This window comes from Protopterus annectens, chromosome 10.part0 (assembly GCF_019279795.1).
Source record: "Protopterus annectens isolate FY-2018-M chromosome 10.part0, PAN1.0, whole genome shotgun sequence".
In the NCBI taxonomy this organism is placed as follows: Eukaryota; Metazoa; Chordata; order Ceratodontiformes; family Protopteridae; genus Protopterus; species Protopterus annectens.
In genome coordinates, this window is record NC_056744.1 from 906,057,383 (window position 1) to 906,129,471 (window position 72,089).

A 72,089-nucleotide genomic window follows, 5' to 3' on the forward strand; every position below is an offset into this window, starting at 1 on the left:
ACTTCCAGTTCAGTTAATATTCCTGCAACACAGTTAAAATCAATTTAAATACTGTATTTTTGAAAAAAAAAGTGCAGATAAAGGTACTTAAATTCTCTTATATGTCCAGTTGAATACAGCAAGTTCTTAGCCAAAGCTGAGGTTTTTAAGCAGAAAATATTTCACACTGTACCACTTAAATAGGCAAGGACAGGAAATCAAAGAATGTGGCTACCCCCACACCTGTAATTACTAGCAAATAACAAAATTCAGCAAACACTGACTAACTTCCAGTTCAGTTAATATTCCTGCAACACAGTTAAAATCAATTTAAATACTGCATTTTTTTGAAATAAAAGTGCAGATAAAGGTACTTCAATTCTCTTATATGTCCAGTTGAATACAGCAAGTTCTTAGCCGTCCAAAGCTGAGATTTTTAAGCAGAAAATATTTCACACTGTACCACTTAAATAGGCAAGGACAGGAAATCAAAGAATGTGGCTACCCCCACACCTGTAATTACTAGCAAATAACAAAATTCAGCAAACACTGACTAACTTCCAGTTCAGTTAATATTCCTGCAACACAGTTAAAATAAATTTAAATACTGTATTTTTTGGGGGGGAAAAAGTGCAGATAAAGGTACTTAAAATCTTTTATACATCCAGTTGAATACAGCAAGTTCTTAGCCGGCCAAAGCTGAGGTTTTTAAGCAGAAAATATTTCACACTGTACCACTTAAATAGGCAAGGACAGGAAATCAAAGAATGTGGCTACCCCACACCTGTAATTACTAGCAAATAACAAAATTCAGCAAACACTGACTAACTTCCAGTTCAGTTAATATTCCTGCAACACAGTTAAAATCAATTTAAATACTGTATTTTTTGAAAAAAAAGTGCAGATAAAGGTACTTAAATTCTCTTATATGTCCAGTTGAATACAGCAAGTTCTTAGCCAGCCAAAGCTGAGGTTTTAAGCAGAAAATATTTCACACTGTACCACTTAAATAGGCAAGGACAGGAAATCAAAGAATGTGGCTACCCCACACCTGTAATTACTAGCAAATAACAAAATTCAGCAAACACTGACTAACTTCCAGTTCAGTTAATATTCCTGCAACACAGTTAAAATCAATTTAAATGCTGTATTTTTTGAAAAAAAGTGCAGATAAAGTACTTAAATTCTCTTATACGTCCAGTTGAATACAGCTAGTTCTTAGCAGGCCAAAGCTGAGGTTTTAAGCAGAAAATATTTCACACTGAACCACTTTAATAGGCAAGGACAGGAAATCAAAGAAGGTGGATACCCCCACACCTGTAATTACTAGCAAATAACAAAATTAAGCAAACACTGACTAACTTCCAGTTCAGTTAATATTCCTGCAACACAGTTAAAATCAATTTAAATACTGTATTTTTAGAAAAAAAGTGCAGATAAAGGTACTTAAATTCTCTTATACGTCCAGTTGAATACAGCTAGTTCTTAGCCGGCCAAAGCTAAGGTTTTTAAGCAGAAAATATTTCACACTGTACCACTTAAATAGGCAAGGACAGGAAATCAAAGAATGTGGCTACCCCCACACCTGTAATGCTAGCAAATAACAAAATTCAGCAAACACTGACTAACTTCCAGTTCAGTTAATATTCCTGCAACACAGTTAAAATCAATTTAAGTACTGTATTTTTTGAAAAAAAGTGCAGATAAAGGTACTTAAATTCTCTTATACGTCCAGTTGAATACAGCAAGTTCGTAGCCGGCCATATGCATGTGAGATACACATGTTTAAGCATAGCTAACCAGTGCACAAACATGAGCTGCAGTGCTAAAGTCTGACAGTATTGAGTCCATGAAACATACCTGCTGCTTGACAGACTCTTTGGCACCACTTGTTAATGCATTGATACATTCCTTTAGATGGTACTGGGTTCGAATCCAGGTGTATTTAATACTTTGAAATACTTTTAATTACAAACTGATATTGCAATTATATGAATTGTTTACAGTAAACATATTGCAGTGTGTTGGCATAGCACAGCAGTGCACGGCACGGGGATAACAGCAGCTTTTTGCGGCCATTCACAGTTGCTGCACATTGGCACGTGCTGTGCACCTCTACGCAAACATGGAGCCCAGAAAGTGAAGGGATCCATTGCTTTTACAGCAACTTATCTGTGTTGTGTGTGATTCTACTTATTGACCAGATTAAAATGGTGAACTGGAGAGCAAACAGGGGGAAGAACAAAGGGAAATTAAGACAGAAATGTGCAAGAGGGAGGTAGACAGGAACCATAGCTATCCATTTCTTTAACAGTGTAAACTGAACATACGTGCAAAATATTAACTGAATTTGGACTGTCACCTCCAGAGAGAATGGTGACAACAGCACAATTGTGTTGACTAGCCAAATGGACCGAATCAAGTGTATCAGGAAGACATGCGTGCAAAATGGAGAGCTATGTATGGGACAAGTTTTTTTTTTTTTTTTTTTTTTGTGGTACAGGTTCCCATTTATTTTTTATTTCAGAGAGAGAAAAAAGTTGTAGAAGGGACGTAGGTATGTCTGAGTCAGGTAAGTTGGGTAGGTGAGGATGCAATTGCAGACAGACAAGGTAAACTAGACAAGTGACAGGGACAGTGATGGACACAAAAGGTTGGGGGGGACACCATGCTTGGTGTGAGGGTGGGGACATCCAGAGCCCATGGTCATTAAACTGGGAGACAGTGAGAACTGATTCCTAACCCACTGGACTGTCATCACTGTCACTTCACTCCACTGGTGTCTGGAGTGCTTGATGTCTCCTGCTCCTCCTCCTCATAGTATTATGCAAAATGAGGGAGAGCAGCCTCTCCAGCTGGTGTAGGTGCTCACAAATGGTGCAGCCTACCACCCTATGCACCATCCCTGGCAACTTGGTGCAGGTAATGAGATCACTACCTTTGCCACTGCTCACACAGGGTACCACTAGACCAGCCTCCAGGGCAGAACTACCTGAGGGTGCAGGTAGAGCAGGAGCATCAGAAGCAGTGCTGCCCGGCTGGTTCCCAGATATGCTGGATATTAGTGCTGGAGCTGGTGGAGGTGGGGTAGGTGGATTCATTGGGACTGGCCTCCTTCACTGTGCTATGGAGCATTTAGTGATGTGGTACACATAGATGACATGAATACATTTTGATGACACATAGTAAAAATAAAACAAAAAATAAAAAATAAATAAAAATAAAGTAAAAATTATTTTTGCAATAACTTAAAATAAAAATTAAGTGAAAAAATTAAACAAAAACTATTTTAATAAACAATATAAAATAAAATAAAAATAAAATAAAATAGAGAGATCAGTGTTGGGGTGAGAGAAAAAAGAGATAAGATTAGTACCTTCATATGTGACATACAATGCATTAATACAATGATTTAACTCTTTCATCTTAAGTTTTACATTTAAGTGTACACCTCCTAACAGATGCACACTGTACTACAGTTTGCAGCAAGTAATCTTTCAAATGTGCATATATTGCAGATATACGTGTTCTAATTATACAGATTACAGTTTATATCAGGGCGTTTGTACTACTGGTATAGAGGTTTCAATTTAATGAAAATATTATCGAAGAAATAACAGCATGGTATAGTTGTGAAGTATGATATTTGAACTCAAAACCTCTGACTAAAGTCTAATATTAGACTCTTACAAATGGTTTGTGCTATAGACTAATGCATGCATACTTGTTTTTACAGTTGGGATATGCATGGTCAGTTTGCTATGACTGTATAAAATATCAAAAAAAGCTATCTTTAACTTTTAATGCTACAATAACAGTACTCTTCTGCTGCATACACACCACATGCTTCCCTCATTTATACCAGTCTAGCCCAGTGGGCTCTGATATTGCATTCCTGATCACTGACAGCTGTGGACAAAGCAGAACAGAAAAGAAGACCATTATGAATACCAGTCTTGCCTATATTCAGCTTTTTATGTCTTACAAATACTCTCTGTAGATGACACTTACACAGGTGTGGGATGTCCTCTGTCCTAAATCCCTCAATCCAGCGATCAAGTGTATCTCTCTTTCTCCTCTATAGGTCATTAAAATGATGCCTACATTGCTGTCCAGTGTGTGGGATGCCTGTGGCACTGGACACTTGATGCAGCCTGGGCTAAACTATCCCAGGCCTCAGACTTGTACTGGGAGCCTGAATAGTCCTCCTGCAGAAGCCTTTGGCCATGGTTCTTAACTAGGAGTCCAGTGAATATCCTGGACTCCTGGACACCCCACCTCTGTGCCCTAAACCTGGCACCTTCCCCACAAACAACTGCCATGCCTACCATCAGATCTAGTGTAATGGAATGGAGACTAATGCTTCCCACCAATTCTAGTTATCGCTTTTATTGGAGTGTGCACACTGTTTGGCACTGCTGCACTCTGCTTACCATCACGCAAATGCATTGCTTGGGAGTGCGCACCCATGAGCAATATGTTTGCGCGATAGTAAGTGGAGAGTAGCAATTCCAAGCAGTGAGGAATTCAATTCAATTATTGCAATTGCAAGGTTATTGGATGTACAGGCAGCTGTGTATTTGTCTTTGGCAGATGTGAAGGCCATACAGGTCCACACAGCAGCATTATACTTACAGGAATTGAGTACACATTATACGTACAGGCATGCATCTGATAATAAACATGATAATACATAGCTAGATAAATAAATAAACTTATACAATAATAATGTCTCATCCCTCATACATATAAGGAATATCAGGTCCACTATCTAAAGTGTTATAAGCATACGTCTCAACCTGGAAACATCAAAAATCTGGACCCGGCCCATGAAAAATAGATACAAATCTGTACGCTGATTAACATCGAATTTGCATACATAATTACATAACCCCACCCACTCCAATGGAATTGTGGGATACCAGCTTTCAAACTCAAACTGAAGACCAGGCAATGAAAATATGAATAAATAACTCCCAAACGCTAGAGGTGGTCTGTCACAAAACAGTCAATATTAGCAAAAAAAGACATAAAATCCACCCAGGGATGGCCAATCCTTGTGGATTTCGTTGATTGGCCATCCTTGGGTGGATTTTCTGTCTTTTTTTGCTAATATTGACAATGAAAATATGGCACCAGTGTTCCCCTGCAGCCATTCCAACATCCCATTGACTGTCTATTTCGCCCCATTTACCATAAACACTTAGGTGTGCATACTGCTTTACTTCTACAATGATTATTTGGATTTTTACATTTTATAGCACAATGCACAAACACTAAGACATCTGCTAAATAAAGCTGCTAAACAAAGCAATACTGTTTCACAATGGAAATAGACTTGGCATTAAAACTTCTCTGCCATTGAAACTCACATTCATTGAAGAAGCATTGAAACCCACACACCACATCCAAAGAAAATGCATCTAACCAGTGGTGGCTAAAGATTACTTTGGGCTGTTTTCAAATCATTGGCCCCTTGCACACAAAACAAGAAACATACATGCATTCTTTGATACACCTTCCTGACTTTATTAAATTATATTCCTTGTATAATACAGCACACTTGTTAAACAGAGCACATTTTAAAATTATTGTTTGAACATTTTTCCAGTAAGCAATGAACAAAATTCATGAATTGAACCAATAATGACAAAACTACCCAATTCAGAACGTCCATCATAAAAGTCTACTTCAACACCCACACAATATATATTATACATATATATATATATATATATATATATATATATATATATATATATATATACACACACACACACACACACACACACACACACACACACACACACACACACACACACACACACACATTATATGTAAATAGAATGACAGTAGTGTAAGCCATATGCATCTTGCACAGCTGCTCGCATTTATTTTCAATCTCATTTTTTTTGGGGGGGGCAATGGCTCATTGGCTAATGAGCATTCTACAAAAGGTATTAATTTGTCAGAATCTGTGGGATTACTTTGCACCATATATTTCATAATTTTACTAGGTAAAGCTCTTATAATATTTTTATTATACTGTTATTTGAAGGATCTAACAACAACCTTATAGTATGCTTACATTGACACCTAAGTTCTAATTAAATTGTCAGCAACAAAATGTCCAGTTGTGGAATTTTACAGTGAGCATTTTGGAAGTAACCACAGCCCTGGTTACTAATTCCTTCTTAAGTTTTTCATACTCTGTATAATCAGTCCACTGCACACCATACATATTTTAATGTTTCTCCTACCAGCTGAAAAGAAAGAATTCTGGTCCATTTTGATATTCACAGTTCTCGTATACTGACTACCTTTCAAAGGTTACTAAATATAACTTGTTGTCATCAGCTTTGCCTAATTTCTTTAAGGCAGGTATGGTTGTAGGATAACAATCACATTAATCTGTCCTACTAGTTGTAGCAGTTGCATAAGCTTTTGATCAGTCTTTACCTTAGTAGCTGTTAAGGCTTATAATAATTCCTCCATGGCTGTTATGGGTTGGAAAAACAAAACAGGAAACCATATTATTATCATATCAATGAAAACATACCAGGTAACAGCAGCAAGACATCTATGGCTTGCTCATGCCATAGAAAAATTCAGCTCAAACAGTCCATGCACTTGAGAATAGAGGAATAGCAAAGTTATTTTGATTAATCCTTGGCCAGACTGCCTGTATGCAGACTTTCATATAACTCAGTTAGCTTTTTACACTTAGTTCCAAAAATATTGACTCTATTTACAGCGGTAATGCCACATAATTTACTTCATAAAGACCCACATAGTCCTTCCAGCAAACAAACTGTAAAACAATGTTCATGGCTGTAGGCCTTGACTAAGTTTTAATCCAAACTTTAGAAAAAGGCTTTGTCTAATCTATTCCTTCAGGCTACATAAGTGAAAGACACTGAATGGACCATCCAGTTGCAAAAAACCACAAGTCTTTGAGCCTCTGCTCTACTCCATGAGCATTCTCCCAATTGAGGAATCAACGTCCCGATGTTCACCTTGCAATGTACCACTAATTACACACACACACACACACACACACACACACACACACACACACACACACACACACACACACACACACACACACTCAATAATATGTTTCCTACCAGAATGCTGCCAAGAAAAGAATCCATTTCAATGCTGCCTAATCCCTGCAAAAGCATTCGCAAGAGCCAAGAATCCATTTCAAATAAAGCACTTGCACTTGTGTGCATTGGAGCTCATTTCCGAAGTGAATAACTGCTCATTTATTTCCCTGCAGATTGTCCGAAGTGAATAACTTCTCATTTGAATAACCCACTCTTACACACCCTCACACACACACACACACACACACACACACACACACACACACACACACACACACACACACACACACACACACCTCTGCTTTGGTTAATCCAAACGTACTGACCGGCGGCTGTTCAATGATTCCCTGGCTGTTGCTCTCCATGACATGCATTTATAATCCAAAACAAGTGAGCCACATAGTGCTGCTGTTAATTCCCTGTAATGTAAAATGAGCGAGTCCACATCAATTCCCTATAATCCATGAATGGAGTGCTGCTGTTAATTCCCTGTAACTTCCAAATCAAACCGCAAATGATTTCCTGCTTGCATTTGCAGCCAGACCAGCTGGAAATGATGACGTGACCTCCTTGAGCTCAATTCCAACTGGCTGGTAGCCCTGACAGAGCTGATGTCATAGCGCATGTGATGATGTCAGGTCCAACAGTGCAGTATTTGAAAAAAGTTAAAAAAACAAATGAAAAAAATCGGAAATTAAGGGGTGCCACACGAGAATCGTGGCACCCCTTCATTTGGATGCCAAAACTCGGTAAAAACCAAGTAATTCGGTATGGTTGAGAGGTATGGTTAGAAATGAGAGTGACTCTAATGGGAAATGAGTGAACACAAACCAAGAAAAAACATCTCATTATTTAAGGGCATATGCCAGTGTTCCATTTATCTGAAGAAGTTGCAGTATTAACTGTGACGAAAAGCACTTAATTTGGAATAAACCTGTATCTTTTTTACGTTCTGCGATTGGTGTTCTCCTTCTTGCAGTCCAGCTTTGTGGATAATGGGAAATGGAACAACAGTAAAAGTCTATGAAATATCCTCTATTAGAACCCAGGACTATGTGTATGGCAGTCCTACACTTACACCACTTGCCACAAGAAGGTTGAAATAACACTTGTCAATGTTGCAGTTCATTGCTATAAACTGCAATGTCACAACAGTAAAAAGAAGGTTGCATACCCTGTACTAGAACCCAGGAACATCTGTACTTCAGCCCTACACTTACACATGCTTCCACAGGACTAATTACATTACATCACCTATTTTACTAATCATTCTTAAGGTCTCGCTGTTAACTGCTGGGCAACACCGCATAGCAGGTTTGTGTGATGCTCAATAGTATTGATTGAATGCATCTGGTTTCTATTTTTCACTGTCTGGGTCCTCTCTGCATCCTGGGTGGTCCAGTTGTCCAGTTTGTGTACTGACGTGCTTTGTGCAAATGAGATAAGCACAACCAAACCCACCATTCATTTCTTCCATTATTATGATTATACTACTTACCGCATTGAGCAAATACTGATCCTAAAAAGTTAGACAAAGACAGGAAAGGAGAAAAAGAAAAAAAAGGGACACATAGCTGAAATGGAGAAAATCAATGTATGACATACACACAAGAAAATGATGCCTTTCATGAGATATGTGTACATAGAGCTGGATTTGTGCTCTCACTCCAATGCACTTTCCGAAAACATGATGGATGCCTTATCCCTCTTTGTCACACAAGCAGCTTTGCAACAATGAGCTGAACTCAATTTGCACACAACCAACTGCAACAGCATCTACAGTGATATCAAACCATAAACTCTTATTTGTGCATTTATTATTTTTAGATGTAGTGCACCTAGTGATCACAGACCCTGCTATGATTATTGCTTGCAAATACACAGCTCTGTCTTACATTTCTGTGTTTGTTGGTTATTCTTCAGTTATCTGGCCAGTAATCTGATACATGCAGCGTGTCATCCATTCTATATCATTGACCTTAAAACGTGTGAGGATAGTAAGTGGAAATAATATCATATGCAGTTGCCAGTAAATGAAGGGCAGGTTGGATGATAAGGTATGTTAAGGTTATGGTGTAAGATCATGGATGCTGATACCTGTAACACCCCCAGCATGTCCCCTTTTAGTCTCTGAAAGGTATGTGTAGCTAAGATTCTAAGGGCTACACATACCTTTGTCTCCACTGGGATGGATTCCCCTCAGTTGGCTCTGGCTCTGAGTTGAGGATGGCAGAGGTCGCAGAGTTCCTGTAGTTTGTCCCTGTCCACCCTGTAGTGCTCTACAGTTTCACCATCATGTAGGTTGTGAAAAGTTAAACAAGGCCTGCAAACTCTTCTCCTTTTTGACCTAGGACTATTGGCAGCAGCAGCATTGGCTTCAGCCTGTAGCACATACAAATGAGTTAAAGCAGCAGCAGCCCCTAACATTCTGTCTGTGTAAACTCCTTTCTATGGCCATATTCCAAAACTTTTGCAATTCGCAGGAAAAACAAACACAGAGTCTACATGGATGCTTTATACCTTGTTGAATAGCTACACCATGTTGAATCAGTTAATTAGCATGCAGTTCAGCTGCTTATGTTGTAATTAGCATGCCATGATATTTACCTTGTTTGCGTAGGGGTGCACACCTCTACACGGCACTTACACAGTGTGAATTTCATTGCTGCATTGTAGGGTTTATTGAAACCCTCTGATTGTTTATACAGAGAATTTAATTAGAAGAAATGTTTCCATTTAAACAATAATCTTTTAATAGCCAGACAAACCTTTTAGGAACCATTTGCTTATGACAATTAATAGCATGTTTGTTACTTTTGATAATACCTGATGTATTAGTTTCCATTTTGATTCATATGATGAATTTATCTGCAATGCAATAATTTTTACAATAGTTGAATTATCATACAATTGAATATCAAGGAATCCTATTCCACCTTTATCCCAACCTTTTGTGTGCCAATTAAAAGAAACTCTTGATTTATTTGGATGCCAAAGAAACTTAAGTAGGTTGTAATTAATCTTTTTCTTTATTATTTTTGGTGGCGACAATGTTATTGATTTCGTAACAAATAATATTTTGAGGAGCGTTACCATCTTAATTAACATTAAATGTTCTTCCATAGTAAAGAAAAAATGATTCCAGCTTCTGTCTAGACTTATAATTTTATCAATAACCTGTTGAAAATTCATTTATATCATTTCCTTACTACTAGATGTAAAGATGATACTAAGATATTTAATTTGAGAGTTAATCCAATTGAAATCAGAATATTTTTATATAATTTTTTAAATTTCTTATTGATTAATAATGTACTCATTTTATTATGATTGAATTTAAAGTTCAAAATATTCTCAAATTGTCTCATAGAACTAATTATATGTTCTAACAATTTTTCTATATTTCCTATTGTAAGCAGAATGTCATTAACAAAGAGTTGAATCTTTAGTTCCAAATCATCTTCTATTTTAATACCATAAATATTTTTGTTTGACCTAGTAAACTTAGCAAAGCATTCTATTAGGAATGCAAAAAGTAGTGGAGATAGGAGCAACCTTGTTTAGTACATTTTTGTAGTTTAAAGGAATTAGAAACAAAATAACCTATTTTGATGTAAGTTCAAGAATTAATGTAAAACTTTGAAATTAATACTATTAACTCAGCTAAGTTATATTCTTTAAATGCTTTAAATAAATAAGGCCAATTGACTGAATTAAAAGCTTTATCTAAATCAAGACTAATGATAGAAATGTATTTTTTATTTTTATTTGCATAGTCTATTAGTGTATATTATCTTTACATGTCCATTCAAAAATAAAACCTGTTTGATCATTAATTAATTTTGGCATTATTATATTAATCTTATTTGCAAAAATAGACATGAACATCTTATAGTCAACATTTAGAAGTGAGGTGGGTCTATAAGAAGAATATTTTGTACGATCTTTGTCTTGCTTTAGAATAGTTAAAGTGATGGAATATTTCCATGATAGGGAACCTCCTAAGTAGTTTTTATTTCCTTGGAAGAGTTTTCTAGTATAAGGACTGCATTATCTGACAATAGTTTATATAGTTTAGGTATAAGACCATCTGAACCAGGATTCTCATTGCTTTTTAACTTTTTAATTTCATCTTTTATTTCTTTTAAAGTAAAAGGTCTATCAATTTTATTTACTTGTTCATTTGTTAATCTATTCTTAATATTTTCCTTTAGGAAAGTATCTACTATCTCATCATTTACTAAGCTATTTGAATTTTTATTTATATTTTCATAGAATATTCTAAAGCACTCAAGAATACCCTTAATATATGTTTTCCTTTCTTTTCTTTTTTTGTTATTTAGTAATTTCTACTGCGGTGGTGGTGCTGCGGTAGCGTTGTCACCTCACAGTAAGATGTCCTGTTCGATTCTCAGCTAGAGCGTCTTCTATGTGGAGACATGCATGAATGGGCATACCTTCGTTGAAGGTTGTGTGTCAGGGCTGGCAACTCGGCACGTAAAAATCTACTGCCAATCATTAGGGAAAAGCCGAAAGACACAACATTTGTAATGTAATTTCTGTAATGTGATTTAGTCTACTCATTTTCCTACATCTAATAGCAAGTTTATGTAAGCTTGATGGGTTCACTGAATATGTTTGAAGTTTTAGTTTTTGCAGGTTTATCAACACTTTATGATTTCAAATTTCAATGCATTTTGTATTCATTTTTTTTTTAGTTCAGACTGACTAACAGTGTCATTTAGTTTTAGGTCTAAATTTATTTTATCTATTTTAGTCTGCAATGTATTTAATTATTTATCCCATTCTTTTGTTTTATTAATATACCAGCATGTAATTCTACCATTTATGTTAATCTTTAGTAAGTCCCAAAGGATGATATGATTTACTTCACCATTTGTATTTATTTCTATAAAGTTTTTGATCTGAATTGCATACCATTTGTTAAATCCTTTTATTTTAACAATGTATGCTGTAGTCTTTTATGATGAATTAAGACATTATTTTTTAAAATAATGTTGAATGCAATAGCATTGTGATCTGATAATGGAATTGTCTGTAACAAAAAACCTTGTTAGTATTTTTCTGAGTTCCATATCTATACGAATAATGGGTGTACTGAAGTGAATTTACTTTTCTTAGTTCATGTATATCCTTAAGTTTATAAGGTTTGCACAGTTTGATAAGTGTTTAGCTGAAGATGTGACTCTAGGTTTCCTATTACCAGTGGTGTCCTTATCAGATAAGATACAGTTAAAATCACCAGCCATTATGACCTCACCTTTCATATAATAGGCTATGGTGTCTAGATAATTTTTTTCATCTTTAGCTCCTAGATCTGGAATCCAATATGATTTTATCAAAGTATATAATGTCCTATTTCATTTAATTACAACAATGCTTAACATACCATTTTTATCAAAATAAGTATCCATTATATTATCATAACTTGGGAACTCTTTTACAGAATAACAGTGTCTCTTCTTTTAGATCTAAAACCAGAGCCTGCCAGAATTAAATAATTATTTAATAATAATTTATTAGCATCCTTACTGAGTAAATGTGTTTCTTGCAAAATTACTATTTGAACTTTATGTAACTTCAAGTATTTAAGCAGGCTTCCCCTCTTTACTGCATTATTTAATTCAGTAATATTAATAGATAAACACTTAAAATCCGATATTTGTAAAAGAACATATTATTAAAAATATTTTTATGTAAAGAACTATTATATACTTCAGGGATAATGATAGTGAACATTCAGCTATGGACAAAACTTTTGAAACAATTAGAGTACTATCTAACAATATAACTTTAAAACATTCTACCATGGAATAACATATTTGTAGTTTGTGACAAAATCAAGCAAACTACATTGTAACCTCCCCTTTAGACTAACTACACTTGGCTCATGCTTCTGCTTCATGCATGTATGTTCCCTATCTAGACAGGAATCATTTTAACAAAGCCCTTCTATAGTTCATTAAGAAAGAAAGAAAACGCTACTTAGGTTCCATTTCACTTTAAATAAACCATATTAGTTATCACTTTTCATATCTTCTCTTATCACCTCTTCTTGGTCCTCAGACTACAATAAGAATGTTATCAGATGTTAATTTCACATTTGTTATTATAAAGATCAAGACGTTGCATATTATTATTTATTTTATTTACTGTCTATAAAATAATTTATACAACAATCTACTAGCTAGATACATGTCTATTTGTCCCTGTCTCCTTCCATTCCTGCTTATACTATCTATCTTATACCATTTGCTATTTACATGAACTCGATACTTCAGTTATAATCCATATTTACTATGCCATTTGAAAGAACAGATATGTCATCCCTTATATATCAGCAAATCATTATTCTAGTTCCTTCTTTTGTTATATACTTTCATTTCTTGCAAACAATCCACTATCTTGTTTATGCATTATATCAGAGGGAATTGAACTAACCTCAAATATTTTTTAAATAAAATCTATTAAATATAATCTATCTGTGATTTTTAAATCAAATACCACAAAATGTTATTACTTGTATCCTACTAGAAGTTTCTTGCTATAAACTGCAGTGTGGTCAAGCTGCTATTATATAACAACCAACTGATCTGTTAATATATAACAAGCAATCCAAACTACAAACCAATTATTAATTTTAAAGCTAATTTTTTTTTACTTTTAATTTATTATATTATATGAATTATGTATATTCCTCAAGAATGATTTAATACAATGTGTTTTAATTCCTAGATATGAATGCTTTTAAGTTAATTTATCAGTCTCAATACTTAAAGCACACTGCAGTTCCCATTTAAACATTCTAATAGATCACTTCCTGTTCAAAGGGTGAATTGAAAGATCAGCTTTCACTTTAAGGAAAAAGAAGAAGGTAAGAACAACAGCTTATAGTTTCATAGGTGTGTAGTAGGATAATGGCCCTGGAGCCTTTACAAGCCTAGCCCATAGGATTACCCTGGCATAGTGTCACCCAACCTTAGATCCCAGTCCCTCTGTTGACTAGAGCCATTGGAGTGATCCCCGTGGTGAATTTTCTATTTCCCATCCACTCATCAAAATTTCTCTTGAAGAGGGCCAGTGAGGTGCTCTGCTTGATATGTATGGGAAGTCTATTCCATAGCATGGGCAGTCTCTGGGTTATGAACCTATCCTTCCAGCATGTTCTGTTGATTGTGGTAATGAGTTTGAGGTCTCTGGAGTATGTGGTACAGAGGGATTGGGATTTCTTTAGATGTAGCATGTCTAACAGAGCTCGGTCAGACATGGCTTTATAAGTCAAGCAGAGATCGCCTCTGAGTAGGTGATATGAGACAGAGAATAGTTGGAGTTTTTTGAGTCTGTCCATATAGGACAAGTGTTTAAGACCTAGGATCCTCTTTGTGAGGTAGTTTTGCAGCCTCTCCAGTTGTTGCAGGTGTCTAGTGAGGTACATGCCAAATGGGGCATTGTACTCGATGATTGGCCTAATGAGGGAAGAGTAGAGGGAGACAATGACCTCTTTCTTCCTGGATGTAAAACCCTTAGTAATGAGATGTACCACATAGAAGGACTTTCTGACCACAGTGGTAATGTGGTGGTCAAAAGAGAGGTTGCTGTCAACCTGTGTTCCCAGATCTATTATAACACCTTCTGTGTTCAGTGGACTACCATCAAAGTGGTAATTCAAGGGAACCGGGTTTTTCCCAAAGGGGATGAAGACACATTTTTTGGCATTGAGCTTAAGGCCATGGTTCTGACACCAGTCGTTGGTCTTATTGAGGCCTTTCTGTAGGATGCATCACTTGGGGAGTTAATAATAGCTCCCAACTTGCAATCATCTGCAAACTTTGTCAGCCAGAGTCCCTTCATGTTGGCCCGAACCTCAGAGAAGTAGATACCAAACAGGAGAGGACCCAGGACCAAACCTTGTGGGGCTCCACTCATGACTGGTCGGCAATCTGACTTGGAGTCAGCTACTTTCACACTGTGTGTTCTATCTGTGAGACAGTTTGCAACCCACCTAGTGATATAGGGGTTGATGCCTAGCTTAGTAAGTTTTTCTATGATTCCTGAGTGGGGAATGGTATCAAAGGCCTTGGCCAGATCAAGGTAGGCTGTATGATCCACCTTACCTTCATCCACAGCTCTGGTGACTGACTCAAAGAAGTCAACCAAGTTGAGCAGGCATGATCTACCCTTCACAAAACCAAACTGTGTAGGATCCAGAGTTTGGAGATTCCTTATATCCTTGTTTATTAGGTCCATGATGATGCGTTCCATAGCTTTGCATATCAGACTTGTCAGGCTAATGGGGCGATAGTTTCCGGGGTCTGTAGTCTCTCCTCCTTTGTGGAGAGGGATGACTGTAGCAGTGCACCATTTGGTAAGGACAAAGCCTGAGGTGATGCTGTGATTGAACAGGGCACACAGGTGAGGTGCCAGTTCACACTGTAGTTCATGTAGAACACAGCCAGGGATACTGTCAGGTGCCATAGAAGTTGTATTCTTGGCCTTATACAGTGCTGTTTTAACCTTTGCAGCAGTAATACTGGGTGCCTGGCAAGCTACTGGTATTGTGATTGGTCCTTTGGGGGGTAAAGTTACCACTGAATCTGTTCGCCAGTATATTTGCAATATCTGTTGGCTCATATAGGAGATACCATTGTGCAGTAGCTCACAGCAAATCTGGGTATTGCCATGGAGATTCTTTACATAACTATAGAAGGCCTTGTGATTGTCTTTACTATCTGCTGCAGTTCTGTTTTCATAGCTAGCTTTAGAGGATTTGATGAGGGATCTCAACCTTTTGCTGAGGCTGATAAGGGAGCTTTTCCAGTCTTGGGACTTCACCTTATTTCGCATCAGTTTTCTCCTTCTGTTGTAGAGTTTGTTTATGGCAGGGGACCACCAGATTGGCTTCCTTTTTTTTTTTTGAGGAGAGCATCTTCGTTCTATTGGGTATGGTGAGATCCATGCATTTGTATATGTGTTCGTACAGTGCATTGGTGTATGATATGGCGGTCATGCAACTATTCTCCATTTGCATGGGTGCCGTGAAGTTAGCTACTTCTGTTTTTAAGAGCCCAAAGTTAGCTTTGGAGACATTTTTCATGGTGGTTACCTTTGTTGGGGGTGGGAGTGATGTGGATATCCAAGGTGATTAGCTTGTGATCAGATTTAACCAGGGAGGAGTTGACTATTGGTGTGGCGCAATAGTCGCCCATGTTAGTAATGACCAGGTCAAGGATGTTGTTACCTCTAGTGGGGGTAAGAACGAGTTTTTCCAGGGCATTGGATTTCATGAATTCCAGAAAGCATTGGGCAAGTGTATTGGTACATGAGTAGTTTTCGCAGTTAATGGAGGGGTAGTTGACATTGCCCAGTATGAGAGTGTTAGATTGGACCCTAATATTCTCCAGGGTGCTTAGGAATGTAGAGTGTGAATCTTGGGACATGGTTGGAGACCTATAGCAGGCTATGACCTTAATTGCTGTCTTACCTAATGTTAGCTGCACCTGAAGTATCTCAGATGCATTATCTTGGGCTACCAGTCTGGAGGTGTGCGCATCCTTTATGAATATGGAAACACCACTGCCTTTGGAGCTTCAGTCCAAGTTCTGGGGCCGAAAGGTGTGGAATGAGTTGTAGTCTGGTAGTGCAGGGATGCTTTCTGCTGCCTTGAACCAGGTCTCTGTTACAGCACAAATGTCGATGTTCTCCATTTTAAGGAGTACTTCGAGCAAGTGCATTTTGAGATTTAGACTTCTAGCGTTGAGCAGCATGACCCTCAAATTGCATTTGTTTGTAGTTGTTACAGTGGTAATTTTGTCTTTGGAACAAAAAAGTCACTATAGGGGTGACAAAAGCCTTGGCCAGTATCCGGAAGCCCAGGGGTGACAGATGCAGGCTATCTCTGGCCAAGCATTGAGGTCTGTCAATCATGTCATCCCAGGCAGACAGATACTGGATCCCCTTAGAATGACACCAGAAACGTAGCCAATTGTTGAAATTAATCATTTTCTGCTTGTACTGTGGTATCATTCTGGGTGATGGTAGGATGATGCTCAGGGCTAGGGTCATACCTGCCTGGGCTACATAATCCGAGATCTCCTCCATGTCTCTTTTCATGTAGTCCAGGGAGGTACATCTCAAGTCATTCACACCCACATGTACAATGACAGAGTCATATTTGTACCTGTTGTTGAGGGACCTGACAGGCAGCTGATTGTTACTTTCTCCTTATTCAATCTAGTGAGTGGGACATCAGTGTACCTCACAATCGAGTCACCTATGACTAGTGTATTGGGCATGTTGTTTTGCCTCAGGGGCTTTGGTTGAGTGGCACACTGTTTAGGAGATTTATGTGTCTTGTGATTAGTGCTGTGTTGTGTTGGTCGAGTACATTTCTGCCTTGGAGGTCTCTGCTGTTTGGTTAAATTTTTATTGAGTGCCTCTGTGAAGATGGGTGTGTGGTTTGTGTTTTTATGTGAAGGCAATGCTGGTGTGTGTTCTGGAGGGCTATGTGTTCCATGTGGTGTGGTGCAAGTATGACCTTCTCCTCTTGACCAGCTATTCCAGTCTTGACTGGAGAGTGCGTGGCTTCCAGTTTGGATATATAAGTGCATCTCTCACAAGTCTGAGTGTTGGGGGGTAAGAGGAGAGGGTTGTCAGTGTACATGAGGCAGTTGCTACATTGCCTCAGGATGCCTAAGTTCACTAGGCTAATAGGGAAAATCACAGGGAACTGACCTTTAGACATGCCTGGAGGGGTGGGCATTAATAAATACTGGAGCTGTTTCCTTGTAGAATGTTTAGTGCTGGTAGCACTTTTGTGTACTACAATAATTGCTACAAGAAGTCTGGTAAAGTGCTAAACTAACAAGCTAGTAAAAGTGCAGGAGAGGAGAGAACTAGCAGATCTAAGGGAAAATTGAAGAACAGACTTTGGCACTGCTCAGAAGCTTACAAACAGTCCTGGATACAGCAAATCTGTATCTGGACTAGATTAGTTACAGGAAAGACAGATGTGGGTTTTTAAACCAGAAAGTTGAAAGAGATGGAGAAACTGCCCAAATGGTCAATAAACTACAGTTTCTAGGCCAAAAACCACTCCTCTTGTGGTAGATAGGCTACCTAGTACTTACCACTCCCACTGATAAGCTAGAAGGCTTCCCTCCAACACAGAAAGCCTTGGGGGGCTCAGAAGCATACAAACAGTCCTGGATACAGCAAATCTGTACCTGGACTAGACTAGTTACAGGAAAGGTGGGGAACAAGCACAAACATGGGCTTTTAAACCAGAAAGTTGAAAGAGATGGAAAAACTGCCCAAACAGCCAATAAACTACAATTTCTGGGCCAGAAACCACTCCTCTTGTGGTAGATAGGCTACCTACTGCTTACCACTCCCACTGATAAGCTAGAAGGATTCTCTCCAACACAGAACGGCTTGTTGGGGCTCAGAAGCTTACCAACAGTAATGGATACAGCAACTCTGTATCTGGACTAGATTATAGAACATTTTAAAGATTATAGCTAGAAGGCATCCCTCCAACACAGAAAGCCTTGGGGGTCTCAGAAGCTTACAAACAGTCCTGGATAAAGATAAAGCCTCACAAATATGCCTGCACCACTAAATAGCCTTTTTAAAGCTAAATTATGTTAAAGGCATGAAAATAGTTTGTTTAGCTTTATATTACATGCATATAAATGCTCATGGCAATATCTAATAATTTAAACTCTTCAATAGGTTCATAGGTAAGTACTAGGCTATCTGCCCGAGGGCATCTATAAGCCTAGCCAGAATGTGTTGGCTTTCACCGCCCCCTTAGATTGGTTCCCTTTGCCTCGATCCAGCAGCGCCATTAGTTCCCTGTGCTTCTGTCCAGCAGAGCCACTGCAGTGATCCCCTGGGTAAATTTTCTGTTTCCCATCCACTCGTCAAGGTTTCTCTTGAAGAGTGTTAGTGAGGGGCTCTGCCTAATGTAGATTGGAATCCTGTTCCAAAGCATGGGGAGTCTCTGGAACAGGAATCTATCCCTCCAGCATGTCCTATTTATCATTGAGGTGAGGTTTAGATCTCTAGAGCATGTGGCTCTTGGGGATTTGTATTTTTTTTAGGTGGAGCATGTCCATCAATTCTGGGTTGGACATGGCCTTGTATGTCAGGCAGAGATCACCTCTGATTAAGCAGTATGCAACCAAGTACAGCTGGAGTTTCTTCAGTTGGGCTGTATAGGGCATATGTTTGAAGCCAGTAATCCTCTTGGTGAGGTACTTCTGTGGTCTTTCTAGCTGTTGCAGGTGTCTTGTAAGGTACATCCCAAATGGGGCGTTGTACTCTATGATGGGTCTGATGAGTGATGAGTAGAGTGGCACAATAACCTCTTTTGTTCTAGATGCGAACCCTTTTGTGATTAGGTGGGCCACATAGAAGGATTTTCTAGCCACCTTGGCAATATGATTATCAAAGGAGAGATTACTATTGACTTGGTTCCCCCGATCCCTTATTACATTTTCTGTATTTAGGGGGCTACCACATATGTGGTAGTTCGTGGGTACTTTGTTTTTCCTAAAGGGGATGACTAAGCACTTTTTGACATTTAGCTTGAGGCTATGATTTTGACACCAGGTATCCGTCTCAGTGAGACCCATCTGGAAGGTTTCTGTATTAGCCGGAGAATCCGTTATGGCCCCTAGTTTACAGTTGTCTGTGATCTTGGTCAGCCATAGTCCTCCTGTGCTTGCCTGTACCTCTGAGAAGTATATACCGAACAGGAGGGGTCCCAGGACTGATCCCTGGGGATGCCACTTGCAACTGGTTTAGAGTCAGACCTAGATCCTGCAACTCTCACCATGTAGGTTCTATCAGTGAGCCAATTGGCAACCCATCTCATGACATAGGGGTTTATGTTCAGGCTGGTGAGCTTGTCTATAATACCAGAATGGGGAATTGTGACAAAAGCCTTTGTGAGGTCTAGGTAGGCTGTGTGGACCTCCTTTCCCTCATCTAAAGCCTTGGTAACTGTCTCAAAGAAATTCACCAGGTTTAGGAGGCATGATCTGCCCTTAACAAAGCCAAACCGGGTAGGTTCCAATGTTTGAATTTTCCCAATGTCTCTGTTAATGAATTCCATGATGATGCACTCCATAGCCTTGCAGACCAGGCTAGTCAGGCTTATAGGGTGATAGTTCCCGGGGTCTGTTGTGGCTCCACATTTATGGAGTGGGATAATGGCTGCTGTGTGCCACTCTATGGGTACGTAGCCTGTAGAGAGGCTGAGTTTGAACAGTGTGTTTAGTTGAGGGGTTAGTTAATTTTGGAACTCATGTAAGACACAGCCTGGGACACCGTCTAGTCCCATTGAAGCTGTATTTTTGGCTTTGGATAGGGCTGTTTTAACCTGTATGTCAGTGATTGCTGAGACATTACACTCTTCTGGTATGGTTATGGGCCCTTTAGGGGGTAAGAGGGGGTGAAGTTTTCACTAAACCTGTCTGCCAGAATGCTGGCAATATCAGTCAGTTCAGTGTATTTGTGCCATTCTGCAGTAGCTCAGAGCAGATCTGAGAGTTTCCACTTAGGTTCTTGACATAGCTAAAGAACACTTTGTGGTTATCTTTGGAGTCCTTGGCAATTTTTTTTTCGAAGCTAGCCTTTGATGATTTTATGAAGGATCATAGTTTCTTGCTGATACTAATCAGGGATGTCTTTCCTTCTTGGGATTTTACTCTTTTCTGCACTAATTTCCTCCTTCTATTGTATAGCTTGTTTATGGCAGGGGTCCACCAGACTGGTTTCTTTTTCTTGGAGGAGTGAGTCTTGGTTTTGCTTGGGATAGCACGATCCATGCATTCTTGCAGATGCTCATAGAGTGCCTTTGTAAGGGATTCAGCAGCTTGGACAGCATTGTCCTTTAGCATGGGGGCTGGGATCCTTTCCACCTCGGTCTTAAGTAATGTAAAGTTTGCTTTTAAAAAGTTTTTTACGGTGGTTTCCTTGACTGGGGGTGGGGGCGGAATGTGGATATCTAGAGTGATTAGTCTATGGTCTGATCTAACCAGCGAGGGTTTGACCTCCAGTATATGTTGGTGATGACCAGGTCCAATATTATCACGTCTGGTGGGGGTGTTGACCAGTTGATCCAGGGCGTTCAAGTTTATAAATTCTAGGAAGCATTGGGCAAGGGATTTAGTACTTGAGTAGTTCTTCCACTTAATGTTTAACCCTTCAGAGCCATCTAATCAAGAATAAACCCATGAAACACTTTCAACTTTCATATACTTCCATAAATACAGATGAAATATTTTCAGAAACTCTACATGTACAGATAACCTTGTGGCAATCATGAGAATTAGTCTGTAATGTTCATTTTAAAATAAAGGCTTAGCAAGTTACTGTAAACAGTAAATAACTAATAAATATTGTAAGAAGACAGCAACTAAATATAATTAGAGATAAAACAATGATTCTTACATTTCATATGTGGATGTTTTCTCAGGTTTTTATGTGCTAGTTTATATTAAGCTTTCTATCAATCTTTAAAGCCAGACTAACAATAAAACGTGTGTTGAAAGAATGCTGGTAATGTGTGCTAAGAATTCAGCTAGTAATGGTATTAATGATATGTTAATTATTTAGTGACATTTCAATACTGTCTTCTGTGTAGGTAAAACAGCCACTTATGTGAATTAGAATGCAACTTAGCATATGTTTTTTACTGACATTTTAAATTCCAAATATTGTGTTCAGTAACACAGCACAAAACCATATTAAGTACTTAAAATGTTTGTTCCATTACCTAAGCTTCATCATATTGATATTTTACATTCAGTGATGTCTTTGGTATGACTGATTAAGCTCTATTTGGAATTACTTTGCCTCGCTTACATATGTAACTTAAAATAAATATATTTGAAATAAGGAATAAAAATGACTTACATTGTAAAAAATAGTATTATTATCTGATCCTTACTATTCATACACTTCTTTGTGTTGCAGAACTAATATTACAATGATAGTTAAGTAATTTTTCATTTATCTTTCAGTTTTTTCTCTTTGTCTTTAACTGACCATCCATTACTTGTTGCATTTCTTTTGAGAGATGTAGACAAACTCCAGTCCATTTCATTTGTTTTTTTTCCTAGAATTTGATTCCTCTGTATAAACTCCAAAGTGTCTTCTAAAGTGTTAAAAAGTCCCTTTCCTTCTGTAAGATGAATCTTTATTTTTGCTGAAAACAAAATCTGTACTTTAATATTGTTTCTCTTTTAGTCCTTTATAAGAGGTACACATGTTTTCCATTTTGACATAACTGAAAATGAATAATCATTGTCAAATCTTGTAATGTTTTCTTTTATTTTAACTGGATAATTAGTCCATACTGTTTTTAAAACAGATCTTTATCTTGGCTGGAAAATAATTTAACTATCACCAGCCTTGGTACAGGTGGATTTTTCTTTATTGCTGTATTGGAAAGTGATCTATGTGCCCTCTCAATACCAAAGGAAAGAGCTTCAGGCACGTTCAATGTCTTAGGCAGCCAGGAATTTAGAAACTGAATCATACTGTCTCCTTCCTGTTTCCCTAGGATGCCATAAATCCTAATGTTGTTCCTTCTGGATCTGTTTTCTAGATCTTCTATTTTTTCCAGAAATAAGTGATTTTGTTTCAAGATAAATTCAGTATTATTCTCACTCTCAATCATTCTTCCATCTAAATCAGTCATTGTCTCTTCTATATTACAAATTGGTGAAGATTTTTGCTTAAGAGCCTCACTCAGCACTTCTACCTATTTTCTACATTTCTCCTTAATGTTGTCCATTTTGCTTTCCAGTTTACCCATCATTATAGAAAGTTCATTGATGTTTCTGAGTATAGACTGAATGTCTCTCTTCATTGTATTGTTATTTGAATATCAAACTGATTTGTACAGATGCTTGTGTTAAAAATGTATTTGTAAAGTTGCTTGTGTTAAAATGTATCAACAGTGGGTCCTGCTGGACAGAAAATAAATATATATGTGTGGCAGACTGTACTGTTGATGAAATGTATGTATGTTAACAGATGATGCTGGAAGGGAAGTGGTTTAGCTCAGCCCAGCTTACCTTAAGAAAAATAGCTTGAAATTAAATGACTTGGTTTAGGCCACAAAGATTTTATCCACAGGCCTGAATGCAGCAGAGATGCAATGTCTGGGCTGAAGTCCTGCTCTTATTGTCCTTAGTGGTGAACTAATTGCTACCCTGTGGGGCCATAGAATGGCTTATTAATCTCTACAGGAAGGATGAAAGTACTGGAATTGTTTTACAGTCTCCAGATGCTGGAATAAGTCTTAACAGGGTTTTGGGTGTGTATTGTGACACAACTGTGCTAGATCCTGGCTCAATTTCTAACTAGGGGGTAGTGTGGGAACCATAGAAGCAGGTGACCAGATGTGATGTCATTCTTTAGCCAGCACTGAAATGGTATTTAGATACTAGTGAAAGATGTGACAGGGGCACTCAGCGCTCTGTTTTTGGGAACCTGACAACAAAGATAATCACCCACTTCTTCTTGCCTTGCTTTAGTAAGTAGCTTAACTAAGGGCACAGTAATTCTTGAGTCAGTTAGGAAAATAGTGAGGTTAGCTAAAAGTATTTTTTTTCTGTATCTTGTTCATTAGGGGTGATATCCCACAGGGTCATTTACTGGTGGATGCAGGTTATGTACTGGATCCATGGCTGATGATGCCCATCAGAAATGCACACACACCCAGTGAAGAACATCATAATGAGGCCCATGCTAAAACCAGAAATATCATAGAGCATGTGTTTGGGCTGCTGAAGTCATAGTTCTAGTGCCTGCAGTACAATCCATGTACATGTACTGAAATGTTCACTGTCTGCACCATGCCTCACAACAGCATCCTGTGAAAATAGCTTCAGCAGGATCAACAAGGGGAAGGGGCACACATCCCACCACCAATGGCCAGGTCACCACAGCCATATGCAGGTGAGGAGTCAGAGGGAGAACCAGCATCTGTTGTATATGTAGGTAGATGTAGGTGTGCTCAGTATGCCCTCCCATTGGCTAACAGGCAATGTGTAGCACACTCACTCACCACTTAAGGGGCTAAAACCTTCATCCTAAGCACATACATATAGTAACACTGATGCCAGGCAACACTCAGAATCTTTACCTACCCATGTAATGGCTGTGTACTCCTAGCATCAAACAGACTCAGCCCTAAACTAAAACTGTAGCAACTGCTGGATTTACAAGGTAAGTGTTGTACCTGGAGTGTTAAAACAGAATTGTGTAATAATACAAATGAATGGCATATCATTCTGTGTTGTTGCTTGGTCATGTAAGTAAATAAAAGGTGGGTGATTTTTACAGCAATGAGTTTAACATGTGACAGCAGATACTTATGTGAGTACATGCATCCTCTATCAAGTAACAGGCCTCAGGCATCAAAGATTCACACATTCATACCTCTCAAAAGTACTGATGGTCACCAAATTCCCTCAGTTTGCCTCATGCTTTTGTACTGGAAAATCATTAAAGAGAGAAGTTAGAAAGTAATGAGACACATTTCAGTTTCAGACTTCACAATCCTCTGAAGATTCTTAAAAAAGTGATGCAAAAAACTTTTTTGATTATATCAATTGTCTAACTTTCTAAGACCAAAATATGTTAAAAGTACAATTAGCAAAACAGCATCACTAAGTCAGCTATGCACCCTGAGCATCAGACGCAAGGCTTATGTATCCCTGAATCCAAAAATAGAAAACAAGGATATGACACAGTTATCATCACTTGCACAGGGTATTCTCTGGGGAGGGCCTAGGCTGACACAAAAGGTAAGTGAGAGCATGTGAGTAAGAAAGAGAAACAGTCAGACATTTGGATAAAGTAACACATGGCCAGTGAGACAGAATGAGCTTTAAGGTTCATGGCTGAACCATGTAACTTGTATGTGTGTGTGTGTGTGTGTGTGTGTGTGTGTGTGTGTGTGTGTGTGTGTGTGTGTGTGTGTGTGTGTGTGTGTGTGTGTGTGTGTGTGTGTGTGTGTCCATATGAGCCTTCCAGGTGAAATTGGCATGTGGGTGTCAGCAAGAACACAGTCAAACTCTGTGCTAGCTCTACATCTTGGTATGTTGGATGGTTGTGAGCTGTGCATGGTAGAGGTGGCACTTCATCACTGTCATACCTGACCATGAGAACAGGCTCTGCCAGGAGTTGCACTGGTATGTCCATGCCCACAGTTAGATGCACTGCTGCTACTTGAATGTGACTGATGTCTGCAAGATGAGCTCCCCTCATGAGGATACCCAGGACTGCAATCCCATGGCCTGCCATATCTGGGTGTGAACACCTCACCCACTGATGGAGCAGTGGAAGTAGTTCCACTGTGGGAGCATGATCAGACATGGCTACATTGGCTAACATCAGATGATGTGGCTGACCTATGCCCATGTGGATGCCATCCTCCTCCAAGCAAACGTTCCATCACAGACACCACCTGTTCCAACATGTCATTCATCCAATCCATTGAATCAGCAAAATGGTGGAGGTAGTCACACATGTCAGCCTGTACCACATCTACAACCCTAAGCATTTTTCTGGAGGACCTATTGGAACATGCCCTAAACATACTTCGATTGGCACAGAAGGACACATCTGAATCAGATGGAGGATGGAGACTAGGCCTCCTCCTAGTACCCCTAACAACCCTCCTGCATGGCATATCACCCACACTTTGGCTATTGCCAGAGTCAACAGGCACTGAAGCCACGGTAACCACACTACCCTGATTTAGTATCTCATCCTCCACCTGTCCAATATCTGAGGGCTCACTGGAATGGGTTGGCATAGGCCTACTGGCTGTGTCTGATGGAATTACAGGGGGTGGCTGAATGTCAACTCAGTGTCAGATTCAACCTGTGAACTCCCTGATTATGCCTCTGTTTGTCCACCACCATCAGAGTCTGCTGGTACTCTGAAATCAGATGCTAGGAGTCCCACACTTCCACTGTCAGGATCACCTGTGATAAACAACAAACCTAGAAAAGAAGTAATACCTACACTACTATAGTTCAACATATGCTAACAAACTAACACTGGTGCCACTATTGCAGACAGTACAGCAATGCACACAACAGTTCTAACACCCACATTATAAACTAAATATTTCTTTGAACTACTCATCCATACTGACATAAAAATGCTTGGCTTACCATTTACAGATGATTGTAGGCTCCCTATGGTAAATGATCCTGGAAGAAGTTAAGCAAAAGATAAGGACACCATCATCACAATGAACATTAACACAGGGGTTAAAGCTTTTTGCCCTTTATATGTTGATTAATGATACTTTTAACAAGAACTTGGATGACATGTCCACCCCAAGCCCATGTGTAATCAACCAGAATTGTGTTATTAACTGTATCAATCTACAACTATCCCCCCAATGAAATTTAATGTTACACAGATCTTAAGTATTGCTGTCAATAGTTTATAACTGAGATAGGTAAACCTACCTGGAAGCTCTTCCTGGGACATACTTGTCCTCCCTGAAACAGCAACACCGTCAATGACATGCTATTATGCACTTTCCAGTGAACTCTCTGGATCCCTGACAGTGAACAGGAACTCTTCATTTGATGTCAGTGGCAGGCTACTGCAACTGCTGTCCTCCTGGTTGATGAAATCATGTCAATGGCCTTATGAAGTACCTGATCCTATGTCCTGCTTTGGCCACCTACTGCATTCACATCAGCCACTATCTGCTGCCAAATTGCATTCTGCCAGACATATCCCCATGTCCCCTCTCAAGCAGAAAGATACCATGTCACCTAAATACTTCCACAATTACTTCATTCTCAGGGTCACTGAAAGGGGTTTGCGGGGATTGGGATGCTTGGGTGCCATAGTCCTAGGTGACATAAAACAAAAAAGAAGGATAATTCACATAAGTATCACATAAATAAAAGTCCTGTTTATATATAACACATAAAAAGGTAACATAAAAAGGTAACATTTCACTATATAAACCTTAGTCTATATATATAAAATTTAAGTCTGTATGTATTACACTGTGTATATGTGTTACTTGTCCATTGTAATGTTTTGATATTTTGTAAAATTGTGCTGTTGTAAATGTGGAGCATTTCTCCCTGGGCCTCCACTGCAAAAGGAACTGTATCCAGTCAGACTTTCCCAGTAAACAAATGTAAAATAAATAAATAAATAAATCAGCCACTGGAGGAACATACAACAGTCAAGATACTGAAATATAAAAAAATGAATTGTGTGGTTGTAACATATTACAGTCACACACAAAACAAGGTTGGATCCAAAACAAGGAGAATAACAATAGCAGGTTTTGTTTGTGCCAACACAGAAATGCAACTAGGCTCCCCCACCCCAAAACAACAGGCAAATGACACATTCTGCTAACAAACCATCAGTGAAATGTTAAAAGTGCTATCAAATAAACTGTCCCTAAAACATGTGTACAGATTTGCCACAGAACATTCCATTTTGTGCAATTGCCAGTCATGACTACCTGTGGCCAGCACTCCCCTAGAGGTGTGTATGGGCCATCCTAGAAGGATAATACTCCTGTGTCATTCACAATATAGGACATTTACATTTCAGGGAAATAACTATAGAAGAGTTTAAAGAGAAAAACAGTTGTATCATTAACACTTGTGGTGACGGTTAATAAGGCTGTGCATGTGAGAAAGTAAAATGCCCTGACAAACATGCCTATGCCATCAGTACACTTCTAAGAAATGCATACAGATAAAAGTAGCATTTGCTAATGCATATATATGTATATATATTGACAGATTTCTCTTAGTGACATTTCAGCATATCCATTATATAGCTGAAAAATGCAAGCATACCTATCAAAATCAGTAGTCTCCTGTAATATCTTCTTCTGTGTTATCCACATAAACAGGTTCCTTACCTTTAGGTTCCCTAGCTACATGGTTCCCTTTTTATAATGTAGATTCAGGGCTGTAAGCACAGTGAATTTGCAAATGAGGTGTGAACTCATTAGAATTGCTGAATCCCAAATACTTGGCTCTGTGTATCAGATGCAAACAAAATGCAGGCACTCTCTCAGGATTTGTTGCTAATGGATTAGAAATGTGAATTATTACTGGTATGGAGAAGGAAAACACAACAGTAGTTCAGACTCCCTTACCTCCGGTGGGTGAGTCAGCCAGGTTAGACTTACAAAGTGTAAAAGTAATTGTATCAAGGTTTTAAATGTAAATAAGCAGCACACATTTCACAGTTTCTGTTCAGTAACATCCAACCTCCCCTTCATTTCTTTGACAACTGTATATTATTGCCATTTAATATCCTCACACATTTTAAGGACAATGATGTAGAATGCCTTACAGACTGCATATCTCAGATTACTGGTCAGATAAGGCAAAAATGTGCAACAAACACAGAGAGATAAGGCAGAGCTGCATTTATGCAAGCAATAGTCATAAACGGTTGTCTGATCACTCAGTGCACTACATCTGAAATTAATACATGTACAAACAACTCTCATGTGTTTTCTTAGTACTGGGGATGATGTTGTTTTGAAGGTTCATTGTAGTGAGAGTTCAAACACAGACCTGTGTAAAAACATTTCAAGTGTACCAACATAAATTTTTGTAGTGTTTTTGATGTAATAGATTTATTTTATTCCTCTCTCATAGTTTTCCCTTTTTTAAAATGTTACTGCTTGCACTATGCTCAGCTTAGTGCAAAGAGGGGAAATGGAGAAAGACAATAAATGTCATGTTTAGCATTGCTTACCTCGTTTTCACAATGCTTAGCAGTATGCAAACCTGGACTAGTGGCCCACACAGGAAGCAGACATAAAACTTGCATACAGGGAGTAGATGGTGTAAAGGTCAAAAAGGATACATTGTCGCAGTTTTTGCTTTCCATCATGCAATGTCATTTAGTGACATTGTGTGGTGGTTATCAAGCTTCCCCAACACCTGCAGTCATTGAACACCTGAAGATGGGAAGCAGAGAGTCAGCAATTTCAAAATGAATACAGTCTATTAATTCTGTTGGGCACAATGAAAACAAGGTAAACAACATTGTGTGGAGGTTAACATACAAAAGTTAATAATGAATAGGGAATTATGCTAATGTTATTTAACCATTTATGCGGCAGCAGATGTAAGTGTAGGGCTGTAATAAGATGGTCCTGGGTACTAATACAGGATGTGCAACATATTTTTACTGTTGTGACAGTCCAGTTTATGGTAATGAACAGGGAAATATATAGGTGTTTTTTCAATATTTCTGTGGCAGCAGGTGTAAGTGTAGGGCTGCCATACACCTGGTCCTGGGTTCTACTAGAGGAAGTTCCAGACATTTTTACAGTTGCTTTATTTCACATTATATTAAATACCATATATAACACTTTATACACAATCATAAATAGTGGAGCTGATATGAATTATATGTATGAAGGATAAGACACCCTTACTGTGTTTTGAAGGTTCAGATGTATGACTGAGGGTATAATGTCTACTATGTTTCTGTAAGTATAATACTGCTATCTGGACTTGGATGGTCTTCACACTTAAATAAGACACATACACAAATGAATGTATATACAAGGACCTTGTCAGGTCACACACATACATGGTTAACACCTCAAACTGTCATTGGTATTTATGAATGATTCATGACTATGTCTGATAAGCAATTCTTCTGACAAAGATGGAAAAATCAATGCTGTGAAAGAAAATGTTTTGTCCCTTTCATAGGTTTGAATCTCACACACTGTAAAAATCAATTGTAGCAGTGTATAAAGCCAAACATGTGTCAGGTCAGGACATTCATGCTCCCAGTGCATGCCAGCAAAATTTAAATAATCTAACAGTTACAGCAGCAGGTAACCTTCAAACTAATATCAAATGTCAGATTAACCTTCCAATTTCAAAAATTGCTTTCCTGTCTGCATTGTTGCTCTCCACCTAACATCACACAAATGTGGTTGGCATCATTTCACAGGTTTGCACACTACCAGTAAACATGATAACAGGAATTGGTGGGAAATCATTATTTGCTATTGCTATTGCTTTAGGATTAGACATATCTAGTGTTAGAGGGGAGGGTGCACAATTTAAGGTACAGAGGTGGGGTGTTAAAGAGTCCAGAATATTTATTGGACTCCTGGTAAAGCGCCACAGCCAAAGGCTTCTGCAGGGGGACTATTATGGCTCCCAGTACAAGTCTGAGTCTTGGAATAGCCTGCCCAAGACCCAAGGCTGTATCCAGTGCAACTGGCATCCCATGCATTAGAGAACAGTGTAGGCACAACTTCAGTGACATAAAAAGGTGTAAGAGGGATACACTCAACCAGTGGTTGGATGAGTCTTAAACTAGTGACATCCCACATTTGTGTAAGTATGCTAATAAAGAAAATGTATAATATATAGAAAGCTAAATATAGGCAAAACTGGTATGCGTAATGCTCTTCTGTACTCTTCTTTTCACAGTTAATCCTAAAATAGTGGTGAATAGGAGGCTCATGATGATTGCCTGGAGAGATTGAGGGAAGTCAGTGGTATGTATGCAGTACAAGAGAAGTATTATTGTAGCTTTAAAAATTAAAGAAAATTGTTTTTGTTTTCTGCACAGTAGTAACAAAGTAAGCATGCATATCCTAACTGTAACAGCAGGTATGCATGCATAAGCGTGCAGCACAATCAACTTTAGGAGTCAAGTGTAAGACTTTAGTCAGAGGTTGTGGATTCAAATACCCTGAGTAACAACTATACAATACTCCAGTTCTTTAATAATATTACATAAATTAAAATCTATGCAAGTGGCATAAATCCCCTGCTGTTAACTATAATATGTATAACTGGACCAAGTATTTTTGCAACATATGCACATTGCAAGGATTACTTTGAGCAATCCATAATTATAGTTTGTAGTTGTTAGGAAGTATACTTAAATGTAAAACTTCTGATGAAATAGTTGTATAATGCATTGTATATCACATATGATGGTAGTAATTGTATCTATATTTTTCTCTCACCCCAACCATTATCTCTTTTTTATTTTCTATTATGTGTCATCAAAATGTCTCCAAGTCATCCATGTGTAACAAATCACTAAATGCTTCACAGCACAGCAAGGTAGGCCAACCCCGTGGGTTATCCTGTCCCCACTCCACAGGTTCCTGCGCCGACACCCAGCAATTTGGGACCCAACCTGGCAGCACTGCCTCTGCTGTCCCTGCACTACCAGTCCCTCAGGTAGCACTACCCCAGCAGCTGGTGCTGTGGTACCCTGCGGGAATACTGGCAGAGGTGGGGACTTCAACACCCACCAGGTGATGCCAGGGTTAGTGCATAGGGTCATGCAAAGCCTACACCAGATGGAATGGTTGCTCTACCTCATGGTCCATAGGAGAAGAAGACATCAAGCACTCCAGTAACCAAGGGCATAAGGAGACACTGATGACAAGCTGTGGGTGAGGACTAGATTCTCACTGTCCCCATGTTTGTTAGTCATGAACCTTGTGTTGTCCCCTCCCTCACCTCAATCATGGTGTCCTCCAACCTTCTGTGTCCCTTATCGTCCCTGTGTCTTTTTTTGCTTTTCCTGTTTGCTTGCATTTGCTTCCTTGCCTACCTACCTTACCTGACTTAGAAATACCAACGTCCTTTACCTAGCATTCCTCTCTTACTGAAGTAAGAAAAAATGGGTACCTGTCCCACATAAAAAAATATTGTCCCATACATAGCTCTCCATTTTGCACACTTGTCTTCTTGACACACTTGATTTGGCCCAGTTGGCTATACAACATGATTTCATTGCTGTTACCCCTCTTTGTGAAGGTGACAGTCCAAATTCAGCTAATATTTTGTACATATTTTCATTTTACACTGTTCAAGAAATGGATAGCTATGGTTCTTTCCTACCTCACTCCTGCACATCCCTATATTGCTTTCCCTTTGTTCTTCCTCCTGCTTGCCCCCCATTTCACCACTTTCCTATATACGCAATTTCAATACATATAATCTGGTCAAAAAATAGAATCACACATCATACACATAAGTACAAAAAAAAGGAGCCCTTGACTTACCCTCAGTGTGAGAAGTGTTAGAATTTTAGCATTGAGGCTAATGTTTGCACACTGTTTAATTACACACAAACAGAGAAAGCATTAGAAATGTGTATCTCACATGAGCAAACACTTTGCCAAGCACTGTGCAAACCCGATGCTCGGCGGTGCACTATGCAAAGTGGATAATAGCGTGTATTACTTTTGTTTACTGTCCATTTAGTGTTCGTGACATGAAACTACATGTGGATACAGAAAAAAATGAAGGCCCTATCTAAGAAAATGTCACGTATTTATGATGCAGTGATCAGTTACCTTCCTCCATGCACTGCATGGTCTCTCAATACTTGTTCACAAATATGTCAACTACACTACATAAATTAATAACAAATATTAAGTTGTATACTATGTACATCTTTAAAATTACAACACACATTCAGATTTTTCAATACTTGTAGTAATTTAGAGCCACAACAATGATAAAAAGAATAACCACAATGGGAGATACATTCCTGCAATAAAATAATAATAAGTATGTAGACTCCAACTCATAGACAGGAACAGGAATGGCAGTATGAGAGCATCCAGCAAACGTTAACTACGAACAATGTCACAGTCCATAGATCTCAATAACTCAAAATAAAAATAGGTATCACTTCTTTATTTGAACAGAAAGTAAGCGTTTTCTCCATCAGGCTTCTTCAGACTTCAAAATTTACATACAAAATTGATCTTAAATAACAATGGTAAGTGATTGAAATCATTGACGTCAATACCCTCTATTAGCTGTTAAAGCAATAAAATACATAGGACACTTGCAAATATGTAGTATTCAGACAAGTATATGAAAGAATATAAATATATTAATAAATAAACTAATCAACAACTGCAACCAATTACATTTATCTAATCTGTTAGAAACTTAAGGTGAATGTATAGGTCACCTGTTAAACAACATATACAAAAATATATGTCAAAAAATGCAAATATAAAAATCATAAAACAAGAAACTTGATAAAACTACTTGTAAAATTCTAAAAACACAGTACCATTACTAACAAAAATAGTTATGCATAGAGCGAAGTGGAAAATCAAATGTTTAATATAAAAAACAGATAAACACTGCAGGTCGGATGAGCGCTTTCACTCACTTAGAGCTTCTTCAGATCACAATGACCATGGTGCACTGAAGCAGTTATAAAGCATAAACAATGATTAAGCACATAAAACAATCTAGTTAATCAATTAACCTCAAAATATGTTGTATGCACATTGAGACTTCTCTAAGTTGTAATAGCCACATTATAGCAAATAGATTTAAAAGACAAATATGCACACAACATATAGAATAAATAAAATAAATAAAACATAAATATAAATATATGTGCACCATACATATGCATATATATCACTATTAAAAATGCATAAATATCACAATGTCAACGTAAAATATGTGCAAAAATGCAGAAATTAATAGATACACATATATAAAAAACATATATATATATACAAAATATATGCATATAAAAAAAAAAAATATATATATATATATATATATATATATATATATATACATAAAAAATATATATATATAAAATATTTATATATATATATATACATGTACATACATATTCCATACATATCAGTGGATGTTCCTACATAATGTAATGTATTCACATTGATTACAATGACCACATGGTATAGTATTATAACTAGAAGCATTAGACAGTGCATCAAATACATTCATCGGATGGTGACATAGCAACTGCTTCAAATTCCTTTTGTTCTTATATAAAAACTTAGGTCTATTACCTACTATACTACTAATGTGATTGTCCAAAAGAAGTGTCTCCCAACGTTGTGAATACATTGATACATGTAATGCTTTTAAACAACCAGTGACTGGTCGAGAATTTTTCTTTCAAACTAGGACAAACTGTTTAAGTACCAATGTGGTATACCTTGCCAAATGCCAACTATGTCCGGTATTCTACATTGGTAAAACTAGTAGGCAGTTTAGAGAACGCATAAGAGAACACATTTATCATATGCATATAGGCTCTGAGCACAATGCATTAGCCAAGCATTGTAAATTAATGGGTACTACACACACCTTTGGTTTCTGTGTTATGCAGGCTATTAAGCCTAACATTAGAGGTGGTGACATAGACAACTATACCCAGGAATGCGAACTGCGTTGGATTGTTCGTTGTAGAGCAGATCAGTTTCCTGGGTTGAATGACAAGGTTAATTTACAACCCATTTTAAAGAAAAGGAGATTACCCAGACCCAAACAGTAATGGTACTGTGTTTTTAGAATTTTACAAGTAGTTTTATCAAGCTTCTTGTTTTTATGATTTTTATATTTGCATTTTTTGACTTATATATTTTTGTATATGTTGTTTAACAGGTGACCTATACATTCACCTTAAGTTTCTAACAGATTAGATAAATGTAATTGGTTGCAGTTGTTGATTAGTTTATTTATTAGTATATTTATATTCTTTCATATACTTGTCTGAATACTACATATTTGCAAGTGTCCTATGTATTCTATCGCTTTAACAGTTAATAGAGAGTATTGACGTCAATGATTTCAATCACTTACCATTGTTATTTAAGATCAATTTTGTATGTAAATTTTGAAGTCTGAAGAAGCCTGATGGTGAAAGCGCTTACTTTCTGTTCGAATAAAGAAGTGATACCTATTTTTATTTTGAGTTATTGAGATCTATGGACTGTGACATTGTTCGTAGTTAACGTTTGCTGGATGCTCTCATACTGCCGTTCCTGTTCCTGTCTATGAGTTGGAGTCTACATACTTGTAGTAATTTAGACATCTGTTTGCATATACGTTATAAAGCTGTCTCTTAAAGTATACCTGCACATTGCAACACAACCACCAAATGCTACTCATTGCACACTCATCAATCTGGTCACATGTAGAACTTGAAATATCTTGGCAGTTAAACATGCCTACACATCCATTTCATGCAGGCCTAACAACATCTTCTCTCCAACATCCAGTGCTGATGTTATCCACTGCAGTTTTGTAAAAGTCAGACTTGTGCTGTGGTACTTGTTTAAAGTACTGAGTTCTGTAGTTGGTGTACTTAGGTAGGGGTTCTGTTCTTACTGCAGTCAATTGGGAGGTGTGTGTGTTTATATAGACAGTGGAGCATAAATGTGGATCTGACAGTTGCCACCACAATCCCATGGATTGCCAATATTTTGACACTTGCACATGCCTTTACATCAATTTTATGCAGACCTTCCAACATCTTCTTCTCTCTAATATCCAGTGCTGATGTCATCCACTATAAATTATCCTGCAGCTTTGTAAAAGTCAGACTTGTGCTATGGCACTTGCGTAAAATACTGCATTCTGTAGTCTGTGTACTTAGATAGGTAGGGATTCTGTTCTCACTGTAGTCAACTGGGAGGTGTGTGTGTGTCTGTCTGTCTAGCAGAAGAAAATAAGTGTGTATCCAACAGTTACCACCCCAATCCCATGAGTTGCCAATATTTTGACACTTGCACATGCCTACGCATTCATTTCATGCAGGCCTCCCAACATCTTCTCACCAACATCCAGTGCTGATGTCATCCACTATAAATTATCCTCCAGCCTTGTAAAAGTCAGAATTGTGCTGTGGTGCTTGTTTAAAGTACTGAATTCTGGTGTTGGTATACTTAGATAGGCAGGGTTTTTTTTCTCATTGCAGTCAGTTGGGAGGTGTGTGTGTGTGTGTGTGTGTGTGTGTGTGTGTGTGTGTGTGTGTGTGTGTGTGTGCATCTATCTAGTCAGTGGAGCATAAGTGTGTATCAAACAGTTACCACTCCAGTCTCATGGATTGCCAGTATTTTGACACTTGCCCATGCCTACACATCCATTTCATGCAGGCCTCCCAACATCTTCTCTCCAACATCCATTGTTGATGTCATCTACTATAAATTGTCCTGCAGCCTTGTAAAAGTCAGACTTGTGCCATGGCTCTTGCGTAAAAAAGAACTGAATTCTGTAGTCGGTGTACTTATGTAGTGGTTCTGTTCTCACTGCTATGAACTGGTGTGTGTGTGTGTGTGTGTGTGTGTGTGTGTGTGTGTGTGTGTGTGTGTGTGTGTGTGTGTGTGTGTGTGTGTGTGTGTTTGTGCAGTTGCTTGACATTAGAGAGAGAATTTTACACCAGCACGTGGGACACTGCTATTACAATTTTCTCCCCACCAGACACTGCTGATATCATCACCTATAGAGTGTTATCTGGCACTCTCCAAGTCAGACATGAGCTGTGGTGCTTGCCTTAAATACAGAGTTCTGTAGTTGGTGTGACTAGATAGGGTTCTGTTTTCACAGCAGTCAACTGGTGTGTGTATGTGTGTGTGTGTGTGTGTGTGTGTGTGTGTGTGTGTGTGTGTGTGTGTGTGTGTGTGTGTGTGTGTGTGTGTGTGTGTGTGGAGGGGGGGTCTATTTCATGTACCTGAAATACCATATGATCGACTTTCAAATGACCAAGACCACATAGCCAAAATTTCTAAACTCTGAAAGTTCAATTAACTGACTTTTACATGGCCATAACCAAGAAAACCAAATCCCAAATAACCAACAAAGAGCAGTCAGACATAAAACATATATCCATCACTGTACACAGAAAGATAGTCCAAAGGTCTTCTGGAAATATGTACTTCCACAGCAAAACCTGACATAATTCCATCACTCTAACTCTGCAAAATATGCATCAACATTTCTGAATGTGATTTCACCACTGTAATACTGCAAAATGTGCATACACATATCCAAAGATCAATCCACCACTTTAACTCTGCAGTATGTGCTTAAACATTTCTGAACATCTATCCACCAGCTTTACTCATCAAAATGTGCATAAACATATTTTATTCCCATCTGCACTAGTCTAAAAGTAGGTTTAGTAGTAAATGATCAGCAAAAACTCCTCTCAGAATACTTTCAAGCATAGCTGTGCATATAGCTCAGAAATTTTAAACAGAGATACCACATAACATACCATTTAAGACCAGACAATATACAGCATACTACATCTTCTACAGTTTAGCTATAGCTCTCACAAATTCCAAGGGAGAGTATGCTTCTATATTTTTCAACATAGTTTTAAACTGTGAATGCCTTACCAGTAGATTTCTCTTTTCCGGTGATGGTGGAAAATATGTTGCCATGCAAACATGCAGCTCATCCACCCTGTCTTGTTCTCGCACTAACGCTGACATCAGCACAGATAAATTTGTCACTCTACTTCCCAGTAAACACTTCAAATGCCTGTGCCATGCCTCCACAGAGTTTTGTGTTCTGGTAAGGAAGAGTTTGTTTAGTTCAAACATATTTCCAAATGAGATTGGAAATAAGGGTGGAAATTGGATCCAGGATGTTGTCCTAGTGTTAAACCTTCTCAGTTTGCCATGCACATACCGTCAGAAAAGTATTTTAATAATTCTCTCTCTTCTATGGGCAATGAATCTTTTAGCAACAGGAATGTACTAATAACTTCAATTTCTGTAACAAATTATAGTACAGCTAAACTCTTCATGGATAGCTGAAAAGTTAAGTTAGAATTATACAGGGAGGAGAGACCTAGAGCCTGGACTTTACTCCATAGCTTCTGGCCTAAGTAGAATAGACAACCCTTTGACACAACCCCTGTTACATTCAACCTAATTTTTTAATTTATTTTACATTTGTTAACCGGGATAGTCCAACTGGATACATGTCCATTTTCAGTGGAGGCCCAGGGAGAAAAGCTCCAAAGAAACAGATATGCAAGACATACAAACAATATATTTTACATGTTTCTAGTATATTCAACCAGACAATATAGATGAGCACACATTATTAATTCCTTCACAAAGACATATATAATGATCAATACATATACAAACAATAAAGTATGTTAAATATCTATCTAGAGTCACATCATGTATCTGAATGTGGTATTGATAAGACTAAACAGTCCTATCAGGAGATTATGTGTTTATGGCAATAGTTATAGCAGGAGTGGAGTAGGACTGAAGTTAGTCTGGTGTAGAGCCGGGACATAACCATTTGTTGCTGAGATGGCTTTTGATAGATTTCTTAAATTTGGATAGAGAAGATTCCAGGGTAATGGATGGAGGCAGGGAGTTCCAATGCTAATACTTTTTACTGCTGCCACTTCAAAATCACACTAACATATTTCACAACTGTGTCAAATCCATGCTCAGAAACAAGATGAAGCATGCAATGCCACATAAAGTTGTAAGCTTTAAGGGACTTCTTTGACATCAGAAAAAACAGTAAATGCATTGCTTTGCTATAACTACCATATTTTACCAATCCTTGCACACTATAGAGCTGAAGTTAGGTAAACTTCCCATGGAAGCTTTTCAAAGCTGCAGTGAGAGGGCTTCTGCCATTTGCTCTGCTTTGATATTGGAAAAAGATAAGTGCTCATTTTCAACTGTTTCTGCACTTCTGTTTTACAGTATATCTATGTAATATGTGCAACTGTTTTTTTGTCCCATCCTCCCATGTCTTGTGCTGGTCTTACGTCCTGGTGGCTTTGAGTTGCTCACCTTTAGTATAAAGGTGATACTGGACACTCTCCCTAGTCATGCTACATCAGCTCATTCTACTGTTATAGTGGGAACCTAGTAAAGGCCCACCCCTTTAACTTCTGAACCTTGAATTATCTTATTATTTTCTGTCTCTTCACTTTTTACTAAAAAAAAACTGCACCTCTTTCTACTACATTTTGCTGCTTCTGCTTGGGAGTCAACTGTATTTAGTTTGCCGTATTTATTACTGCTTGTTGGTAGCCTCACTAAATTGATGAAAGTATTCTATTGAATTGCTGCTTTATTTGTGCTGTCTGTTACTGTTGTGATTTGTGAGCTACTTTTTCAAAGTAATCTACTGATTAACTATGTTTCATTGCTATCTACTGCAAATTATTACTGTTTAACTGCATTTTACTGCTGTTTAACTGTATTTTTTCATACTGAGAGTTCTATTCTTTGACTATAAGTGATTAATCTGTGCTTCATTGTGTGTTTTTTTTCTTACTGGGTTCTTAACCTTAAAATTGAATAGCATTGTCTAGATACAGGTCTGCAGATCCAGAGCTTCAGCTGCACAGTTCTTAACCCTTTTTGAGGTATTCCAGCTACAAGTTTTCCCTTAGTAGCACTTGTGTTATCATCTAATAGTAATACTCGTAGACCTTTCTCCCTTTACCTTCTTAGTTCTTTCAGTTTCTGACAAATATGAATGGACAATTTCATACATTTTCTCCTGCCAGTCTGGTAGATATGGGCATCCTGAGACAGTGTAGCAACTGCCTCATATACATGGACAACCTTCTACTACTACCACCTAGGAACACAATTTGTGAGAGATGCATTTACATCAAGCACCTAGTGTCATTGTCCTCTCCCCCACAAACCAGTATATTTGACACTGAAAAGGTTGGCAACATGAGCACCACACCTCAAACACCATCCACACCTACACAACACACTTTCACATATGCGGAGGTCCTCAACAAAAGCATACCCAAACAAAAGAGACCTCCGAGGCATAAATACATGCAGACTCCACTGCCCACCACACCACACACCACACATAGTCCACACACCTTTGTCTCACAGGCACTAAGGCCTAAACATAAACCCAACATATTAGTCATAGGACACTCCATTGTGAGACACACAGATGTGCCCCTCACCAGGCTGGATAAGGAGAAAGTCACGGTTAGTTGTTTGTTGGGCACCAGAATCTGCCATATCGCCAATGCACTCAAGTCTCTCAACAGGTACTGTTATGATTCTGTCATAGTCCATGTTGGAGTGAATGACTTGAGATGTACCTCCCTGGACTATATGAAGAGAGACATGACTGAGCTCGCTGAGTATGTGTCCCAGGCAGGTATGTCCCTAGCCTTAATCAGCATTCTACCATCACCCAGAATGGTGCCTCAATACAAACAGAAAATTATTGACTTTAACAACTAGCTTAGGTCCTGGTGTCATTCAATGTGGATCCAGTACCTGACAGCCTGGGATGATATAATTGACAACCATGATGCTTTACCAGAGATGGCCTGCATCTGTCTCCCTTGGGCTTCCAACTCCTGGCAAAGGCTCTTGCCTCCCCCATAATGGCTTTTTTAGGCAATGCCATGAGGTCAAAACTACCAACATGAAAATTTCATCAAAACATAAATTAAAGGTCATGCTTCTAAATGCTAGGAGTCTAAACATGAACCTGCACTCATTGCAAGCATTCTTAACCCTGGAAGAAGCTGACATTTGTGCAGTCACAGAAACCTGGTTCAGAAATGCGGAGAGCACCCCAACCATACCAGGTTACTCATCCTATCATGCTTTCAGACCCCAAACCATGGGCAGCTAAACAAAAGGAGGAGTGCAATATATATAAAAGACATACACACCTCTAGGCTGGTCAAACAGTATGATACACAGGAAATACTCCAGATGGAGCTAACAATCGACAAGACCCCTATTCAAGTCATAGCTAGCTACAGGCCTCCAACTCTGACTCAAGATGCCCACCCTACCTATCTGGACCACTTTGAATCTATCAAGATTCAACCCTTTACCCTAATCCTGGGTGACTTTAACTAGCCAACCATAAATTGGAAGAAATACTCATGCCAAAACACAAATGCCCAGAGATTCCTTGATTTTGTCAATGTGAATTCCTTGGACCAGTTGGTTGACACCCCCACAAGAGGTGAAAATATCTTGGACTTGCTATTAACCAACATGAGTAACCACTACAGCATTACTGGTAAGATCCGACCACAAAGCAGTCACTTTCAAAGTCACCATATCCCCTGACCCCCTCCCCCTGAGCTAGGGTCAAACAAAAAAACTTCTCCAAAGCTGATTACAACCTCCTGAGGGAAGGTATAAACAGCTTTGCAGCCCCCACACCCTCCACAGAAACTGGCACATGTCCAAACTTACACCAAAGTACTATATGAGCATTTGTATAGCTACATGGAATCAGGAATACCAGAGGATGAAATCCTCCTACTCAAGGAAGATTAAACCCATCTGGTGGGCATCTGGAATAAAGAAACTCTATAATAAAAGGAAAAAATTGCTGTCCGGGACCAAGCAGGAGCAGGTGTCTAATTGGATGTAATCTCTCCTTAGCCTGAACAAGCAAATAAGAGCACTAGTGAAATCATCCAAAGCAAACTTCAAGTCCAAACTGTCCACAATCTCAAGAGAAGCACCCAGATCTGCTCAGAACTGGTGGTCAAGGACACCACATACACAAACCCTGTAGATATAGCCAACCTGCTGGCAGACAGGTATAGAGAAAACTTCACTCCTCTGTCCCTTCATCAGTAAAACAGAACATACCTAGTACCTGCACCCCCTCCCATTATCTCTAGGGAGCAAATCATTACTGTCCTCTCAAAGGCAAAAAATACAGCCTACATGGAACCTAATAACATTCCAGGCTGCATCCTGTATGAACTCAGGCAGGAACATGCAGCACCATTAGGTACCCTAGTCAACCAAAGCCTGAGCACCGGCTTCATCCCAGCTGAGTGGAGGAAAGCAACTGTCATCCCTTTGCACAAAGGTGGAGCGTCCACTGATCCAGGAAATTATAGACCCATAGGTTAATAGGTAGGTACTAGGCTATCTGCCCGAGGGCATTTTTAAGCCTAGCCAGAGTGTGTCGGCTTTCGCTGCCCCATTGATTAATTAACTTAGCCTCTGTCAAGCAGAGCCAATGAAGTGATCTCAGGGGTGTATTTTCTGTTACCCATCCACTCGTCAAGGCTTCTCTTGAAGAGTGTTTGTGAGGGGCTCTGCCTAATGTAGTTAGGAATTTTGTTCCAAAGCATGGGGAGTCTCTGTGACAGGAATCTATCCCTCCAGCATGTTCTATTTATTGTTGTGGCAAGGTTTAGCTCACTAGAGCGCGTGGCTCTGAGTGACTTGTATTTCTTTAGGTGGAGAATGTCCATCTATTCTGAGCTGGACATAGCTTTGTAAGTCAGGCAGAGATCACCTCTGAGTAAGCGATATGCCACTGAGTACACCTGGAGTTTTTTCAATCGGGCTGCATAGGACATATGTTTGAGGCCAGTAATCCTCTTGGTGAGGTGCTTTTGTGGTCTTTCCAGCTGTTGGAAGTGTCTTGTGAGGTACATCCCAAATGGAACATTGTACTCTATGATGGGTCTGATGAGTGACGAGTAGAGGGCATTATAACCTCTTTATTTCTAGATGCAAACCCCTTAGTAATTAGATGGGCCACATAGAAGGATTTCCTAACTACTTTGGCAATATGATTGCCAAAGGAGAGATTGCTATCTACCTGGGTCCCCAGATCTCTTATTACCTCTTCTGTATTAAGGGGGCTGCCGCCTATGTGGTAATTCATGGGTGTTTTGTTTTTCCTAAACAGGATGACTATGCATTTTTTGGCATTTAGCTTGAGGCCATGACATTGACACCAGGTGTCTGTCTCAGTAAGACCTTTTTGAAGGATGTCTGTGTCAGCCAGAGAGTCAATTATGGCTCCCTGTTTGCAGTCATCAGCAAATTGGTTAGCCATAGTCCTCCTGTGTTTGCCTGTACTTCTGAGAAATATATACTGAACAGTAGGGGTCCCAGAACTGAACCTTGTGGGACACCACTTGTGACTGGTTTAGAGTCAGACCTGGAGCCTGCTATTCTTACCATGTCAGTTCTGTCTGTAAGCCAGTTGGCAACCCATCTTGTGACATAGGGGTTTATGTTCAGGCTGGTGAGTTTTTCTATAATACCCGAGTGAGGAATGGTGTCAAACACCTTGGCAAGATCAAGGTAGGCTGTGTGAACCACCTTTCCCTCGTCTATGGCCTTGGTGACTGTCTCGAAGAAGTCAACCAGGTTTAGTAGGCATGATCTGCCCTTAACAAAGCCAAACTGGGTCGGGTCAAGTGTTTGGAGGTTCCCAATGTCTTTGTTACTGAGTTCCATGATGATGCGCTCCATAGTCTTGCAAACCAGGCTAGTCAGGCTTATAGGGCGATTATGATAGCTACCAAGGTCAGTTGTGGCCCCTCCTTTGGGGAGCAGAATAACCATTGCTGTGTGCCATTCTATGGGCACATAGCCTGTGGAGAGGCTGAGGCAGAACAGCGTGTTTAGGTGGGGGGTTAGTTCATTCTGTAGTTCATGCAAGACGCAACCTGTGACACCATCTGGCCCCATTGATGCTAACTAGCCTGATCTGCAAGGCCATGGAGCAGATTATCATGGACCTCATAAACAAGGACATTGGCAACCTCCAGACTCTTGATCCCACACAGTTTGGTTTTATCAAGGGGAGGTCATGCCTGTTAAATTTGGTCGACTTCTTTGAGACAGTCACCAAGGCCATAGACAAGGGAAAGATGGTGCACACCACCTACCTTGAGCTGGCCAAGTCCTTCAATACTATTCCCCACTCAGGTATAATAGATACACTCTCTCAACTAGGCATCAATCCATATGTTACCAGATGGGTAGGAAACTAGCTCACTGATAGAACCTACCTAGTCAAAATAGGGGAAGCCACCTCAAGTAGTCGACCCGTAACAAGCGGTGTACCTCAGGGATCAGTCTTGGGGTGTCTGCTGTTTGGGATATACTTCTCAGACATGCAGATCAAATCTAGTGGGCTATGGCTGACCAGGTTTGCAGATGACTGCAAGCTGGGTGCTGTCATCAAATCCCTTAGTTATGTGGACATCCTCCAAGAGGGTCTCATGCAAACAAATGACTGGTGCCAGAAACATGGCCTTAAACTGAATGCCAAAAAATGCATCATCATCCCTTTTGGGGAGAATGATGTCCCCACAAATTATCCCATTGATAACAAGGCACTAAGCATGCAATTAGTCATGAGGGGCTTGGGAACCCAGGTTGATACATGGCCCACCTCATTAGTAAGGGTATCTCATCCAGGGTCAAAGTGGTCATAACATCCCTGTATTCTTTCCTTTTAAAACTGATTATTGAATACAGTGCCCCTTTCGGCATGTACCTCACAAAGCACATGCAGCAGCTGGAGAGACCACACAGATTCCTAACCTGGAGAATCCAGGGCCTCAAACATCTACACTACACAGATAGGCTAAAAGCCCTGTCCCTCTACTCAGTCTCCTATAGACTTCTCAGAGGTGACCTCTGTCTAGCATACAAAGCCATCTCAGATCCTGCCCTGATGGGACTGCTGCATATCCGCAAGTCGAGCTCCACCTGAGAAACCTGCATGCACGACCTCAACCTGGTCTGTGACATCAATAGAGCTTGTTGGCAGGACAGATTTGTGTCCCAGAGACTCCCTCTCCACATAAATCAGAGTACCTCATTAACCCTTTTTAAGCGCAACCTGGATAACTGGATGGGAGTATAGAAAATACATCACTAGGATTCTACCTATGTCCCTGTTGGACAGTGGCATAGGGTGCTGACTTGTTGAAACATGGGCTAAATTCTTGGCTAGGCTTGTAAGGACCTCAGGGCCAATAGCCTAGTAACCTCCTATGATCCTATGGATTAACATCCCATCTATTAGCCATATAGTGGCTCTGCTGAGATCATATAGACTGTTGAGCATTGTGAAGACTACCATGGTGTTGTCTGTTATTGTAACTCACATAGTCTTATGAACAAACATTCCAGTCTTCAGTGGGTAATTATCAAAGTCTATTTTATTGTGTGAGCACTTCACTTCCATCTCTTCTACTACCTTTCCTTCCTATCTGGCCTATTTGCTACAGCAGTGCTTTTCTGTTTGTTAAGCTATGTACACAATCTAAAGAATTGGAAGCCATAGCATCTTCAAGTGGAAGCCAAAGCATTTTCCATCAACAAACAAGGGGTATCTCTGCTAAATTTTTCTCATACTTTTAAATCACTATACGCAACATACTTTTCTACTTCCGCAGGGTCGCCAGAGTGATTGTGTCCAACAGATTTCTCAAGTTTTTCACCATCGGGGCTACACTGGTTATGGCCCTTCCCTTGCATTTGTGTGCTGCTTTGTGTTTAAATTCCCAATATTTTCTATTGCTCCTGCACCTCTCAAAATGATATAGATAACCATTTACCACAAGGTTTTGCTTAATTTTCTGAGATGTAACAGTGCAGTAAACATTACTAATTATCCCAGGAGCTTCCTGTAATGTGTCTGCCATATTGACTTTGGTACCAAGTACAAAATTTTAAAGATACAGAGTACTGGTACTAGATACAGAATACTAAAATTAGGAGGTACAGCACCCATCAGGGTAAAAGCACTCTCATTAAACTAAACAAACAAATCAGAAAACAAATACAGTCTACCAGAACCAAATTTGAGGTAAGTTTGGCCTCCCAGGCAAAGGACAATCACAAAGCATTATTTAGCTATGTCTGCAACTTCAAACGCAATATACAATTGCATGCAGAGGTCATTGTAAATGGAGCAACCTATACTGAGCCAGAGGATATAGCAAACCTCTTGGCTGATAAATTCAACTCCAACTTTACTCCTCTCTCTCTCTCAACCTTCCCTCAGGAAATATCATCAAATATAACTCCCCCTACTGTTACTAGGGAACACGTCCTTAATGCTCTCTCTAAGACCAAGAACACTGCATCAATGGGCCCAGACAATATCCCAGGATGCCTTCTAAATAGCATGAACATGACCTATCAAGGCCTCTGGAATTACTATTTAACTGTAGCTTCCAAACAGGCTTCATGCCTCATGAATGAAGAAAGGCAACAGTCATCCCTCTGCACAAAGGTGGGCCATCTACAGACCCTGGAAACTACAGACCCTTAAGTTTCACTAGTCTTGTATGTAAAGCCATGGAAAGAATTATCATGGAGATGATCACTAGAGATATAGTAAACCTCCAGACACTGGACCCAACCCAGTTTGGTTTTGTCAAAGCCAGATCATCCCTACTTAACCTGGTGGACTTCTTTGAGAAGGTCACCAAAGAAATAGATGAGGGCAAAATCATTCACACTGCCTACATTGACCTGGCCAAGGCATTTGACACAATACCCCACTAGGCATTGTTGGCAAACTCAAGAGGTTAGGTACAAACCTGTATGTCACCCGGTGGATAGCCAACTCATTAGCAGACAGGACCCATGAAGTTAGAATTGGGGAGTCCACCTCTACAAAGAGGCCGGTCACAAGTGGAGTCCTTCAGGGATCAGTCCTTGGACTGCTCCTTTTTGGCATTTACTTCTCAGAAGTCATGGCCAATGTCAGTGGTCTCTGGCTGACTAAATATGCAGATGATTGCAAATTAGGAGTTGCCATTGAATCTCTCACTGACACAAATGTTCTTTGGAAGGGGCTGACACAGACAAACAACTGTTGTCAGAGTCATGGGCTAAAACAAAATGCCAAGAAATGCATAATACTGTCCTTTAGGTAGTCATCCATCCCTGGTAACTATCATATTGACAACATACCCCTTAGAGTTGACCCAGTAGTCATGGACTTAAGACACACATAGATAGTAATCTAGCCTTTGATCATCATGTGTCTACAGTGGTGAGGAAATAGTTCTATATTGTGCAACTTATAAACAAAGATATGGCATCTAAGTCCAAGGAAGTCATTGTTCCACTGTATTCGGCATTTATCAGACCTATCATTGAGTACAGTGCCCCCTTTAGTATGTTCCTAACCAGGCATATCCTACAACTGGAATGTCCACAGAGGTTCCTCACTAAAAGAATACAGGGTGTAAGTAATATGTCCTATGCAGACCGCCTGAAGGCTCTATCCCTGTATTCTGTTGCCTATAGGCTTTTGAGGTGAGATCTATGCCTGGCATACAGGGCATTTTCAGACCCCACTCTGATGGACCTCCTGCATATCCGCAGAACAAACTGTACCAGAATTACCCATTCTAAAGACTTAAACCTTGCCTGTGATATAAATAGGACCTGCTGGAGAGATAGGTATGCATTCCAGAGACTACCCCTTCTATGGAACAAGCTCCCCATCCATGTGAAGCTGAGTTCCTCCCTAATCCATTTCAAGTGCAACGTGGACAATTGGATGGGAAAGCAAAAATTCATTCCTGGTCTGGCACCTATGTCTCTGATGAAAACAGGTAACCTGTAAATAGTTCATCTCCCAAGCCCCTTCTTATACTTATCAAGGGTATCAGAACTTGTCAGATATTTGAGATGTGTGGCTAGGCTTAAAAAAGCCCTTGTGGTCATTAGCCTAGTAAACACCTATGAACACATGAACTATTTATACTGTACCACTTCAAAGCTATTTAGTAAATGCAGCCAGAGTCTTACACAGTCGGCCATAGAAAAGCCAGTTAATTGAAGTTTCAGTGTTTAGAAATTTTGGTTACATGATCTTAGTCATTTGAAAGTCAATCATATGGTATTTCTGGTATGTGAAGTAGATTTGTGTGTGTTTGTGCATTTGCTTGTCATTAGAGAGAGAGAGAGAGAGCATTTCATACTAGCATGTGGGACACCACTATTACCGTTTTCTCCCCACAAGACACTGCTGATGTCAAAACTTATAAACTGTTGTCTGGCACTATCCAAGTCAGATATGAGCTGTGGAACTTGCCTTAAATACAGAGTTCTGTAGTTGGTGTACTTAGATCATTAGGGGTTCTGTTCTCACAGCAGTCAACTGGGTGTGTGCGTGTGTTTGTGAACTTGATGGCATTAGAGCAAACATTTTACACCAGCATGTGGGGCACTACTATTATCATTTTCTACCCACCAGACACTGGTGTTATCTGGCACTATCCAAGTCAGACTTCAGCTGTGATGCTTGCCTTAAATACAGACTTCTGCAGTCAGTGTACTTAGATAGGTGGGGGCTTTGTTCTCATGGCAGTCAACTGGTGTGTGGGTGTGTGTTTGTGTACTTGCCTGACATTAGCATGAGCATTTTGCACATCTATGTGGGACACTGCTATTACCATCTTTCTCTAACCAGACTCTGCTGATGTCATTGGCTATAGCTGATTTGTGGATGTGCAGTATTCCCATCAGGGCAGGGCAGGGCAGGGTCAGAGACTGGCCTTTAGGCCAGTTATAGGTCACCTCATCCTATACGATACAAACTACAGTGATAGGGCTTTTAGTCTATCTACATACATCATGACATGGTTTGTAGGCCCTGTATTTTCTTGTTGAAATACCCCTAAGTTCTTTCCAGCTGCTGCAGGTGTCTGGTGAGATACATGCAAATGGGAGCATTATACTCTATTAGTGTTCTGTTGAGGTTTGAGCATAGTTCTGTTATATTACCATCAGATCTGGAAACAATGGGCTGACTTATGAGGTGCACAATTTAGCCTTTCCATACCACTGTGGACACTTGGTGGATAAAAGTTCAGATTGCTATCTAAGTGTGTTCCCAGGTCTTGCACCAGTGGATTTCAGCACAGGGGAAGTGTTGCCAATGCTGTAATTAGTGGGGAATGCCACTTTGCAGAAGGTCAAAATAATTACATATTTTGTATTTATTTGTAGACCATGTGGCTTTGGCACCAATCATTTGTCTGTGGTAGCCCTCCTGTAGTATGTTAACATCTTATTGCACCCAATATGCAAGAATCAGCAAACTTAGTAAGTCAAAGGCTGTATACTTTAGTTTAGACTGTCAAGATATAGAATCCAAGCAGTAAATGGCCAAGCACAGATCCTTGTGGTATGCCAGTGGTGACAGGTCTACTAGTAGAGGTTGATTCACCAACTTCCACGTATGTGTTCTGTCAGTGAGCCAATTGGTTCACCATCTATTGACATAAGGGATAATCCCCAGTTTTATAATTTCTCCATATCTTTTGGGTTTCTAATACCATGATGGGAATGGACCCCATTCTTAAGTCAAAGTATGATTAAAGTTCATGAAATTAGTATTGTTTCAATTTTTGATGTCAGCAAAACGTGCTCTTCACAGAACCCACAATGTGCCAACCAATGACTTCTTCTGCAGTTCGTATGGAGTTACATGTATTGGCAATCTTTTTGTGTAACTTGTGTCTGGAAATTTTGGGCTTTTTGCATAATAGTAACAATACAGCATTTCTTTCTTATCCTCAATTGTCCACTCTATCGTCTTTATGGCTCTTCTTTGACCTACCAGTTTTTGTGACTTTTGTGGACTATTTCCTTCTACGACAGGGGGGACATCTTCCCCCTGGGCCTGGCCTAGCCCCATTGTAGGAATGTTTCCATATTTTGAGGATTCTGCACTGTCATTTTTTCCAGTTCTGGCACCAGTGCGCCTACCAGGATTGGGCATTTTTTGTGCAATCATCTATCTTTTTTTATTTTTGACCTACGTCTGTCCATGACATATGCAGTATAAAATACAGTCTATACAGCAGTGTCATCTTGGTGAGATTTTGTGAAAAGCAGGGTCCACCTCATGAAGGTACTTACCAAGATTTGAGGATGAATTCAGTTTCAGCAATACTACTCTCCTTTGCTTGCTGACTTATCATCTCTCTATTCGGAACTCCAGCTGGAAGAATTTCTCAATGATACCTGAGTGGGGGGATTGTGTCCAAATCTTGGCCAGATCAAGATCGGCAGTATGCACTGTCTTACCTCCATCCAGGCCTATCACACAGAATCAATGGGCTGTGACAACATCACTGATTGCCTATAGTGTGACTCAGAGCATACACTTACCTGACATAGTTGGATACAAACTTCAGCACACCCTCTAGATGGACTATGTTCCTGTAGAAGGATGTACATCAACATGTATCCATCTGAGTGGGGGGAGGACAGCACCTGATACACCCATGTATAGATACATCATGACTCTCCTCATCCATGAGGTAGACCAACATGTCATCATGGGGCTTTTCTAAATGAACGCTTGTAATATCCTGGCTGTAAGCAGCAGACATGTGTGAGTTGTTAATACTACATCCATGTCTCTTTCATCAGTTAGATGCCCTCAAAGAGGTAATTGAGGGTATGCATGATGACAACACTATCATCCTGTGGAACTTAACCAGGCCAAGGCATTTGACACAAATCCACACTGAGGTATTCATTCAACACTGCCAGATGTGAACATAAACATCTATATCACCAAGTGGATAGACAACTGGATCACATACATGGCATATAAATATGTTGAAATATGTGAAGTGACCTATATCTTGTGTTCAGTGATCAGTCCGTACATCACGGCTGTCTGCTAGGCCTTTTCCTGTCCATTATTTAAGTCACAGATGACAAGAATGATATACACATCCTGTGTCCAAACAGCTGCTGGGAGGACTATAGATTGTGGGCCAATCATTGATTCCAACTGTGATATTAGTAGAATACAGACAGTATCAACACACACCAAAGATTGCTGCCACAGCCATAACAACACACAAGATAGAACAAAAGGCTGCACAGGTAAAAAACACACTCTCCAAAGCCAAGAACACAGCATCCATGGGACCTGACAACATCCCAGGCTGCATTCTACATGAACTACAGAACGAACTGGCACCCCACCTAAATACCATGTTCAATCATAGCCTCACCTCAGGTTTTGTGCCCACTGAATGGTGCACAGCAATGGTTATCCCATTCCATAAAGGGGGAGCCACCATGGACCCCGGGAACTACTGCCCCATTAGCCTGATGAGCCTGGTCTGCAAGGCTATGGAGTGTATCATCATGGAACTTATAAACAATGACATTGGTAATCTCCAAACTCTGGACCCTACCCAGTTCGGGTTTGCAAAAGGCAGATCATGTCTCCTAAACCTGATAGACTTCTTTGAAGCAGTCACCAAAGCCGTAGATGAGGGTAAGGTGGTTCACACAGCCTATCTAGATCTAGCCAAGGCTTTTGACAGCATCCTCTACTCTGGAATTATAGACAAACTCTCTAAACTAGGTATAAATCCCTATGTCACAAGATGGATTGCCAACTGGCTCACTGACAGAACCCACACTGTGAAAGTAGCAGACTCTAAATCCAACTTCAGACCAGTGACAAGTGGAGTACCACAGGGTTCAGTCCTAGGTCCTCTCCTGTTTGGTATCTACTTCTCTGAAGTACAGGCTAACACAGAAGGTCTTTGGCTAACAAAGTTTGCAGATGTCTGCAAACTAGGAGCCATAATCAAAATTCCTAACAATGTGGATACCCTACAAAAGGGCCTCACTGAGACAGATGCCTGGTGTCAAAGCCATGGCCTCAAGCTCAATACCAAAAAGTGCACTGTCATCCCTTTTGGTAAAAACTCTGTACCCATGAACTACCACATAGGCGGTAGTCTACTTAACACTAAAAGTGTGATAAGTGACCTTGGGACACAGGTGGACAGTAGTCTCTCCTTTGATAATCACATCATCACAGTAGTCAGAAAATCCTTCTACGTGGCACACCTCATAACAAAAGGTTTCTCATCCAGGAAAAAAGAGGTAATTGTTCCCCTCTACTCATCACTCATTAGACCCATTATAGAGTACACCGCCCCTTTTGGTATGTACCTCACAAGACATCTACAACAACTGGAAAGGCCACAGAAATACCTCACAAAGGGGATTACTGGCCTCAAACAGATGCCCTATGCAGACCATCTCAAAAACCTCCAGCTTTACTCTGTCACATATCACCTACTCAGAGGCAATCACTGCCTAACATACAAAGCTATGTCAAACCCAGAGCTGTTGGACATGCTCCACGTAAAGAAATCCCAATCCCTCTGAGCTACATGCTCTAGGGACCTAAACCTTGTCACCACAATAAACAGAACATGCTGGAGGGATAGATTCTGTCCCAGAGACTTCCCATACTCTGGAACAAACTGCCTATCTATATCAAACAATGCTCCTCATTAGCATTTTTCAAGAAAAATCTTGATGATTGGATGGGAGATAGGAAATACACCCCGGGGATCACTTCTGTGGCTCTGCTTGACAGGGGCAAAGGAAAATCATTTTCATCGGTGGCAAAAGCCAGGGTACCATTTGGCTAGGCTTATATAGGCCCTAGGGCCAATAGCCTAGTACCTACCTATGAACCTACGAATTTATGTTGTAAAAAAAACAGACACAACCCAAGGATAATGTAGACATCACACCTATAACCAGACCAGTTGGTATGTGACCTGTGTTCTGGGGTATACAGTATGTGGAACATCCACCAGCGTGTGGCCACAGTGATGACTACTCCCTTGTATGTAGCACAACTACTATGTGCAGGACATCTACATCAGATGCCATAATACCTCCATAAGTCACATGCCTTCATCACACCAAGAAATGAGTACAATGCACCCTTCTTCATGTACCTCCTTACACATCCACCAGTGATGTGTAACTGAAGTGTACCACCTTTGCCACAGTGAGCTCTCACTCATCTTACTGCCCATACATAGGTACTTCTTTGTTGCATAAACATTGCTCTTTGACGGTGTGGAACTCCCAGCAAGGTGTTATACCAGTTGCCTGTGTGATACTTGTTCTGGTGATGCACACAGTACATACATAGCTGTTTGTCAACATTGATGGCATGGGTTAAATTTGTGACACTGTGGATTGTGTCATATATATCTGCCATGCACACCAGTCAACTAGCCTATATTGATCATAATGTCACATACAGGTATAGCAGTGTCCATCCTAACACCTCCAGCAGATGTTACAGTGTCAGGACAGATTGCTTGATTACCCTCATAGATTGCAGAAATGTCACAATGGTTGTACAAGTGTGTTCATGCAGAACCATCTATGATCTCTCAGAATCACATATATTGTGTCAGAGACATGGGATTACTGGTGGTATTATTCTGATATTGATCATGATTGTGTGTGCTTCTTTTACTATTGTCCGTGAGTCTGTAACTGTGTCCCACTTGTTGGAAACCTCTGCTGACATTACAGTCATATTCAGCCAAATAAAGTTTGCACAGCTTCACAATATGCACCCAAGCCCAATTGTATATAACATCCCTGATAGATATCCTCTCCATTGTTCATGTTAAGATACTTATATCACACAGATATCCTCTTCATTTTTGTCACTTTGTCTAACAGTCACATAATATACATTTGCACTGTGCAATCCGTACTGTACCATGTCGATATGTGATTAGTGTTCCTGCTGCAACTTTCTTCCATTCACATGCCCTCATCTGCTGTATAGTACTATGTTTCACCTGTACTCTTTCCCTGTGTTCATTCCTACAATTTATCTGTGTCCCTATTCAATACACACACTTGTCTTGACTGTTTATTTTACATTGCAGTCCATGTACCCTTACAGATCATTTACACAACTTTTGCACAGAATTCCTGGAATGAGATTCCACAATACTCTGCACTGTATACACTATACTGTATTGTGTTTGGACCATATACATTGCTGTGTGAAAAACCCTGGCAATCATTGTGGCATTCTGAACAATCCTGCTAAGCTAATGTGCTCTAAGGTAAACAAGTGTGCTATTTGTGTTGCATTACACAGTTTCTTGGCTGTCAACATTGTTGCTAGCCATGACACTGCACTTGTTTATGTTTAAATGTATGAGCCACAAATATGTAATCATTGTTGCTGCTCACCGTGCAAATACACAAACTTCATGTAGGCTTCGCGTGAATCTTACACAGAGTTTATTGAATCCCACAGAAAATGTTTTTAATGTTCAAGTAAGTGATGAAATAAATAATACTGTTTCTAGTTTTATGAAAACTAATTTGGTGATCAATTTAACTGATGTCTCTTTTTGGGGATACATTTTTTATCTTAAAGAAAGGATATCCATTGTACCTCCTTATTTTCTATCATGTTCAGAACGTTTTGGATATTAAGAACTTCTCTAGAGAATTTAATTTGAAGTAATGGTTTGCTCCAAATCCTAATGTTAATACAAGATGGGACTTTCCTGATTTCATCTTTTGACAATCATCTTGTAATCCCACTTACCATCCTACTGTTAAGAGATTTAAACAATCTGTCCTAACATATCTTAGTAAGAATCAATAATTTATTTTTAAGAAGGCATCACTTAATTTAACTAAGGCTGAATATCTGTTAGAATTTAAAAGCAGAGTTGACATAGTTATTTCTATGGCTGATAAAAGTAGGGGAGTAGTGGTTTTGAACAGGAAAGATTATGACTTAGAGGCTAATAGCTAATTGGATAACAGATCTTTTATCATAACTCAAATGAAGATCCCACATGTACCTTTAAGAAACAAACTGATGTGATTCTCCAGATGGTGGTAGATCATGGCAATATTCCTGCCTAAGTAAGAATGGAACTAATGATGGGCGATCCCGCTCCTCAAACTTCTTATCTCCTTCCTAAACTTCATAAGAAGATTTTTCCACCCCCTGGATGCCCAATTGTATCAGGGTGTCGTTCACTAACAGAACCACTCTCTGCAATTCTAGAGTAGTTTTTGAAGTCAGTGTTGCAATTTGCAACTGCAAGATTAAATAACACTCCTGGTTTTCTTAGATTAATAGATAGCATTGCAGTTAACTAGTTATTATGTTTATGCACATTTGATATTTGTAGTTTGTATACCAGTATCTCCCATGAAAGGAGCATTAGAGCAGTCAGGATTCTGCTTAAAAGGGCAGACTTGTAGTCTGTCGAATTTACTGATTTTCTTTTGTTTTGTTTGAAGAAGATATTTTCAAAATTTGTTTTATTTTCAGGAGCAATGCTTCCTACAAGTTAGGGGGACAACAAAGGTGCAGATGTTGTTCCTGTTTGTGCAGATATATTTATAGGTTTGTTTGAACAATGATATATTGATGACAACTCATTTAATTTGGGTTTTTCCAAGATGGAAATGTGGTGCTACCTTAATGATTGCTGTCTCATTGGCAGAGCAACATCAAGGAACCTGCACTTTTTGTGGATTTTCTTAATGGCAATGAATTTGGTATTAGTTTTACAGTGACTTACAATGCTAAGTCAGTTCATTGCCTTTATATCCTAGTAACCAGGGAAATGGATGTTACTCTTACTACTACTGTATTTACTAAACCCTTTTCTAGAAATTCATATTTACCTGTGGATAACTGTCACCCAAAACATGTTATTAAGAACATACCTAAGTCTCGGTTTTTAAGAACTAGATATATTTGCAATACCCAGAGGGAATATAAGATATAAGCAATGAAGCATTCTAATAAGTTTCTTTCAAGAGGTTACAATCCTTGAGAAACTGAAGTATGGAATCTTTCTAAATCTGTATCAAGGTGTAAGCTATTACATTCTGTTTCTTTTAATACAAGTGGTTCTCGGCAGGTTTCTGATGGGGAAACCATTAGATTTGTTATAAGAATGGTCTCTAATTATTTCAAAATTTGACTGGAATCATATTGGCATAGTTTGAAACATAATCATTTCTTAGGGATAAATTACTAAAAAAATGATATTCAGTTATTGAAAATGAAGAATAATAGGTAAAATTGTGTCTAACCATAAAAAAAAATCTTGTCATATAGATAGTGTATTGGTTTCTTCTACAGTTGCTGACTGTGACGTCTGTGGACATATTGCATGAACATATGCAAAACAAAGTTTTTTAAACCACTAGATCATTTAGTATTAAATCTATAATTACTTGTTGCTGTTCTTGGATGATTTATATGGCTGCGTGCCAGCCTGTATGTTCTGTATCTGACAGGCTACTTATATGTTTAAAGAAAGGATTGCAATACATTTGAGTGAATTTAGATGTCACAGGTAAAGAAGTGCCTTGTTTAAACATATTTTAAAGCATCTTAATGAAATATTTCCTTTATTGGCATAAACAAATTTATTTGAAAAATGTTCCTTGAAAAAAAGAAAACACTCTGCTAAATTATAAACAGAGATTATGGATTGTTGATTTGGGGACCTTTTCCCCCTTAAAGTCTTAATGAAAACTTTTACATGTTTCTGAAATTGTTTCTGTAAAACTGAAAGCACTTTATTATTCTTCATAACTTTTCTTTGTGTGTATGTATGTATGTGTATATACATTCTGAAAAATCATTTATGTCTTTTGAAATATCACATTCTATTTCAGATATTTTTTAAAATTATAATAGGCACAAAGCAGAGGTGATATGTTTTACCTTAGCTGTTGAGGTTTTTTAACGCTTCAGGAAGAATACAAATCTACAAGAATGCTAACTACAAACAGCTATGAAGAAAAAAATGTCTTTGCAAACATATTTTACTTTCCTAAAAATTCAAAATCCAGTTTATCATTTTTAATCTGTGGGAAACAGTACAATAAATCCAGCCCTCTCTAACTTAAATATCAACCCAAAAAGTCAGCTGCACTTGTAGTAATTTTCTATATTATTCTTTGCATAGTGACTTTAAATTTAATATTAGAACCTACACTACTATAATACTCAGGACTGCAGGTTGCTGCATTTTCAGAAAAAAACCATTTAGTTATGACTTGCTAACACTGCAAGGTATAAAACGTCCATTAGTTACTCACAATCAACATTCATTTTGAACAAAAATGAATAATTAAACAAAATTATTCTAAAGTATTATACACATACAGATAATGCCACTGAAGCTTTCCCAAACACAAATGCAGCTAACATAAAAAGAACTAGCAGGATTTTTCTGGCATCCACTTAATCCATGCTTAGCTATTCATTACCACACAAAATCACCAGCTTGAGGTGGATTGAGGTTTCCTGACCTTAATCTTTATATGTTGCTTGCTATTATGAAACCCACATTTTCATGGTTAAAGCCACATAATGAAGCCATCTGTAAATAAGTGCACGCAGCCTAAGCAACTCAAACCACATTACTTATCCATGCTACAAATGAAATATCAGACACAGTAAAATGTGTATTAAACTTGCAGTCATATCAGATTACATTTTAAAACAACCAGTACCAAATCCTAGTATATCTAATGTCATCAGCTCACTGATTCAAAAACTAAGGCTTCTTCATTCATTCCATTTAGACCTTTGGATTATTTTAACCAGTAAACAAAGGTGTTGGTTTCTTCTCAGGAATTCAAACCAAATATTTTACATTGAAGTAACTAGTACCAGATAAAAAAATCTATAGCTTACCAAATAGACATGTTAACACTTTCAAACTGCCTCTGTATTATTGCTTACATATGCAGCATGCTTTTACCTATTAGTTTTAAGCTATCCTTCCTAAACACACAATTAACATGTCAGATTTAATAAAATAGATGGCACAGATGCAGTGTGTAACATTCTGTTATAGAATCTCTTTATCATTAACCTTTAATTTACTGAGATTCCTAAAAATACACCATCAAACGGTTTTTGGAAAAGTAATAAGCAATTAGAGTTTGAAAATTTACATGACATGTAAAACAGTACTATTCTTGGAAGTCCTAACACTTCCACTTCTTCTACTTTCTAAATAGTTTTAGCATGGCGGTATAAGCAAAGACTTTTTAATACCAAAAAAGGCTAATGAAATGTTTTTGTTTATAAGCCAGACTACTAGGGATACATGCAGTGCAACATTTCCAGATGTGAATGTACATGTTACAGCTGTGCATGAGAATGTACATGTTACAGCTGTGCATCCCCTATTCTACTTAGGAGTAAAATAGACTGATTATAGACCCTCTGGAAAGAAATTTTCAGTATTAGTAAACATGCAGTCCTATTCAATGGTACCACTGAAATAAAAATATCAAATTCTCAGATGATGTTGCTAGCAACTGCTGTAGGTAAAAAAGGAAAGGAAGACTTCATCTCCATACACCCCTACCTATTAGGGGTAACTTATGAACTTTATGAAATGAAATCAGTATCTTATATGTAAAAACAAGGCCAAAGCTGCCAAATCTCAAAGATTAGCCTCACCTGGCAGTTTTCTAAAGAGAAAATTTGATTTGCAGTTGATTTAGTAGTCATCATCAAGAAAATACCTCCATATTACTGAATATAATCATAACTACAATTGCACAGATCAAAAATAATTGGCAATTGTTATCAGACCATTTCCTTATTTGGAATTAAACCTTAATAGTTTGATTGTGAAGACTAACTGTAAATGAATATAAAGGCCATGGAATACACATTTAACGTTTATAAATGTGTTATATTTTATGGATTTGATATTAAAATTCCCAGTATTTCATTTTGTTATTTTAAGCCTGTATTTATTAATTTAAGTCACTAGTTTAGACTAATAATCTGGAAAAGATTGGTATCACACTTTGTATTATGCCAATGTAATTTAGTAACAGAGAGCAGCAAATGGAAATTAGTGTGCTTACAATACACACTGAATGTTATTTTTGTGATACAGAGTATAATCATGTGTATGCACATTTAAATTACTGTTCGAGTAAAATGTACTGCACATGTAAAACTATTTTTACTTCTTTGTAATATATGTGATTTAAGCATGGAGATTTTCTCTCATTGCCTTGACTGAAAATGGAGTTTTGTTCATTCAGATTTTTTTCAGTCAACAAATAAAATAAATAATACATAGTAAATAAAAATAAATAACAACTCCTGAATGGAGTACCTTGCCCTTTGATACTACCGCCTTTCCATTCTAGTTGTTTATATTATCTGAAAAAAGCAGTTTAATGTGATATGGCTTGACATGCATTATGTATGTATAAGTGTTGGGATAGTGTTGGCATACCAGGGACATGGCTGCATAATGAAACTTCACAGCCATAACAATGGCAGTATTCAAGCTGCTGGAGCGATCACACTATGTGAAATCATGTGACCAACTGGGAAGGTTCAGACGTATGAGGTACACCATGGTATGTACATTCACATATATAACAAAGCACCCCGCACCTGCAACACAGACACTGATGGCAGCCCATACAAGAGCACACAGCAAAGTGCCACAGCTATGTTATCTTTAGATATCAAAGGTTCAGCCTCAGTTAAAGGAACCAGTACAACAGGTTGGTACAAATCTCATGTCAGCAGGTCACTATTGGCTGCTGCTACTGTTGATGATGGTGCTATGCAAATGACACAGTGTGATGAGACGGTGGCACTGGCAGAAATGCTAGCAGTGGAGGGTGCACTGACATCACCCACACTTGAGATGACACTTGAAGGACAAAATGATCCTTCAGTATCCACTATGCTTAATGCTGGATTTCCTACGTATGTTAGCCCCACCCAAGCTGCAAAGGTGTCACTGCCATAGACTGCAGCAGAGAACCATACTACCTCTGAGATGCATGCACTTAGAATAAGGTAAAAACATATAGGTGACCACCATCATGCCTCCAGGACATTCCCAGACATGGATGTCACCCTTGACATCAATCAGTGGATGTAGTGGTCATAGGTCAAGGCAAATATGGCCACTACTCACACCATGTCAGAGAAACTGAGCATGCTGTATGACCTGTGTGAGGAAGTGTATATGTTTCAGAGTCTGCTGGATCTCCTGCAATGCACATTCAGAGTAACATGACATATAGGGAGCTGGAGCAGACATGCATTTTTAGAGCAATGGTCATCCAGTTGGCAGCCATTGGTGCAGCAATGACTTTGCAGGTAACTGCCCACCATGGCTGTGCTAGGGGAAGGATACATGTTGTATTATTGCACAGCAGGCTTATCCAGATGGCATACACTGTTCCAGAGACAACTTCACTGTCCACACTGTCCAAGACTACCTCTACCCAAGGGCACAGACACCACCATAGTCATTATTCATGCTCTTCCAGTTCCACAGTGGGGACATCCCACTGGAAAAGACACTCAAGGCTCTGCAGTTCAATGCCATCACACTTCATGTAGCAATACAATGAGCAACACCTACCTGTGGCTATTCATTGGGTTGTATAATAACCAAAAGTTCTTATCCAACGGTGTAAATCCCCCTCTGTTCAGAAACCAAACAATAAAGAACAAGCCAAATATAAAGACAGAGAGGTAACCAAAGCTGCTCAATAATCCATTCATAAAGTGCCTGTAACTGCAACTGGGATATTCTCCAAGAACCAAGCTTAGATTTAAAAGCAAAAGAATTTATTTGATAAAATTGTTGTCGGTAAGCGCTTTCACATTTGCTTCCTCAGACCGTTAACATTAAAAAAATCAGTCTGCTTCTTTTATAGTAGTCATGTGTTTCATCTTATAGAGCTTTAAAGTGATACAAACCAGGTTATTGAAAGCATCATTAAAAAAGTTTCATTAAAAGAGTTCAGTGTCTTAACACTTCTATGCTAAACAAAATAAATTCACATCTATTAAGAATTTACAAAGTACACATCATTCAATGCTTACTAAGAACTTACTGATATATAATGCTTGTTGCTAAAAAAGACATATCTTAATAATAGTAACTGCAGCCATTAGAAAAGGCATCAACTGTTGTATAAAGCTCAAAAAATTTAAATTTCTCAATCAGTATGTGCTATATATGCATTAAACTGTGTTAAACTGTGTATACCATTTATGTAAAGAAGTATCAAAAATATTGTAAGTATGCTAATCATACAAAACAATATTCACAAAACTGATAGAAGTCACTAATCGTTAAAATCACAAGTTGAGAAGTCACTAATTAAAAAATGCATGCATTTATAACAGATATCTTTAAAAGCATTTCCTAAGGCATTTTCAAAAGCCTATCATTATATATTTACACTAAAAAACTATCTAAACATAGAATTACAAGTTGTTAATATTATAAATAGCGCTTATTTAAGGCGTCTGGCTATTAACACTGGTCGAATAGAAGCTCATTCATTAAGGCCACTGCCTTTGTCTGCTCTAAGCCGGATCATCCAGTTAACTTCTACTCTCTCAGTAGTATTACGAATATTCCCTCATCTTAATATTGGCAGGACACTATCTATAGCCATGAAAATAAAGCTGTGTTGGTTACCATACTGACCTACATGCTTAGCCAGTGCATTATTATTATGTCCAATCCTAATAGCATATAAGTGTTCTCTAATCCTAGTTTTAAATGCCCTAATAGTCTTACCAACATAGAAAGCTTGGCATTCTTGGCATCTAGCCAGGTATACCAAGTTAGCTGTATTACATGTGGCATCAACTGTAAAGGTAAATGTCTGGCCAGTATCTGGGTGCTCAAATGTATTCGCTTCACATATATACTTACAATATTGACATTGTTTATAAGGATGGGTTCCCATCAAAGCCATTTTGTCTCGCCCATCATGGCGATGACAGAGTAACATCTTAAGGTTGTTCCTATTTTTATACTGAAACTTAGGGGTAATGCCCACTAATGACCCAATCTCCTGATTGCTGGTAAGAATCAGCCAGTGCTTATGGATAATGTCGATAATGTCCTTTCTATCATTAGTGTAGTACATTTGTATTTTTATTTGCTCATTGTCTACTTGTCCAATTATAGGCTCATGTATATGATCAGAGAAGTAGGCTATTTGATCTTAATCTATGTATGTCTTCTATAGTTCTTTCGACTTCTTGTGATTTGTAACCCCTTTGAGCAAGTCTCAATTTAAATGTATCTAGTTCATTCAGATAACCCTCTTGTGTGGCATTAAGCCTAGAAATTCTCATACCCTGGCCTTTAATAATATTCTGAAATATATGGTGCATACTTGTCCTATGTCGGAGGGCATTCCTATAGCATTTCTTCCTATACACACCAGTATTCACTTTTTCTCCTAGCACCCTCTCCACATAAACATCTAAGAAGTCTATACGATGTGAAGAGTACTGATGTGTAAATTTCAAATAGGGGGTCAACCCATTAACCAAGGTCATGTATCTATCAAGTTCAACTTGATTACCTTGCCAAACAAGAAACACATCGTCCACAAAATGACGATAAAAGCATACGTGGGAGGCATGTAAACCACAAGGAAACAATACATCCTCTTCCCACATAGCTAAAAACATGTTGGCGTAGCTGTTGGCACATGAAGTGCCCATAGCCACGCCATCACGCTGGATATATGCATCTGTTCCATATATAAACACATTGTTCTCTAAAATGACTTCCATAAACATAGAAATCAAGTCAATATGTTTTCTGTATATTCACTGTGTAGCATCAAATACTTTTTTATGGCCTCTACCCCTTCTCTATTAGGTATGATGGTAAATAACGATTGGACATCCATAGTGACAAAATACATATTCTGAGACATATTAGTATTCTTAAAGAACTTATATAATTCTACTAGAAATTGTTTGGTATCCCTGAGAATGTACTCGTTTAGCTTGCTCAACAACAGGTCTTAAATATTTCTCTACATATAAAGAGAAAGGCTCAGTGCTCCAACCGCCTCCTGAAACAATAGGCCTCATGGGGTTTGTGCCATGTTTATGTATTTTGGGGATGCCATGTATACTTGGTATCATAGGGTACTCCACAAATAAATATTTTGCCAATTCCTGGTCAATGCACTGACTAACTTCCAAATCATGAACTATATCTATCATTTTATAAATGGTACTCTGAAGCTGTTGTTCAGATATAGTCTTATAGTACCTATCATCTGCTAACATGTCCAACATGTTATTATGATAATGTAAAAAATCCATCACCACCAAAGGGCCTCCTTTATCTGCTGGTCTAAAAATTACGTTTTTATCTGCTCTAAGCCTATTTAATGCCTGCTTCTGTTGGAAAGTCAAGTTATATGACCTATGTGAACTATGTGTTCGAGTAGCAAATAACTGATAGACTTCATCTTCTACAACCTTATAGAAGGCCTCTAACAGGGGGTGATTTTGGGGTACATATTCACTCAATTTTCTCAATGATGGTTGCACACAATTAACATTATTACCAAACTGGTATCTAAGCATTACATTTCTACTAAACAATTTCAAGTCTGTGAGTACATCAGTAATTTGATGCTACACAGTGAATATACAGAAAAACATATTGACTTGATTTCTATGGAAGTCATTTTAGAGAACAATGTGTTTATATATGGAACAGATGCATATATCCAGCGTGATGGCGTGGCTATGGGCACTTCATGTGCCAACAGCTACGCCAACATGTTTTTAGCTATGTGGGAAGAGGATGTATTGTTTTCTTGTGGTTTACATGCCTCCACCATAGATTATCGCCATTTTGTGGACGATGTGTTTCTTGTTTGGCAAGGTAATCAAGTTGAACTTGATAGATACATGACCTTGGTCAATGGGTTGACCCTATTTGAAATTTACACATCAGTACTCTTCACATCGTATAGACTTCTTGGATGTTTATGTGGAGAGGGTGCTAGGAGAAAAAGTGAATACTGGTGTGTATAGGAAGAAATGCTATAGGAATGCCCTCCTACATAGGACAAGTATGCACTATATATTTCAGAATATTATTAAAGGCCAGGGTATGAAAATTTCTAGGCTTAATGCCACACAAGAGGGTTATCTGAATGAACTAGATACATTTAAATTGAGACTTGCTCAAAGGGGTTACAAATCACATGAAGTCGAAAGAACTATAGAAGACATACATAGATTAAGATCAAATAGAGCAGCACCCTACTTCTCTGATCATATACATGAGCCTATAATTGGACAAGTAGACAACGAGCAAATAAAATACAAATGTACTACACTAATGATAGAAAGGACATTATCGACATTATCCATAAGCACTGGCCGATTCTTACCAGCAATCAGGAGATTGGGTCATTAGTGGGCATTACCCCTAAGTTTCAGAATAAAAATAGGAACAACCTTAAGATGTTACTCTGTCATCGCCATGATGGCTTAGACAAAATGGCTTTGATGGGAACCCATCCTTGTAAACAATGTCAATATTGTAAGTATATATGTGAAGTTTAATACATTTGAACACCCAGATACTGGCCAGACATTTACCTTTACAGTTGATGCCACATGTAATACAGCTAACTTGGTATACCTGGCTAGATGCCAAGAATGCCAAGCTTTCTATGTTGGTAAGACTAATAGGGCATTTAAAACTAGGATTAGAGAACACTTATATGCTATTAGGATTGGACATAATAATAATGCACTGGCTAAGCATGTAGGTCAGTATGGTAATCAACACAGCTTTATTTTCATGGCTATAGATAGTGTCCTGCCAATATTAAGACGAGGGAATATTCGTAATACTACTGAGAGAGTAGAAGTTAACTGGATGATCTGGCTTAGAGCAAACAAAGGCAGTGGCCTTAATGAACGAGCTTCTATTCGACCAGTGTTAAGAGCCAGATGCCTTAAATGGCGCTACATTTATAATATTAACAACTTGTAATTCTATGTTTAGATAGTTTTTAGTGTAAATATATAATGATAGGCTTTTGAAAATGCCTTAGGAAATGCTTTTAAAGATATCTGTTATAAATGCATGCATTTTTTAATTAGTGACTTCTCAACTTGTGATTTTAACGATTAGTGACTTCTATCAGTTTTGTGAATATTGTTTTGTATGATTAGCATACTTACAATGTTTTTGATAGTTCTTTACATAAATGGTATACACAGTTTAACACAGTTTAATGCATATATAGCACATACTGATTGAGAAATTTTCATTTTTTGAGCTTTATACAACAGTTGATGCCTTTTCTAATGGCTGCAGTTACTATTATTAAGATATGTCTTTTTTAGCAACAAGCATTATATATCAATAAGTTCTTAGTAAGCATTGAATGATGTGTACTTTGTAAATTCTTAATAGATATGAATTTATTTTGTTTAGCATAGAAGTGTTAAGACACTGAACTCTTTTAATGAAACATTTTTAATGATGCTTTCAATAACCTGGTTTGTATCACTTTAAAGCTCTATAAGCTGAAACACATGCCTACTATAAAAGGAGCAGACTGATTTTTTGAATGTTAACGGTCTGAGGAAGCAAATGTGAAAGCGCTTACCGACAAGAATTTTATCAAATAAATTCTTTTGCTTTTAAATCTAAGCTTGGTTCTTGGAGAATATCCCAGTTGCAGTTACAGGCACTTTATGAATGGATTATTGAGCAGCTTTGGTTACCTCTCTGTCTTTATATTTAGCTTGTTATTCATTGGGTTGTGCATGCCAGCACTCCACTGCTACATCACGTAAGGAGTCACAGTGGGGTTTCTGCACACAAGCCTGACATGGTACATTATTCACTGGACTAGATGCTTCTAGCCATGACTCAGGGACCAAACAATACAGCCAACCAGTGCACAACTCATGGAAGCTCCACCCCATCACAGTAGGGTGAAATGCCTGACTCCTCCCAACTTCCTGTCCATGTGTATGGCTACTGCATCTAGTACATGTGACTTTTCCACATATGTTAGCATTGCTGTCCCCTGATGGGTCCCTATCAGATTATCAAAATTTCAAAACTTCGAACATTATACAGATGACCATATGATCAAAGTCTTGAAACTTCGAACATTTTGAATGAAGATCACCGTACAGTGCAGAACAGGAAATTTACCATTTTTCTCACTGTAGTGCAATCATGGAGTTGGTATATTTAATTAGCAGGGGGGCTTGCCCCTGCAAAAACATAAAAAAATAGTTTTTATTTTTTTTTATTTTATTTTTGTAGTTTCAAAACTTCAGTCATATGGTCTTGGCCATGTGATGTTCAAAGTTTTGAAACTTCGATAATCTGATAGGGACCCTCCCCAACATATCACTGCAAATGATGATGGCTATTCCATATCCACCTCAGTGTCTTGTTAAATAGGGTAATATAGTATGACCAATGGGTGCACTGTACTGCATAGCCTGGGTGTGTTATTGCATGTACCATTTTTATTCTATAGTGTCCTTGTCATAGCCCATAGTTGTGGACCAGACACTGCCTCTTTGCCACTTCCAAAACATATTTTCTGACCTCTGCATTGAATTAAATATCTCTGCAAACAGTTCCTCTGATTACTCCTAACCTGGCTCTTCATCCTCCACTACTGAAGCAGACATGTCTGATAGTACAATGGTGTCATATCATGACTGCTTTCATAGCAGCATATTGTGCAATTGCAGTGCACCACCAGTTGTATCCAAGCTGCAAAAGCTGGCCTTCAGCAATTTGCAAACACATTAAGTGATGTTCCATGTCTGTGACAGTGCAGTGTTACATGCCATCTCTGCCATGGTTGTGATCTGCAGGTGGGGGGGGGGCGTCATCAGCCATGGTTTGATGGTGCAGCATGAATCACCTGCAAAACATAACAGTGGCCACCATTATGAGTGGCCTGCTGCCTACAGTCATGGTAATAGCATACTGGGACTCTATGATAGGCAGTGTTTGCATCTACCAACTAGATGACCCATTGAGAAATCGGCTTGCACAAAACTCTTGCACAGGTCCCACATATGAAAGATGTGAGAATTATGGGAACTATCTAGATGGCACACAGGCACACTACATAAAATTCACTTTGTATTGCATACCACTTGACAATTGATGGAGTGGAAGCCTTTCTGTTTGGTGTGCTGGACAAACTGGGAAGAGATGTGACCACAATAGCAATGTGGGTGCAGTCAAAAGCCCTAGGACCTCAGGGAACCAGGTTATGTTACAGAATGGCCACATAGTGGTGGTTTTATCCTCTGATGTCCATGGAAACCAAATATACTCCTCCACATGTTGCAGCATCATGTTAAGAAACTGGTATAGGATTCATAAGATCAATGCCTGGGAAACTCCTAATGTATCCCCTGTCAGAAGCTGAAATGTCCCTATAAGGATAGTTTATGCTACACAAACCTTTTTGTTCAGTGGGATAAGTATTCCATGCATCCCTCTTGATCTAATGTGGGGGTGGCACATGTATATTACCCCCATATAGTGTCACTCTCTGTCCACACAATAGCAGATTACACTGTCCTGGTTATAGTGGTGATGGTATGTTAGCCACTGATAGACCCATCTATGATGCAGAGGGTGGAAATGAACAAAGGTACAATATCACTGACACTGACTCCAAAGACAGACACTAACACATACTGTCTTGATAAGTTTTTACATTTCTAAATTGCTCCACCAAGTCTAATTTTATTTGCATTTTGTTTCATTTACAGTGGTTTTCATTAGCATGGTGACAGTCATTTGCCTGTAATTATGCAGTTATTAGCATACATTCCAATACTATACTATTTCTCTAGTTGTGTGGTCACTCTGTATGCATCTCTGAATTGTCTCCTCTCCTCGTTAAGCATCACAGGTCACCTTTTTATTTCATATAACATTACATATCATGCGTTTCTGTGTAATAACCCCATGTCTAAAAAATCAGCAGTAGATGAAAGTGACTACAGCTCGCATGAGAGCAATCTTGTTCAAAAAGACATATTAAGTTAAAAATAAAATTATTTCACTTACAAGTATTTACATGGTTGTGACACAATTTATGTTCCATGTCATCCTGGGTGATCAGCTCATCATCTTATAATCATTTCCATCTCTCTGATATTTTATTCCATGTTATTTGGTGGTGAAGATAGATCCCTAAACACATCATAGTAATTGTCTGACTGTACATATTCTAAACTCTTAAGTCAACAGAAAAAAAAAAACAACTAACCAGCAATTTATTAGGATGTCATAGACTTGAGGACATGTGTATTTTCAAAAATTATTACACTTTCTTCTAAAGTTTTGAATCAATCTAGCAGAGACTATCAATCTCTGACATGGTCAGCTTGGAAATCTTTTTTTTGTATTTACCTTGAATTTTTGCAAATATTCAAACTGCTGTATTGCTCATCTTTTATGCCATCTCAGACTGTATACCATGCAAATTAGACTAAAAAAAGATTACCTGCTTAAAGATAAAAATAGAATTTCCAGTTTTCACATCCTAACAAGCTAATTGATTGTGTAGTATCTGCATGCCCTGTTAGATCTTCCAAAAAGAAAAACATCATAACCAAAATCTCTTCAGAATTTCTGTGCAGTCAACACCCTTTCCAAACACAAAAACAACTGTTTTCTTGAATACAGTCTACAAACCATTTAAGGACCTTATTGATGGAAAGCAAATGAACACTGTTGACAAAAACAGAAACTTTCAGAATTCAACACTCTGATAAGCTATGTGAGTTTCTGATACTTGGGTCCATTGCAGCAGTTACACTTAGACGTTTATACTATAGTTTTGCCAGTAATTATTACCACATCTAATAACTACTTAATAATGGACTAGGAGTAGGTCCTGGTGGAGACTGTAATGAAAATATGTTATTATGGATTATGATATACCTGTAATACTTCCACAACTGCCACTCAAAGTCCTGCCATGCTATGGTCTCATCAGTCCATGCATAGTTTTATTCCTGTCCAGGTTCTGTTTTTATAAGTACAGAAGTTATGGAATGTATTCCCTGTTCCTATTTGTTTTTTCATTTGATAGGTGGTGTAGCATGCATAACATAATAAAGACACTTTTTTCACTTTAAGTGCAGTTTATTTACAGTAAAAATGCAAAATTAGTCAGCTTTCCAAAACATATTTAAAATGATAAGTGCATTTTCACATAATTCACTTTTATGTAGCTCACATCGCAAAACCCAGAAATTACAAACTCACATTTCTGTTAGTCTGTTTAAAACTCTCATCATGAACAAAAGAGTTTTCTTTCAGCAATTCAGGCCAAACTGAATGCATCCACTACCTATATGAATTCCAGAGATGCACAAGTTCTTCTGTTCATGGCCCACCTACACTCTAGGTCCAAAACTCCTCTTCTGTGAGAGGCAAATGTTTCTAATATTATGGACTTGTAGCCTGTCTTTTAACATTTCCCAGCTGATTCAGATTTCTTGGGCCATTTGCACATAGTAGTATCTAAGTAAATGATGATGTTACCGAGGTCCACCAGGTGTGCGGGTTAACACTGTATCCATGAACCTTTGAGAAGGCACAGAAGCACCAGGAAGTGCAATGGATAAGACAGCACAATGAAACAAGAGCATCAGGAGTGGAAATGCTGTCTTAAATTTGTCTTCAATGTGAGTGGAATATGACAATGCCAGCTGATTAAATGTATAGTGGTTAAAAACCTTTATTTTCAAAACCTCCCTATGAGCTCATCCACACCATAGGATCATAGGATCATAGGAAGCTACTAGGCTATTGACCCTGAAGCCCTTATAAGCCTAGCCAAGAGTTTAGCCCATGTTCAGACAAGTCAGAACGTGATGCCCCTGTCCAGCAGGGACATGGGTGGAATCCCAGGGATGTATTTTCTGTTTCCCATCCAGTTATCCAGGTTGTGCTTAAAAAGGGGTAAAGAGGTACTTTGCTTGACATGGAGAAGGAGTCTATTCCAAAAATGGGGGAGTCTCTGGGATACAAATCTGTACCGCCAATAAGTCCTATTTATGTCACAGACCAGGTTGAGACTGCTCATGCAGGTTACTTGAGTGGATCTTGACTTGTGGATGTGCAGCAGTCCCATCAAGGTGGGGTCTGAGATCGCTTTGTATGCCAGACAGAGGTCACCTCTGAGGAGTCTGTATGAAACTGAGTAGAGGGATTTTAGCCTATCTGTGTATGGTAGGTTTTTCTAGGCCCTGGATTCTCCTGGTGAGGAACCTCTGCGGTCTCTCCAGCTGCTGCATGTGCTTTGCGAGGTACATGCTGAACGGGGCATTGTACCCAATAATTGGCCTTATAAGGGAAGAGTACAGGATGTTATGACCTCCTTGTCCCTGGATGAGATACCATTGCTTATGAGGTGGGCCATGTAGAAGGCTTTTTGTACAATGGAAGCAACATGGTGGTCAAAAGTCAGGTTACTATCAACCAGGGTGCCCAAATCCCTCACAACTGATTGCATGCTTAGGACCTTGTTATTTATGTGATAATTTGTGGGGACATCACTCTCTCAAAAGGGGATAATGATGCATTTTTTGATATTCAGCTTGAAGCCATGCTTCTGGCACCAGTCATTTGTTTGGGTGAGACCCTCTTGGAGAATGTCCAAATCACTAGGGGAATTGATGACAGCACCCATCTTGCAGTCATCTGCAAACTTGGTCAGCCATAGCCCACTGGTTTTAGCCTGTACCTCAGAAAGGTATATCCCAAATAAAAAAGCCCCCAAGACCGAACCCGGGGGTATGCTATTCATTATGGGAATACAGCTTGAAGTGGCTTCCCCTATTTTGACTAGGTGAATTCTATCAGTGAGCCAGTTAGCTACCCATCTGGTAACATAAGGATCGATGCCTAGTTGAGAGAGTTTATCTATTATGCTCAAGTGGGGAATAGTGTCGAAGGCATTGGCCAGGTCAAGGTAGGCAGTGTGCACCGTCTTCCCATCTTCCATGGCTTTCGTGACTGTCTCAAAGAAGTTGATCAAACTTAACAGACATGCCCTCCCCCTGATGAAGCCAAACTGTGGAGGCTCGAATGATTGGAGGTTGCCAATGTCTTTGTTAATGAGGTCCATGAGAATCCATTCCAGGATCTTGCAGATCGGGCTAATTAGGTTGATGGGTCTATAATTTCCTGGATCTGTAGATGCTCCACCTTTGGCAAAGGGATGACAGTGGCTGCCCTTCACTCAGCTGGGATAAAGCTGCTACTCAGGCTTAGGCTGAATACAGAGCCTAATGATACTGCATGTTCCTGCCTGAGTTCATGTAGGATGCAGCCTTGGATGTTATCAGGTCCCATGGAGGCTATATTTTTGCCTTTGAGAGAGCAGTGATGACCTGTTCCCTAGATATAAAGGAAAGGGGGTAGGAACTGGGAATGTCCTGATTTTCTGATGGGGGGGGGTGCAGAGGGATAAAGTTTTTGCTGAATCTGTCAGCCAGCAAGTTTGCTACATCTACGGTATTTGTATATGTGGTGTTCTTGACCACCAGCTCTGAACAGATCTGGGTGCTTCATTTGAGATTGCAGGCATATGTGAAGAAGGCCTTATAGGTTCATAGGTTCATACGTTCATACTAGGCTATCTGCCCTAGGGCATTTATAAGCCTAGCCAGAGTATGTTTGGCTTTCGCCACCCATTTTAAATTAATTTTGCTATGCCCTTTTTCGAGGTTAGTATACTGTGCCTCTGTCTAACAGTGACACAGAAGTGATACCCGGGGTAAACCTACGATCTCCCATCCACTCATCAAGATTCCTCTTGAAAAGAGTCAATGAGGGACTCTGCCTAACCTGGACTGGGATTTTATTCCAGAGTGAAGGGAGCCTCTGGGTTATGAATCTGTCCCTCCAGCATGTCCTATTTATTTCAGTGCTGAGGTTCAAGTCTCGTAGCTCGATGGGATTTGGATTTTTGAGGTGCAGCATGCCCTTAATTCGGGTTGGACATGGCCTTATACGTCAGGCACAGGTCACCTCTGAGCAGGCAGTATGCCACTGAGTAGAGCTGGAGTTTCTTTAACCGGGCAGCATATGGCATCTGTTTGAGCCCTTTGATCCTCTTGGTGAGGTACTTTTGGGGTCTTTCCAGTTGCTGCAGGTGTTTGGTAAGGTACATCCCAAAAGGGGCATTGTACTCAATTATGGGCCTGATGAGGGATGAGTAAAGAGGCACGATGACCTCCCCTAATCTAGATCTGAATTCCTTCATGATTAGGTGGGCTATATAAAATGTTTTTCTAACCACTTTGGCCACGTGGTTGTCAAATGAGAGATTGCTATCAACTTGGGTCCCCAGGTCCCTAATTACTTCTTCTGTACTTAATGGATTACCACCTATGTGGTAATTTGTGGGCACTTTGTTTTTGCCAAAGGGGATGACTATACACTTTTGCTTAGCTTGAGGCCATGGCTCTGGCACCAGTTGTCGAGGCCCTTTTGGAGGATGCTTGTGTCGGCTGGAGAGTCGATTATGGCACCCAGTTTGCAGTCATCTGCGAACTTGGTCAGCCACAGTCCTTCCATGTTGGCCTGTACCTCCGAGAAATATATACCAAACAAGAGAGGTCCCAG